The sequence below is a fragment of the Lactuca saligna genome, chromosome 8, assembly GCF_052625555.1.
Source record: "Lactuca saligna cultivar CGN05327 chromosome 8, ASM5262555v1, whole genome shotgun sequence".
Taxonomy (NCBI): domain Eukaryota; kingdom Viridiplantae; phylum Streptophyta; class Magnoliopsida; order Asterales; family Asteraceae; genus Lactuca; species Lactuca saligna.
In genome coordinates this window covers 228,258,978-228,331,066 of record NC_136424.1, presented here as the reverse complement: position 1 = coordinate 228,331,066, position 72,089 = coordinate 228,258,978, and positions in this window count along the sequence as shown.

The window sequence follows — 72,089 nt, the reverse complement described above, 5'->3', positions numbered from 1 at the left end:
TCATACCCAAAGCGAACCAATTTCAAAGAAGAACCCATTCACAGGTTCGCTTCCGAGTACAAGCAACCGAAACCAAGTTTGGTCCAGGTTCATTGAACCGAAACCATGTTCGGTCCGAGCACACGTTCGCTTTCGGTTCATCCCCCGTTCGCTCCAACCATTAACAAGCGAACCCAAGTTCGTTGTTCCAGGTTCGGGCCTAATTCATCAGCATTACCCCAAGGCAAATCCACTCACAGGTTCGATTATTGTTCTCACTCTTCTTTCGCTTCAAGCCCTTTCGTTCCAAGTGCAACACATGAACACAGATTCGTTCATAGTTAATCCCGATTCTCGCTCAATTTTGACTTTTCATTATTGACAATTGTTCATCCCAGTGAGATTCGATTTGTCCGCAGGTTGTCAAGCCCCAATCATTCGCATGTTAGACGTTCATAAGGAATCCGTTCAAGCCAATTTTGACTTTTCAATTTGACTCGCGAGAACTGAGTCCTGATTTTGGTCTCTTATCCCCTTAATGTCGATGCAATATTCACTTCCGCAAGTTCATTCCTTTCATCATCGTTCAGATCGATACTCTATTTGCACTCCGAAATACAAACTCAAAGATCTTTCAGATTTAAATTCTTCATACCAAGATCACCAAATTCAACAAATACGAACCACTTAGGAATGATAATTGATAATCGATAGAAATCAGTTTCTCATATCACCAATTCATAAGAAATTTGTGATATACAAATAACATCAACAAATTCATCGACTATTTGAAATTAATTCATACTTACGATGAAATCGATAATCTCAGTTGAATGATAAGTCTTGATAAATCCACGAATTGCTAAATGATTTTGAAGATGAAAGTGTTTCGATTGAAATACAAAAATCAATTAAATGAAGAATGAATCTGATGAAAGATTGGCATCATGAGAATCGCGATTCAGAAGGAGCTTGAATCAATTACACAAAAAGTGATTTAGGCTTTAAATTGAATCATATGAATAATAACGTTAATGTTTGAAGAACAGTAACTTATCAAGAGTACAAATATCTTCAGTCAAAGCAAGTGATCGAACATATGGATGAACCGAATGAATGATATACAAAGCAAGTGACGCACACGGTGTTTTAGAAAAAAAAAATTAGGGCTTAAGATAATAGATCGTGTACAGTAATGAACCGAAACTTTGGGCCAAATCAATAGAAATTGATCTACGAAGCAATAGACTGATTTTGAACAAAACAATCGACATATGAATAAAATGCGAATTGGATTGAAATTATACCCATATGAACAGTAGCAAACATCATGAATCCCATAACATTAGCTTGAACAGAATTTTGATTCCAAAATGCCAAAATACCAATAATCTTCAATAACTTGTGCAAAAAATCATCGAATCAAGAACCGATACTTCAAAAATCAATCGATCTTCAAAGACCCGCTCTGATACCGCTTGTTAGGATTAAAAACCTAATTGAGATTTGATGAACAAGATGCGGAAAATAAGAACAAACACAAATATGAAGATTATGTCGAATGATCACTTGATTTATTGAATTGTGAGGAACAAATTACACTTAAGAAATAAGAATCTAACTCTACAAGAAACCTCACAACGTGGCGGCTACATTTTGCCTCACTCTCTTAACCCTAATTGTGAATAATACATGACTATTTATAGGGAAAAGACAACTCTTAGGCTTTTAACCTAGAATTCATCAAAGGGGCTCATTGCCATCATCCATGGAGTGCTTTGAAACCCTACATCACCACTGGTGACTGATTCGGGGGTAGTAGCTTCCTCATCAGAGTTGTCTTCGTGATCGATCAAGATTTTCGCAAGACATTTAGCACTGTCGTAGGTGTCTGGCTTCGCAGCCAAGACATTACCTTTTGTTGGCTGGGTCAATCCCTAGATGAATCTCTCGATCTTTTTACTCTCCGGGGTAACCATTCCCAGACAGAGTAATGGCAGGTCATCGAATCTTGAGGTATAAGCAGCTATGTCGGAACCTTTCATCTTAAGGTTCTAGAGTTCGTGTTCTAGCTTCTGAATTTCGCCCCGAGGGCAATACTCTGCAAGCAGAAGCTCCTTCATAGCTTCCCAACCCATGGCATTTGCTACAGGTAAAGTTAAAGATTTGACTCGGCCGTTCCACCAAGTCAGGGCTTTATCAAGGAAGGTGCAGGCGACGAACTTTACTTTGTCAGACTCCGAACATACACATATTTTGAAGATTGATTCGATTTTCTCGAACCATCGGGTCAGGGAAATGACACCTCCAGTGCCATCGAAGGTTGTGGGCTTCGCGTTCATGAAGTCTTTATAGGAACCCCCTCTTCGGTGTTCCTGGCTATCTTCTGGGTTTTGGGGTTGGGGACCACCTTCGGAGCCACCGGGATTCATTTGTGACATGGCTGCCACTATTGCAGCAGTCAGAACTGTCTGAAGTGATGCGAGATCAAATTGAGGAGAAGCTGGTGGCGGAGGAGGATTGTCGTTGTTCTTCGAGCTGGGTCTCTTTCTTGGAGGCATCTTGATCTAAAAAGATCACGAAAGAGAGGATCATAAGTCCTCTGAATTGATTCAAAAGATATGGAACAGGGGATATCTCATCAAGACAGATATAGCATTATACTAAGCGATGAAGCAGGAAAGAGTTATCAAGACAGAACATTTTATCGCTATAGGAATGGTCAAGTAACAACGCGTATACGAGGATTTTCTACGAAGGATTGGCTCGAGAAACACTCCCATAGTATTTCATGGTTCGCTGCAGCGACGATTCGTTGTTTGGGATATTAGGTATGTTTTAGGCATGCTGCGTACCACAGTCACTCCCAAACACATGTTGGTCATGTCTCGAATGAATATAGTTGGCCAGGCTATATTGATCCTAGACACGACTACATAACTGCCCAGGTTTAACCGCAGTGTACAACACCCATTTACTTATGTTTTGTTCTACTTGTAGTTACTGATTTCGACGGTTCGGTATACTTGTATACTTTTGAAAATACTTATAGTTTTGAAGATACTTTTAATTCAGAGCACTGAGACCCTTTAGTGTTTATAGTTTTATACCATGTAAGGTTTGGTATACTCCGTTCACTATAAACAAGGGCTCTGATACCAATCTGTCACACCCCGAAAATCAAAGGCGGAAACATTTCCGGGGTGGACTCCACGTTGTGTATCAAATCCAATGTACATAGTAATCACAGTAAACAACCATTACATTACATATACATGAAAATTTACATTTGTTTCAACAATAAAGTTATACAAGATATACATATGTGTCACACCCCGCTAAAGCGGAAACGCAAGGTATGACAGCGATAACGGTTTCAATGCAAAAGATAAAGATACATCACCATAGCAGTATTTAAAAGTTTACAACCCATAGCTTCAAAAGAAACAAAATACAAGTTTTTCAAAATAACATTGTTCAAAATATAGCTTCATAATAGCTTCAACACGATGCAGCATGCTCTATGATGATGAATCTTTACATCCACTTACTAATTACTTCCTAAAAAAGCATGTAAAACGAGTGTCAACTATGAAAATAGTTGGTGAGTATCACAAGTTTATAAATCGAGGGTACAATAATGCTTTTCGTAAGTACAGGTACATTGCTTTAATGATAAAACAAAGTTGATTGCTATTAAGGTATACAAGTTTATTGTTAGAACGGGAAACGCGTTTGTATGTGTATGATCAAACAATGAGTCTCAACCAAACCTATGACTGAAGCCCTATCGAGATCTATGCTTATCGTTCCATAGATGAATATGGTATCATGCACTCCAGCGATTCGGGCGAGTGAGGAGTTGTCAATTCCTAATAGCGCTATCCATAACGACCATTGGCTCAAAGAGTTAATGGTTAGAGATAAGGGAAGGGCCTTAGTACGATAAGTGCTCATGTTCCGTGTTGCATAGACATACATAAAGAAACATAGCAATACAATAGCAATCATGTTTGATACAATTCAATTTAAATACAACATGCAAACAGTAGTTTTTCTGGACATGCTTTTCCACCCCAAAACATAAAAACCGAAAATAGGGGAGTGCGTGAATACTCACGATGTTTTGTGTAGACACAAGCGGTACTTCGGGATGCACCAACGTCTTACTACCGGGATCCTACGACATCAAACACACGCACTAGTGAGTTTCCATGTCGATATCTAATGCTAATATACTAAACTCTACATATAGGAAAATGCCAATTTATGTTTTAGTATTGGATTTTATATCAATTAGTTACACTTTTTCTGAAGTAATGAAATTCTATATATCGGGCGATTAATTACAACCTTGGAATATAAACTTTCCAAATTTTTAAGTCCTTATTACAACATAAATTCACGAAAATAGCATTCGAGGGATAAAAATTCTCAAACTTTTTATTTAACTGTTATTACACAATACTAAGCTGGGAAAATTATAAAAATGGATTTCCAAGCTATTTAATTATATTTTATGATTTTTGCGCATTTATTTCAATAAAAATTGAAATAAATAGAAAACAGTTTCCAAAATTACCCAAACTTTTTATTTAATTGTTATTATACATAAATAGGCTGGGAAAAATATAAAAGATATTTTTCAGTGGGTATTTCTATTTTTCCTTGCTTTATTCCTTTAAATAGTCATTAATTAAAGAAATAATATTAAACAGTTAAAATAAATCACCATAAATTTTTGTAACATCATTTACAGTATAAATATCCTGGGAAAAATATCAAAAGTGGTTTTCATAATGTATAAACTGGTTTTGGGTATTTATGTATATTTAAGTGTATTTTAGTGCAATTAACTTTAGAAAATAAGAGAAAAATAGTTTACAATAGAGAAAAATATTCAAAATTTTTATGTAATCTCTTACTCTATAATATTATATCCTGGTAAGTTTTCATGAATTTTGGATAATCAGAACTATTTCTCCCATTTTTAGTCCATTATAATTACCAAAAATTGGGAAAAATAGTAAAACATGATGGAAAATCTTGAAATTATTTTCTGGAGTCACCCATCACAGGTAAGGTATGCAAAAATTGTTAGATACAATTTTCACATCCTATAAAGTGGTTTTGTAATTTATCATGTCCTAAATAAAAGAAAATTAGAAATCATATGAAACAGCAACAAAAATTACTGAAATTTGGTGAGGGGTTATTATTCCCCATAAGGATCATCCATGAATTTATTTAGGATTTATTGACCTCCGGAAGTATTTTATATGATTTATGCCCTTGGTTTTAGCAATAATTCTAATAAATCAAAAAAATAACAAAAGCTCTTGAAATTTTCCAGATTATCTCATGCATGCAAGGGCTTTCAAAAGGAAAAATGTAAAAAAATGTATTCAAAAGAGAAATGAGGATAATGATTTCAAACAATTTAAGAAAAGTTGCATGCAATAATGCATGAAGTGTAAATGTGGCTGAAGTTCATGAATTTGTGTAGCCCATTCAGCGAGGTTTTAAGCCACGAAATTTCAACCATAATTCACTAGATATGTTAAGTTTCTAAGGTATTTTTCCTCAGATTTATGGTTGGGTTTAAGGCCATTGTTTAAGCAAGATAAAAATAGTGATCACATAAAAAGAGCTGTATGCCCAACCTTTTTGTAACATCTGCTAAAAATCGGATATTTAATATTTTACAGTGAGACCAGTTGGGTTTGAAAGTTAACTCGTGGAGCTAACCAATACAAAGAGAATATCATGATTTGGTTAAGAAATGACTGAGTTATGACTGTTCAAAGTCGAACAAAGTAATCTGGCAGATTGCATGTTTGCTTGTGTGCATTATTAGGGTATTTCAACAAGAACATCATGCTTGTCTTTGGTAAGGCCCGATTTCTAACACATGCATGGAATGAATGAGCATCCAAGATGTACTAGAAATGGTTTAAATGCTTTTGTTCATGCATGAACACAAAAGAAATGGAGAAGAACATGAAATATTAGGTTTTGATGTCACATGATCATATGTGCATCTTTTCCACTCCTTGCATGGGTTTGATCCCGGATTTTCACCATCTCTAACACATGCATTGTGTTATGGTGAGAATCTACAAACCACAAGGGGAGAATAAAGATTTCTAGCCATGGAAAGGCATAGAATCCGAAAAGTAGAGAAGACTAAGAAGAAAAAGAGGTTTAACCATGAAACTATGGAAGAAGATGTTGTTGTTTACCTTGGTTTTGACCTTGAGAGAAGTAAGAACACTTCAAGGGCTTCACAATCTCGAAATTTTGCAGAGAAATGAGAGGATTTTCGTGAGTTTAGAGAGAGGGAAGAAGAGAGTGAAGTGTGTGAAGAGAGTGAAGTGAGAGAGTGAAGAGGGAAGAGGTGGAGTAAGGGTTTAAGCTTAATGATTGTGTTTTGGGGAAGAGAGAGGGCATGGGGAGGGGTGATGGCCAGTTTTTGCATGCATTTTGGCCTCCTCTCTCCTAAATTTTAAACTTTATAAACTTCCCTCCTATATTTTATATAAAAATATTCATTTTTATAAAATGTTTATTAAGCAATTTGATTTATTTAAAAATCTTGTTTTCAACAAAAAATTTATGATTAATACTTGTAATTTATATTTCTAGTTCATTGGTATAATCCATAATTTGATTAATAAAATTTGATATTAGGAAGTTTATAGCCAAATTTTATAAAGTTTTTAAGCTTTATAATTTATAACTTTGGATTTTTGGCTCTTTAGGGTTTTTGGAATATTGTTTGATATTCAACAACATGTTGAAGTATAATTAGAATGTTTTAATTTATTTTTAGAGTTTTATACCCTATTTCAATTATAACAAAGCTTGAAGCTTTATTCTAATTATAGTATTGGCATTTCCTATTGTAGCTAAGCAACTTACTAGAATTGTAAGTATCAAGTATATTAGTCCTAGACCTTAGTTGGATCCTAGTTTATGCAAGATTTTTGACCTAATTTATACTACTAGGTCATGGCATGTTGTGCATGAATGGTTATTATAAAGATGCATGAGTCCAAGAATGACCTGAATTGGCAGTTGTCACAATATCCCCCACTTAAAAAGAATTTCGTCCCGAAATTCATTCTATGTCATCGCTTGTCATCGCAAGGGAAAAGTTGCGGATACTTTTCCTTTATGAAGTCCTCGCGCTCCCAGGTGTACTCCGGCCCGCGTTTTGAGTTCCATCGAACTTTCACAATCGGGATCTTACTCCGCTTAAGTTGTTTTACCTCCCTGTCAAGGATTTCTATCGGTTCCTCAACGAAGCTCAGCTTATCATTGATCTTAATTTCCTCCAGGGGTACTATCAGTGTTTCGTCGGCTAGACATTTCCTTAGGTTGGAGACGTGGAATGTGTCGTGAATGGCGCTTAACTCTTGGGGCAATTGGAGTTTATATGCTACTGGACCAATCCTTTCAAGGATTTCAAAGGGTCCAACATATCTCGAGCTTAGTTTTCCTTTCTTACCAAAACGCACAAGCCCTTTCCAAGGCGACACTTTTAAAAGTACCTTGTCTCCTACTTGGAATTCTAATGGTTTTCGACGATTATCCGCATAACTTTTCTGACGATCTCTAGCAGCTTTAAGCTTATCCTTGATGATAACAATCTTGTCGGATGTTTCCTGGATAAGTTCGACTCTAGTCAACTGTCTGTCTCCGATTTCTGTCCAGCATAAGGGCGAACGACACTTGCGTCCATATAATGCTTCATATGGAGCACATTGGATACTCGTGTGGTAACTGTTATTGTAGGAAAACTCAATTAGGGGTAAATGAGTATCCCAATTTCCTTTGAACTCAATGACACACGCTCGTAGCATGTCTTCCAATGTTTGTATTGTTCTCTCTGTTTGCCCATCTGTCTGAGGGTGGTAAGCTGTGCTCAAATCTATCTTGGTTCCTAGTGCCCTCTGTAATATCCACCAAAATCGAGATGTAAAACGACTATCTCTATCAGAAATGATAGATAAGGGTACACCATGCAGAGAAACAATTTTGTCGATGTAGATTTGGGCCAATTTTTCCATCTTGAAATCTTCTCGAATGGGGAGAAAGTGTGCAGATTTCGTCAGTCGATCCACTATGACCCAAATTGAGTCATGACCTTTAGCAGTTCTAGGAAGTTTGGTAACAAAGTCCATAGATATTTGCTCCCATTTCCATTGGGGAATTTCAGGTTGTTGCAACAACCCGGATGGTTTCTGATGTTCAGCTTTGACTATTGAGCATGTCAAACACTTCCCAACGTACAAGGCAATATCCTTTTTCATTCCAGGCCACCAATAGTACTCTTTAAGATCCTTGTACATCTTATCTGCTCCAGGGTAGATGGAGTATTTAGATCGATGGGACTCCTCTAGTACCATGTCTCTCAAGTTGTTAACCCTTGGAATCCAGACCCTGTCTTTAAAATAACGAACTCCATCAGGTTTGGTTTCAAATCTTTCTTCCAAACCATGTAAAGTTTCGCCTAGAAGATTTTCCTTGCATAACGCTTTCTCCTGGGCATTAATGATTTGAGATTTCAAGCTTGTCTGAATTACCATTCCCAAAGCTCTCACATGGGAAGGTTTCACTCTTTCTTTCCTACTAAGAGCGTCGGCTACTACGTTAGCCTTCCCTGGGTGATATCGTATCTCACAATCATAATCACTAAACAACTCTACCCATCTTCTCTGCCGCATGTTTAACATTTTCTGATCCAGGATATGCTGAAGGCTTTTGTGATCGGTATAAATGGTGCACTTGGTTCCGTACAAATAATGCCTCCATATCTTAAGGGCGAAAACTATTGCTCCTAGTTCTAGATCATGGGTGGTATAATTCTTCTTGTGCGGTTTGAGTTGTCTGGAAGCATATGCAATGACCTTATCTTTTTGCATTAGCACACATCCTAATCCTTGATGAGATGCATCACAATACACCACAAAGTTCTCTAATCCTTCTGGTAAAGCCAGAATTGGTGCATTGCACAGCTTGTTTTTCAGGATTTGAAACGCCTCTTCATGTTTCTCTTCCCAGAGAAATTTTCTATCCTTTTGGGTCAAAGATGTTAATGGTTGAGCAATTCTAGAGAAATTCTCAATGAAGCGTCTGTAGTACCCAGCTAATCCTAGGAATTGTCGTATTTCTGACGGGGTTTTGGGGGCCTCCCATTTCTTGATTGCCTCTATCTTAGCTGGATCTATATGGATTCCTCTTTCACCGATCACATGACCAAGAAAATGTACTTCCCGAATCCAAAATTCACACTTAGTGAACTTGGCATACAATTTCTGTTCCTTCAACAGCTCCAACACTAGCTTTAGATGTCTATTGTGATCTTCTTTGGTCCGCGAGTAAACAAGTATGTCATCGATAAATACAATTACAAACCTGTCTAGGTATGGTCTACAGACCCTATTCATCAAATGCATGAATACAGCGGGTGCGTTCGTTAGTCCAAAAGGCATGACTAAGAACTCATAATGTCCATAACGGGTTCTAAATGATGTTTTGTGAATGTCCTCTTCGTGAATTCTTAGCTGATGATACCTTGACCGAAGGTCGATTTTTGAGAAGTAGGAAGCGCCCTGCAACTGATCGAACAAGTCATCTATTCTAGGGAGGGGATATCGATTCTTGATTGTCAACTTGTTCAATTCTCTGTAATCAATGCACATTCGGAACGAACCATCTTTCTTTTTGACGAATAACACTGGGGCTCCCCAAGGTGAAGAACTTGGTCGAATAAACCCTTTGTCTAGAAGTTCTTGAAGTTGTCTGGATAGTTCTTGCATCTCGGATGGTGCAAGGCGATATGGTGCTTTTGCTACCGGTGCCGCTCCGGGAATTAAGTCTATCCGAAGTTCGACCTGTCTATAAGGGGGTAGACCGGGCAATTCCTCCGGAAATACTTCAGGATAGTTTTGAACCACTGGAATCTCCTTGAGTTGCTTAGCTTCAGGTTCTCTTTCTAGCACGTGGGCCATGAATGTAATACAATTCTTCTTCAGGTACTTGTGAACCTTCACGCTTGATACTATGTTTAAACTTCTTCCTGGCTTCTCACCGTGTATGATAAGGGTTTCTCCATTAGGGAGAGGAACTCTAATGACTTTCTCATAACAACCAATGTCCGCTCTATTTTTGGATAACCAATCCATCCCTACTATCACATCAAAACTACCTAGCTCTATAGGAATTAGGTCAATGCTAAAGAGTTTATCAGCTAAATTCAAAGTACAACCAGGAATTATATCACTAGCCCTAATTTCATACCCATCAGCAAGTTCAATAGCATAAGCATTCCTCATCTTTACCGATTTCAAGCCAATTAACGGTCTAAATGCTAAAGAAACAAAACTCCTATCTGCTCCCGCATCGAATATTACTGATGCAAAATGGTTGTTCAGGAGGAACGTACCTGTTATCACTTCAGGGTTCTGACGAGTTTCTTCTGCACCAACCACAAAGGCTACACCTCTTGGCTGTCCAACTTGATTTCCTTGAAAGTTTTGCCTGGCTTGGCCTTGTCCATTGTTACCAGGTCTATTGTTCAGTTTGGGACATGCTCTACGGAGATGATCCGTACTCCCGCACTCGTAACATGCCCTCCAAGCACATAATATGCTGTCATCGCATGACCTACCTCTCGTCTAGCAGCACTAGCAGTGTCAGCAGTCTCCATCGAATGCTGATACAGGATTTCCATTCCTGCCAAGACTTCATCCAAAACTTCTCGATGCCCAGCTATCACAGCGGGACTGTGACGTAGGCCCGCTGCTATTGACTGTAATCTCCGGGACTCCTCCGGGGTCATACCTGGCTGTCTGACAGGTATCCCTATGACTTGCTGAGGTGAGGGTGCTCTCGGTCCTGCATCGCTGGGTTCTGCTCCGCTAGGTCCTGCCGTGCCATGTCCTGCTGTGCTGGCGGGTATCCTTCCTGGAATGGGAACACTCTTCCTCGCTGTCCTCCGAATGCGAAGTCCATAGAGCGGTGGCTGTGGCAACACCGATGTAGGTGATGCCTCGCGTCGTTGACTCGGGGCGTTGTCATTTCTGATCTCCACCGAGTTCCCAGTATCTTCCGTATCATCTGATGGTTCTTCTTCTACCGAGGCGGGGGGATTACGTTGAGGGATAACAGTGACGTAGCCGGATTCATCGGCTGAGGCGGTAGCGCAGGAAGATGACGATGTTGACATAGTGGACTGTGACATAGTTTCAATGAGATATGAAATAAATGACAATGCATGCCTATAATATGCAATGCTTACACACACCAAAATTAACCTTTTGAAATTTTGAAATAAAGTTTTCTCAAATATTTTTGTTGAACATATTCCCATTATAATTAGCTCAAGCTTTATATAAATCTTTTCTTAATTAAACATAGGTGATCGGGCTATGTTTAATCAAGGTCCAATAATACAACTCTCGACCTAATTATACTAGTAATATGTTTGATGTAAAAAGAATTTCTTTGTAAGTTTTAGTTATAGGTTGTGTTTTCTTAAAGAAAAACCGATGTTCTCTATAACTTTAGCTCTGATACCACTTCTGTCACACCCCGCTAAAGCGGAAACGCAAGGTATGACAACGATAACGGTTTCAATGCAAAAGATAAAGATACATCACCATAGCAACATTTCAAAGTTTACAACCCATAGCTTCAAAAGAAACAAAATACAAGTTTTTCAAAATAACATTGTTCAAAATATAGCTTCATAATAGCTTCAACACGATGCAGCATGCTCTATGATGATGAATCTTTACATCCACTTACTAATTACTTCCTGAAAAAGCATGTAAAACGAGCGTCAACTATAAAAATAGTTGGTGAGTATCACAAGTTTATAAAAATCGAGCGTACAATAAGGCTTTTCGTAAATACAAGTACATTGCTTCAATGATAAACAAGTTGATTGCTATTAATGAATACAAGTTTATTGCTATAACGAGAAACGAGTTTGTATGTGTATGAGCAAACAATGAGTCTCAACCAAACCTATGACTGAAGCCCTATTGAGATCTATGCTTATCGTTCCATAGATGAATATGGTGTCATGCACTCCAGCGATTCGGGCGAGTGAGGAGTTGTCAATTCCTAATAGCGCTATCCATAACGACCATTGGCTCAAAGAGTTAATGGTTAGAGATAAGGGAAGGGCCTTAGTACGATAAGTTCTCATGTTCCGTGTTGCATAGACATACATAAAGAAACATAGCAATACATGGAGCTTTGGCCCACTATATAAGTTATGGATGATTTGCACAATCAACCCATATTTTTAATTAGTCTTCTTTTGATCACTTAATTAATCCTAGATTAATTCTTGATCAATACTAATTAAATAATCTTATTATTCTTATTATTAATATACTATAACTTATAATATATTAATAACCATAAGTGTTTTATTTCTCTCATTTTAGTCTATCCAAGTGCATGATGCCATGCAACCCAAATGGACCAGGCCGCGTCGGGTCAAGTCTTACCAATTATAGTTATGGAATTAGACATTAATCCAACAGTCTTCCACTTGGAAAAGTCTAAAACTGTTATTGTGTATGACTTCAAGAACCGACTTGGAATCGTAGCTCTCAAAAGCTTATGTCAAACTCTAACCTTGCCGATGATCTCTGAACTTTGTCAATGACGTGTCCATTAGATATGGGATCATATATTCCTCCATTCTAGATATCATATAGACTAAGACATGGATTATAATCATTCTCTTTGTCCATTTGTTTTTTCTCGATTTCCGATTTATGACGACTGACTAATTGAACAAATCAAATCAGTCCCGGCCCGGCTGAGCACTTGCATTTTTCATCACCAAATCATCGAGGGCCCACATATATCGCTTTTATCCCAAAGGTAAAATGAATGGATAAACTTCGACTCATATGACTTGTTCTACTACTTGTTGAATCATACACAAAGGCACGTTTTATAACATCGAGATACTGAATGCGTTTTCATGCAATCATTGTTCAACCAACTCATATCTCTAGGTTTGAAGAATATAAGATATTATCGTCTCATGATCACTCGTGATAAAATCCATGAAGTGATTCCAATGAGCGTGGGTTAAATCCAGTACTCAGAACTTATGAGCACTCATGAGTGTTGTAGCCCTTTGTCCAACACCTTAGACCTCTACAAGCCAACCCATGACAATCTTAATTCATATCACCTTCCAACATATGACCGAATGTGGATGGTTTGAATAACTTAGTTATTCCGGAAGAATAACCTAGTTATTATGGAAGTCAAAACATGAAAAATGAAACACAAGAATAATTGAATCGAATATGGTATCAAAACCTATGAACATAAATAAAACACCTTTTATTTATCACCATTTTATTATACATTATTCATTGTATATTGTTTCGGCTATCAACTTTATTCTTGAATTTAAAACAATAGTTGTCCCTTGCTCGAAGCATGTACACTATGTTTTTCTAAACACTAGTCATGCCATACACCAAGTATGCATACTATGTTTGTCTATGACCTTTACTTTGTGAACTAGATCAATTGAACATAACTTCAATGATTCTCTTTTCACACTCCAAAATCCCTACCGCAAATGCAAGAATTCCAAATTCATGCCATTTACCGAAATCTGCTAGATTCTAAATTTATATGCATCAATCCTCTTGTAATGCTTATGAACAAATTCTAAAAGACTTGGCAACAATCATTACAGAGTATTCCAAAGGATATCAACTCCTTGGAAACATTCTTTTTGCATTAAGTTTCCTTAATCTTACACATATTGAAATTTCTAACTTTGAAACATTTCCAAATTCCATTTTGACTATCACTTCTGAACAAGAGTTGCCTCATTACAGATTATGTCAATATGTTCCTTCCAGAATTATCAATATACTTCCAGCTTTCCTTGAGTAACTAATCTTTGGTAAAACTTAGATTGTCCTTGACAATTGCTTAATCATTTTAGTCATATCCAGTTCTAGAACTTTTCCCTTCTTAATGCCCCAAGCATTTGGAAAATTTTAGAAAGGATGAATATAGCACATGTAATCGATCCTATATTTGAAGCATATGGGAAACGATTCATGATGTCTCACATAAAGACTAAACCAATCTTTTGCTATACCATTTCCATTTTTTTTAGAACGCAAATAATGGACCCATATACAGAATTTCCTTATGTTGAGCCATTCCAACATGAAATTCATATAATATATATATATATATATATACATATATATATATATATACATATATATATATATATATATATATATATATATATATATATATCCTTGACTAAATGATTAAAACCTCACGATCTAAGCTTATATATTTGAGATGAAGTATAATTTCCTCTCCCTTAATTGTAGCAAAACAAGTTTTTCCCAGTTGAAACCTTTTGTTTTCTATAATTAACATTGCTAACTTGCAATACTTCATCATAATTATCATGCTCCCACTAACATGCTGATTATTAGCATAACACTTATTCTCCCACTAGCTTTGACATGTACTCAGAAATCGGTTGGACTTCTAGAAATCAATACTTTACTGACTTTCTTACCAATGTTCAGATTTCTGATACTAGATTGTTTTGATAGAACTTTATCAAAATCATACACCTTCCCTTAGATAGCACACTTTTGTGTCTAAACAATTATGAAGAGGGATGCCATAATCATAATGGTTAGACCTTTTTACCACTTCTCACAAGTCCAGGTTAGTGTGCCGGTAAACCACACATGCTCCACTAACGACTTGAGAATGCAAATATCCCAATTGCTATCTAACTAAAAGCTACTTAGTGAAAGTGTTTCCTCACCATCATTTTCATGAATCGGAGATAAACCTTATGACACTTAGATTTAATGGTGTATGTGTTCTTATCCAGGTGAATTGTCAAAACCATAGTCACAAGACAAGGATAATGACAAATCCAAACTAATATGGACTGAACTCAATCTTAATTTCTTGTCATATGGCAGCTCAAGGGCCTGCCATTGCTTCCAAGTTTTTGTGCAACCAATTAAGAACTCCAAGAACTCATATGCAAAGCCAAATTTAATTGGAATGGGCACAGAATATGTCAACATGATAGGTTATAAACCTCAAGTCGTGTGCTAGTGAAGAAATTCAGGTTTTATTCTTAATTAGTTCTTGAGACTTTCAAGACCTTTAAGACTCCCACTGTCCTCTTGACATATAAGACTATGTTGTCAAATATTCAAGAGATAATGTAGATTCTAATCAAGACAAACACTTCTCACTATTGGCCTTAGTTGGTCTTTATTTTATCCAAAGCATCACAACTTACCAATTTCAAATGTACAAGAGTAGGGTACTTTTACTCTTACATTTGACAAGTGTTTTAAACCTTCTTTAAGACATGTCACTCAAGTTACAATTTTATAGTATAACTCTAAGAAAATTTTTTGGAATGAAGTATGACTCATCTTCTTGATTTAACCATTTCAACAATTCAAGATTCCTTTTCTTAGTCATAAGAATGTACTAAGATTCCTTTAGAGAAATAATTGTGTTATGGTTTCTTCATCATTAAGATGATCACAAAACTGATACTAAAGTACTCTCCCATCTTTTTAGATTTGATAAACTTTTATCTTTCTGCCTAAGTTGATTCATCTTATTCGCTCTACCTTACAGTGGAACCTTTTCCAATGTCTCAGAGTTACACTTAAGCTTATAAGTTTAATCATATTTACTGAGCTTTAGTAAACTATGATGAATAGTCTCATCGATTATTTGTGGTGGACTTAAACAGTGCAAAAGAATGTGTACTCGATCCCTTAGTCCTTTAGTTGACTCGCACATCAATGTAAACAGGTAGTTAGTCCTAATTTTTCCAATTCTTGAAAGTTCTCATCCATCATGCTATACAACTTGCATGATTCCAAGTTTCAGTCCAATTGAAACTTGGGTGATGAGAATCTATCCCTATTTGGTAAATTTAGACATTACCACAAATGAAAGAATCAATTTCATATTTCCAGTCTTGCTATTAATGGAATCTTATAAGCAGCAAAATTTTCACAGATGCCATTGTAAGGATATTTTAAAACAAATAAAATCAGAATTTTTCCTTTTATTTTAAAAACTTTGCGGAAGAACTTATCCTTACAATCCAAATGAAAACTTGTTGTTATCTATTCCTAAGCAATATCTCATAACTCCTAAGAAGTAGCTCAAGAATCCAATCTTCAAACTATGCGATAGAAATACATCTACGCGATCTCATTCAACATATTCTTTCTTTAAGTTTCTTTACTTTCCTTTGATTCGTAAAACATCAACATGTAACCCAGTCACATCATGTATCAAGAATCTCAGAATAGAAACTCAACAGAGTTAGATAGCGGACTTTACCTTAAGTAGAGTCAAAATTATTGACTTTAACATCCTTAGGTAAATTTGGCAGCTTCGCAATTAGTGCCCCTTCCTTTGGCAATGGACCCTTGATAATGAGACTATCTTAGACTTAGCCTCCCTCTTTACCATTTGGTCAACCGAGTTCACTATGGCAGATCCTTTTCCATTGTGAAGAGAGAGATTTACTGGATATTCAATGTCATCATTGTCAATGTCCATAAAGTTTTAGGAAGTTGATCTAAGCAAATGGATAAGATCATTAAGGGTCTCGTCTTATTCTGTTTCATAAGAGTCCCAAAGGAACTCACTATGTGACTTAGAAAGTGATTGAGCCACTAACTTTCTCAAGACTTTGAAACCCAACTCTCCTGGCTTGTCAATACGTGACTACATCTCCAAGATATGACCACACATAGACCTTTACTTGCCAATAGGGCTTGAGTGACCTTAAACTTTTCAAGAACTTGTGGATTAGGGAGAATAATTAGAGGAGGTGAAAGAAGTATGATTTCTATGGGACATCATCTTCATTTAGGAAAGCTTGTCTCAAGAGATTCGGGAAGATCATAAATGTCTAAACCAGACATCTTTTGGGAGATATTCGAGATAGTTGATCTTAAGTCCTTAATATGACACCCAATATGAATTATTTAGGCTAGGACCCAACAAACTATTTTATAACTTAGAAGAGGGATGCCGTAATCCAAGCTATAAAATATTTGAAGGTAGGTGAATTACGATTCACCAATTTCCACCAAGATAAATGAAATGTATTATTAGGTTTTAATTGGATTTGAAACTCCTAGATCTTTGAGATTCATTGAATTGTTCAATGGCATGTTTCAATCTCGAGTGTGCCCTTCAGGTTTTGTGACTGGGATGGCGAGGATCACAAAACAAGGTGTGCAGTAACCATGCAAATTACTTGGTACCCTTAAGTGTTTACCCCTCAATCGATGTGCCGGTTAACCACACACGCTCCATCGATACTATGATAAACATTAAGTTACCCTTTGCATACCTTGTTAAATACAAGTTAGTATGCCGGCTAACCACACACGCTCCACTAACCGACTTAAACAAAGTGCAAAGTGTAATTTCATGGATTAGTACCTTATTCACATTTTCCTAAGTAATTAAGATTGGGTATTTATAAAAGTTTTATCTACTTAGTATTTATCATTAATACTTTTAATGAAGGGAGAATTCTTGTCCTTATCCTACCCGTTCAGCTAACGACCCTTCACCGGTCAAGGAAGCGGTGGGTGGGAGTGGGCACCCATTAAACTGCCATTTTATAGGTAGTTACCTTATACCCCCCCTTATAGACGAGCTTCATGAATGAGGCCTACTAACAGTGTGAATAAATGTTGTTATTCGCCAGAAATGGCAAGAAATATTATTTCCTTTCATGCATTGTATAAACAAGGTTTCACCTTTTCGTTTGATAATGAAGTTGGTTCGACTAATGCTTTCTTTAATAGTGTTCTTTATTTTAAAGCATTACCTTGTGATGGTGTGTATGAAGCTGTATCTATTGTAGATAACTTAGGAAATAATGTTTTGTGTATTGATTCTACTAATAATAATAACTTGGATAAAGCATCATTATGGCATTGTCGTCTTGGACATATAAGCAAGAAACGCATAGGCCAACCCCAAAAGGATGGAGTCTTGGAGTCATTTGACCTAAAATCAAATGATAGTTGCGAATCATGCTTACTTGGAAAAACGACAAAGTCACCCTTCACAGGCTCGTGTGAAAGGGGTGAAGGTTTGTTGGACCTTATACACACGGATGTGTGTGGGCCATTCAAACATGCCACAAGGGATGCTAATCGTTATTATTTGACTTTTACTGATGATTACAGTAGATATGGATATGTCTACTTAATCAAGCATAAGTCAGAGACTTTCGAGAAGTTTAAGGAATTTAAACAGGAAGTCGAGAATCAATTGGGCATGAACATTAAGATGCTTCGATCCGATCGGGGTGGTGAGTATCTTAGTTCAGAGTTCCTCGACTATCTAAAGGAATGTGGGATTGTCTCACAATTGACACCTCCCAGGACACCGCAGTTGAATGGAGTGGCTGAGAGGCGTAATCGAACCTTGTTGGACATGGTTCGTTCCATGATGAGTCGAGCTTCACTACCAATCTCATTCTGGGGGTATGCCTTAGAGACTGCCGCCCATATCCTTAATCTAGTCCCTACAAAGAAAGTTGCCAAAACTCCTCACGAGATGTGGACTGGTAAAGTACCTAAACTAGACCACATCAAGATTTGGGGATGCGAGGCTTTCGTGAGACGCGAGACTCATGATAAGCTCGAACCCCGAAGCGAGAGGTGTATTTTCATCGGCTACCCACAGCAATCCTTTGGTTACCTCTTCTACAGACCTAGTGACAATGTGGTCTTTGTAGCAAGAAGAGGAGTCTTTCGAGAAAGAGAGTTTATAAGCCAAGGAGACAGTGGGAGGCAAATTAATCTTGAATAAATTCAAGAGTCAAGTGGTGAAGGAACTTCAAACTCTAGCCCTCAACTTGAGGAGGAAACTCCTGTTGAGCCAATTGACAAATCTGTACCTCTGAGGCGTTCCACGAGAGTTAGGAGTGCACCTGAGCATTACTATGGATTCCATATTACTGCAGAAGGTGAGACACTTATTAGTGATGAGAAACTAGTAAGTCAAGATGACCCTAACAGCTACGAGGAAGCCATGGCAGGCCCCGAGTCTGCTAAATGGAAAGAGGCTATGGATAGCGAGATACAATCCATGTATGACAATCAAGTTTGGAACTTGGTTGAGAATGTACCAGGTCGAAAGACTGTAGGGTGCAAATGGGTCTTCAAGAAGAAGACCGACATGGATGGTAAAGTACACACTTATAAGGCTATACTGGTTGCAAAGGGCTTCTCTCAAATTCCTGGAGTGGATTATGATGAGACCTTTTCTCCGGTAGCCAAGATTAAGTCTATTCGGGTTCTGTTAGCCATAGCCGCATTTCATGACTATGAAATTTGGCAAATGGATGTCAAAACCGCTTTCCTTAATGGGAAGTTGGCTGAAGATGTTTACATGAGTCAGCCAGAGGGTTTTGTCAGCAACGAGTACCCTAATAGAGTGTGTAAGCTTGAGAAGTCCATTTATGGATTAAAGCAAGCACCTCGCAGATGGAATCTTTGCTTTGATGAAAAGGTCAAGGAATTTGGCTTTTCTAGGAGCGAAGATGAATCTTGTGTATATGTCAAGGCTAGTGGGAGTATAGTTAGCTTTTTGGTATTGTATGTGGATGACATACTACTCATAGGAAACAACATTCCAACCCTGCAGGAAGTAAAGTCCTGGCTTGGAAAGTGTTTCGCTATGAAGGACCTTGGTGAAGCTGCCTATATTTTGGGGATAAGGATCTTGAGAGATCGGAGTAAAAGACTAATTGGACTTAGTCAAAGTACCTACTTGGATAAGGTTCTGAAGAGATTCAGAATGCAAGACTCCAAGAAAGGAGAGTTGCCCATCCAGAGTAGTGCCAAGTTGAGTAAGACACAAAGCCCTAGCACTGAGGCTGAGATAACAGAAATGAGTCGAGTACCTTATGCTTCGGCTGTAGGTTCGATCATGTATGCTATGACGTGTACTCGACCTGATGTAGCCTTTGCTTTGAGCATGGTTAGCAGGTTTCAGGGGAACCCTGGCAAGGCACACTGGACTGCGGTAAAGAATATTCTCAAGTACCTACGAAGGACTAAGGACTGGGTCCTTACCCTTGGTGGGAGTGATGACTTGAGAGTTGTAGGGTATAGTGATGCTAGCTTCCAGACTGATAGGGATAACTTCCGCTCTCAGTCAGGATGGGTCTTTACCCTAAATGGAGGAGCAATTTCTTGGAAGAGTTCCAAGCAAGAGACAGTGGCAGATTCTACTTGTGAATCAGAGTATATTGCAGCTAGCGAGGCGGCAAAGGAGGCATTATGGCTGAGGAACTTCATTGGAGACCTTGGAGTTGTACCAGCTATTAAAGAGCCAATGGAAATTTTCTGTGATAGTGAAAGTGCTGTTGCCTTAGCCAAGGAACCAAGGGATCACGGGAGATCCAGACACATCGACAGAAAATACCATTTCATCAGACATCAAATCGAAGAAGGACTCCTCGTGGCAAAGAGGGTATCATCAGATGAGAATCCGGCAGATCCCCTCACGAAGGGACTGACTCGGGTTAAGCATCTCCAGCATGCCCGGAGCATAAGGCTGAAGGATGATATTAGATTTAGTAGTTAGATAACCTGAAAATTTGTAAAGTGTAATTGACATTTGATGATGAATAAAAGTGTTTTATTTATGAGTAAAGTGTTACTATCTCTTGTCGATCGTTTACTATATTTCTTTTGCATGTTTTGACTTCCAGAATAATTTTGTTTGGTATAACATATTATTCAAATCTCCACAGTCGGTCATATGTCGGAAGTAGGTATGAATCAAGTGATGGGTTTTGAGCATTCTAACACTTCCTAAGTGTACATGCAACCCTAATAACCTTGGATCTATGTTTGTCTAATTTGTCATGCAAAGTTGATTTCCAAGGTTATATTCCTATCTAGCATACATGGGGAACAATTTTAACATAAAGTATAGATAGAATAACTTACCTTGTTGTTGCTTGTGTTCCTTGAAACCTTGTAAGCCTAGCACCCCAATTGTGATGCCTCAAATGCTTCACACAACACCAAATGCTCTTGGAAGAACTTATGAGAGTATACTCACTTCACAAAATCGGCCAAGCCCTCTATATTCTTAGTGTAACCGATTTGGGAGGAGATCATATTACTTATATAGTGTTGACACATCTAGGGTTAAACCCTAATGTGTCATGACTCTTCATTTCCATGACCCATGGGTTTGTAACTCCCATGGAGCATCCATGGAGCATCCTATGGGTGGAACCCAACTTGATGATCCATGGAGCCTTTTAGCCCACTATACAAGATATGGATGATTTACTTAATCAACCCATATATTTAATTAGTTATCTTTTGATCACTTAATTAATTCTAAATTAATTCTTGATCAAACTAATCAAATAATATTATTATTAATATATTAGAACTTATAATATATTAATAATCTCCAAGCGTTATTTCTCTCATTTAGTCTATCCAATTGCATGGTGCCATGCAACCCAAATGGACCATGCCGGGTCGGGTCAAGTACATACCAGAAATAGTTATGGACTTAGACACCTTATCCAACAGTCTCCCACTTGGATAAGTCTAGTAACTATTACTGCAAGTATGACTTCAGGAACCGATCGGCAATCGTAGCTCTTTACAAGGTTTCTCGAAACTTGAGAAGACGATGGTACGCCATTTAAGATAAGTGATCATATAATCCTCTGTTCTAGATATCAGTCGGACAAATACATGGAACAATGTCTTACTTATTGTCCAACATTTGTTTCCCGATTTCCGATTTGTTTGACAAAGAACTTCATTGAACACATCAATTTAGTTCTGACCGGGCCCGGTACATAGGTCAAAACAAAATCATCGAGGGGCCCAGATATCAGCTTCTAATCCAAGAAGGAACAGATAAACTTCGACTCATATGTTTGTTCTACTACTCATTGAATTACACATAAGAGCACGATTTTATAACATCGAGTTACCAATGCGTTTTTCGTACAATCAATGCATAACCAACTCGTAAGTAACAAATCATATCTCTAGGTTTAAAGACTTATATGATATTACCGTCTCACGATCACTCGAGATAGAATTCCATGAAGTGATTCCAGTGAGCGTGGGTTGAGTCCAATGCTCAGAACTTATGAGCACTCATGATTGTTGTAGCCTTGTCCCAGACCTCTACAATCAAACATGACAGTCTTGATTCATACCTACTTCCAACATATGACCGACTGTGGAGGTTTGAATAATATGTTATACCAAACAAAATTATTCTGGAAGTCAAAACATGCAAAAGAAATATAGTAAACGATCGACAAGAGATAGCAACACTTTACTCATAAATAAAACACTTTTATTCATCATCAAATGTCAATTACACTTTACAAATTTCGAGATTATCTAACTACTAAATCTAATATCATCCTTCAGCCCTATGCTCCGAGCATGCTGGAGATGCTCAACACGAGTCAGTCCCTTCGTGAGGGGATCTGCCGGATTCTCATCTGATGATACCCTCTTTGCCACGAGGAGTCCTTCTTCGATCCGATGTCTGATGAAATGGTATTTTCTGTCGATGTGTCTGGATCTCCCGTGATCCCTTGGTTCCTTAGCTAAGGCAACAGCACTTTCACTATCACAGAAAATTTCCATCGGCTCTTTAATAGCTGGTACAACTCCAAGATCTCCAATGAAGTTCCTCAGCCATAACGCCTCCTTTGCCGCTTCGCTAGCTGCAATATACTCTGATTCACAAGTAGAATCTGCCACTGTCTCTTGCTTGGAACTCTTCCAAGAAATTGCTCCTCCATTTAGGGTAAAGACCCAGCCCGACTGAGAGCGGAAGTTATCCCTATCAGTCTGGAAGCTAGCATCACTATACCCTACAACTCTCAAGTCATCACTCCCACCGAGGGTAAGGACCCAGTCCTTAGTCCTTCGTAGGTACTTGAGAATAGTCTTTACCGCAGTCCAGTGTGCCTTGCCAGGGTTCCCCTGAAACCTGCTAACCATGCTCAAGGCAAAGGCTACATCAGGTCGAGTACACGTCATAGCATACATGATCGAACCTACAGCCGAAGCATAAGGTATTCGACTCATTTCTGCTATCTCAGCCTCAGTGCTAGGGCTTTGTGTCTTACTCAGTTTGGCGTTACTCTGGATGGGCAACTCTCCTTTCTTGGAGTCTTGCATTCTGAATCTCTTCAGAATCTTCTCCAAGTAGGTACTTTGACTAAGTCCAATTAGTCTTTTACTCCGATCTCTCAAGATTCTTATCCCCAAAATATAGGCAGCTTCACCAAGGTCCTTCATAGCGAAACACTTTCCAAGCCAGGACTTTACTTCCTGCAGGGTTGGAATGTCGTTTCCTATGAGTAGTATGTCATCCACATACAATACCAAAAATCTAACTATACTCCCACTAGCCTTGACATATACACAAGATTCATCTTCACTCCTAGAAAAGCCAAATTCCTTGACCTTTTCATCAAAGCAAAGATTCCATCTGCGAGGTGCTTGCTTTAATCCATAAATGGATTTCTCAAGCTTACACACTCTATTAGGGTACTCGTTACTAACAAAACCCTCTGGCTGACTCATGTAAACATCTTCAGCCAACTTCCCATTAAGGAAAGCGGTTTTGACATCCATTTGCCAAATTTCATAGTCATGAAATGCGGCTATGGCTAACAGAACCCGAATAGACTTAATCTTGGCTACCGGAGAAAAGGTCTCATCATAATCCACTCCAGGAATTTAAGAGAAGCCCTTTGCAACCAGTCTAGCCTTATAAGTGTGTACTTTACCATCCATGTCGGTCTTCTTCTTGAAAACCCATTTGCACCCTACAGTCTTTCGACCTGGTACATTCTCAACCAAGTTCCAAACTTGATTGTCATACATGGATTGTATCTCGCTATCCATAGCCTCTTTCCATTTGGCAGACTCGGGGCCTGCCATGGCTTCCTCGTAGCTGTTAGGGTCATCTTGAATTACTAGTGTCTCATCACTAATAAGTGTCTCACCTTCTGCAGTAATATGGAATCCATAGTAATGCTCAGGTGTACTCCTAACTCTCGTGGAACGCCTCAGAGGTACAGATTCGTCAATTGGCTCAACAGGAGTTTCCTCCTCAAGTTGAGGGCTAGAGTTTGAAGTTCCTTCACCACTTGACTCTTGAATTTCTTCAAGATCAACTTGCCTCCCACTGTCTCCTTGGCTTATAAACTCTCTTTCTCGAAAGACTCCTCTTCTTGCTACAAAGACCACATTGTCACTAGGTCTGTAGAAGAGGTAACCAAAGGATTGTTGTGGGTAGCCGATGAAAATACACCTCTCGCTTCGGGGTTCGAGCTTATCATGAGTCTCGCGTCTCATGAAAGCCTCGCAGCCCCAAATCTTGATGTGGTCTAGTTTAGGTACTTTACCAGTCCACATCTCGTGAGGATTTTGGCAACTTTCTTTGTAGGGACTAGATTGAGGATATGGACGGCAGTCTCTAAGGCATACCCCCAGAATGAGATTGGTAGCGAAGCTCGACTCATCATGGAACGAACCATGTCCAACAAGGTTCGATTACGCCTCTCAGCCACACCATTCAACTACGGTGTCCTGGGAGGTGTCAATTGTGAGACAATCCCACATTCCTTTAGATAGTTGAGGAACTCTGAAATAAGATACTCACCACCTCGATCGGATCGAAGCATCTTAATGTTCCTGCCCAATTGATTCTCGACTTCTGTTTAAATTCCTTAAACTTCTCGAAAGTCTCTGACTTATGCTTGATTAAGTAGACATATCCATATCTACTGTAATCATCGGTAAAAGTCAAATAATAACGATTAGCATCTCTTGTGGCATGTTTGAATGGTCCACACACATCGGTGTGTATAAGGTCCAACAAACCTTCACCCCTTTCACATGAGCCTGTGAAGGGTGACTTTGTCATTTTTCCAAGTAAGCATGATTCGCAACTATCATTTGACTTTAGGTCAAACGACTCCAAGACTCCATCCTTTTGGAGTTGGCCTATGCGTTTCTTGCTTATATGTCCAAGACGACAATGCCATAATGATGCTTTATCCAAGTTATTATTATTAGAATCAATACACAAAACATTATTTCCTAAGTTATCTACAATAGATACAGCTTCATACACACCATCACAAGGTAATGCTTTAAAATAAAGTACATTATTAAAGAAAGCATTAATCGAACCAACTTCATTATCAAACGAAAAGGTGAAACCTTGTTTGTACAATGCATGAAAGGAAATAATATTTCTTGCCATTTCTGGCGAATAACAACATTTATTCAAATCTAAATTTAACCCACTACTTAGCGATAAAGTATAAACTCCAATCTTGGTGACAGGTGTAACTTTCCTATTCCCCATGATTAAGTTTATTCTTCCTTGCTCCACATTCTCACTTCTTCCTAGTCCCTGCAAGTCACAACAAATATGAATACCGCAACCTGTATCAAGGATGCAAGATTTCGAATGGGGTGAGTTATTAGAAATGATAGTGTAAATACCTGCATGGTTGGGTTTGACTTTCCCATCCTTCACATCTTGCTGGTACTTTGGGCAGTTCCGCTTCCAATGAGCTTTTTCATGGCAATAGAAGCATTCAGCCTCTTTTGGGTCAGAAGAAGGAGTAATGAAACCTTTCTTGGTTCCACTTGAAGAAGAGCCATCAAGGGTCCGAGCCTTGGTACCTTTCGATGATCTCTTTCTCTTCCTCCCTCGACTTTGCACGATTGCCAAGACCGGAGTTGAGTCTGGAGTAGGAGTGATAGCAACCGACTTCCCCTTAAGACCTGTTTCTGCGGTCTTGAGAAGTCCCTGAAGTTTGCTGAGGGTGACCTCTTCCTTGTTCATGTGATATGTCATGCGGAATTGATCATAGCACGATGGTAAGGAGTGCAAAATGATATCTATTGCAAGCTCCTCAGGGAAGTTCACATTGAGCTTCAGCAACCGATCCACATACCTTTGCATTTTCTGCATGTGGCTCGTGACGGACTCTCCGTCCTTCATCATGGTTGTTATCATGGAGCAGATGACTTCGTACCTTTCTTGTCGTGCACTTTGATGGTATCTTTCCATCAAATCTTGGTGCATTTCATAAGGGTAGAAGTCTTCATAAGACTTTTGGAGTTCAGCTGTCATGGTGGCTAACATGATGCAAGCCACCTTGGTTGCATCTCTTTCATGAGTATGAAAGTCAGCGATCTCCTGGGGAGTTGCAGTGGACTCGTCAATTTCCTTAAGCTCCTTGTCAAGGACATATTCTTTGTCCTCGTAGCGGGTAATCATCCTGATGTTTCTGATCCACTTATTGAAGTTGGATCCATCAAAGGTGACTTTCCCACATAGACTCATAAGAGTAAAGGAGCCATTAGGATTCGAGCCAGAAGCATTAGTTGAAGACATCTGAAAAAAGAAGAACAAGTTTAGTTTAGATTTAAGAGAGTCCTTAATAAAACACCCAAATGTAATATTAAGGCTAGGATCCAATCACAATATAATATAACTTAGAAGAGGTATGCCGTAATCTAAGCTATACCATATTTGAAAGGTAGGTGAATGATGATTCACCAATTTCCACCACGAAAACCGAAACATTAAATATTTAGTTTTTATTGGTTTTAGAAATTCCTAGATTCTTTGAGATCCAATGAACTTTTCAAAGGCATGTTTCAATCTCGGGAGTGCCCTCCAGGTTTTGTGACTGGGATGCCGAGGATCACAAAACGAGGTGTGAAGTAACCATGCAAATCACTTGGTACCCTTAAAGTTTATCACTCAATCGATGTGCCGGTAAACCACACACGCTCCACCGATACTATAATAAACCTTAAGTCACCCTTTACCTGCCTTGTTAAGTCCAAGTTAGTGTGCCGGTTAACCACACACGCTCCACCAACGACTCAAACAAAGTGTAAAGTGTAATTTCATGGATTAGCACCTTATTCACATTTTTCCTAAAGTAACTAAGATTGGGAATTTAATAAACATTTAGTTACTTTATTATATTCATCATACTTTGAATGAGAATTTATAAGTCCTTGTCTTACCCGTTCGGCTAACGATCCTCCACCAGTCAAGCAAGCGGTGGGTGAGAATATTCACCCATTAAGTCACCATTTTATAGGCAACAACCTTATACCCACCTTATAGACCGGCTTCGTGAATGAGGCGTACTAGCGGTAAGACGGCTTTATTCTTATACATATATATATATAATTATTAAATTATCATAATATAAGTATAAGGGTTGAATTTTAACTTTTAAAATTCTAGGGGTTGGAACTAAAGTTTTAACTTAACTTTACTTGTTCCAAAACTTGAGGGCAAGTTTTGTAACTTTCAAAACTTTTCATTTCTTGTAACTTATGAGTTTAATAGAGTCATAAAATGAAGACTCTTCATTTTTATAACTCTTGTGTTTTCTTAATGGTTTTAACTCAAGTGTGACTCTTGGTTTTCCATAACTTAAGGATAAGTTATGGACTCCATTAAAACACATTATGATGAAGAATTAAACTACCAAATAGGTTACAAATAATTCCTATGATCATCTAAAACATCATAAGAACAAGAACATGAATATGAACACAATCAAAAAATTACATAAAACTTTGTAATTTTTGATAACTAGTTGTTGTAAATGAATTAGCAAGACATTACACCACCAAAAACAAGTTTACATTTACTAAAACAGTTTAGGGTAATGTTTCTAATTCATTTTCCAGCAACTGAATCGAAATTCTGCACTCATTCGACCCTACTCGCCGAGTGCATGAACATGACTCGCCGAGTTGGTTGAAGATACACATGGACTCGACGAGTCCCCCCAATAGACTCGACGAGTCCATTCGCAGACAGCAAATTTTCGATTCTGTTTTCAACTTTTAAGCACAAATAAGAACAAACAAGCCTAGGCTCTGATACCACTGATGGGTTTTGAGCATTCTAACACTTCCTAAGTGTACATGCAACCCTAATAACCTTGGATCTATGTTTGTCTAATTTGTCATGCAAAGTTGATTTCCAAGGTTATATTCCTATCTAGCATACATGGGGAACAATTTTAACATAAAGTATAGATAGAATAACTTACCTTGTTGTTGCTTGTGTTCCTTGAAACCTTGTGAGCCTAGCACCCCAAGTGTGATGCCTCAAATGCTTCACACAACACCAAATGCTCTTGGAAGAACTTATGAGAGTATACTCACTTCACAAAATCGGCCAAGCCCTCTATATTCTTAGTGTAACCGATTTGGGAGGAGATCATATTACTTATATAGTGTTGACACATCTAGGGTTAAACCCTAATGTGTCATGACTCTTCATTTCAATGACCCATGGGTTTGTAACTCCCATGGAGCATCCATGGAGCATCCTATGGGTGGAACCTAACTTGATGATCCATGGAGCCTTTTAGCCCACTATACAAGATATGGATGATTTACTTAATCAACCCATATATTTAATTAGTTATCTTTTGATCACTTAATTAATTCTAAATTAATTCTTGATCAAACTAATAAAATAATATTATTATTAATATATTAGAACTTATAATATATTAATAATCTCCAAGCGTTATTTCTATCATTTAGTCTATCCAATTGCATGGTGCCATGCAACCCAAATGGACCATGCCGGGTCGGGTCAAGTACATACCAGAAATAGTTATGGACTTAGACACCTTATCCAACATCAAGACTGTCATGTTTGGTTGTAGAGGTTTGGGACAAGGCTACAACAATCATGAGTGCTCATAAGTTCTGAGCATTGGACTCAACCCACGCTCACTGGAATCACTTCATGGAATTCTATCTCGAGTGATCGTGAGACGGTAATATCATATAAGTCTTTAAACCTAGAGATATGATTTGTTACTTACAAGTTGGTTATGCATTGATTGTACGAAAAACGCATTGGTAACTCGATGTTATAAATCGCGCTCTTGTGTGTAATTCAATGAGTAGTAGAACAAACATATGAGTCGAAGTTTATCTGTTCCTTCTTGGATTAGAAGCTGATATCTGGGCCCCTCGATGATTTTGTTTTGACTTAGGTACCGGGCCCGGTCAGAACTAAATTGATGTGTTCAATGAAGTTCTTTGTCAAACAAATCGGAAATCGGGAAACAAATTGTTGGACAATAAGTAAGACATTGTTCCATGTATTTGTCCGACTGATATCTAGAATAGAGGATTATATGATCACTTATCTTAAATGGCGTACCATCATCTTCTCAGTTTCGAGAAACCTTGAAAAGAGCTACGATTGCCGATCGGTTCCTGAAGTCATACTTGCAGTAATAGTTATTAGACTTATCCAAGTAGGATACTGTTGGATAAGGTGTCTAAGTCCATAACTATTTTTGGTATGTACTTGACCCGACCCGGCATGGTCCATTTGGGTTGCATGGCACCATGCAATTGGATAGACTAAATGAGAGAAATAACACTTGGAGATTATTAATATATTATAAGTTCTAATATATTAATAATATTATTTGATTAGTTTGATCAAGAATTAATTTAGAATTAATTAAGTGATCAAAAGATAACTAATTAAATATATGGGTTGATTATGTAAATCATCCATATCTTGTATAGTGGGCTAAAAGGCTCCATGGACTATCAAGTTGGGTTCCACCCATAGGATGCTCCATGGATGCTCCATGGGAGTTACAAACCCATGGGTCATGGAAATGAAGAGTCATGACACATTAGGGTTTAACCCTAGATGTATCAACACTATATAAGTAACATGTTCTCCACCTAAAATCGGCTACACTAAGAATCAAGAGGGCTTGGCCGATTTTGAGAAGTGAGTATTCTCTCATAAGTTCTTCCAAGAGCATTTGGTGTTGTGTGAAGCATTTGAGGCATCACACTTGGGGTGCTAGGCTCACAAGGTTTCAAGGAACACAAACAACAACAAGGTAAGTTATTCTATCTATACTTTTTGTTAAAATTGTTCTCCATGTATGCTAGATAGGAATATAACCTTGGAATTCAACTTTGCATGACAATTAGACAAACATAGATCCAAGGTTATTAGGGTTGCATGTACACTTAGGAAGTGTTAGAATGCTCAAAAACCATCAATGTAATCATTGTAGGACTCGATATGGATCACCCAGTGAAATTTTAATAATCTCTTAGGATTCTTTAGACATTTCCATTCTCGCACAAACCCTATAGAAAACCCTATCCACTTTTGTACTCGGTAGAAGAGTTGATTCAGACCCCAAAGAGGTTCATTGAGAAGATTTCCAGTTCGGAAATAAATGAACTAGGTTGAGACTATTGAAACCACCACATACCTATATCGTTTTAGGGACATGGTGGGAAATTCACCTAAACATCTGTGATTTCCAGTCATCCATCATGAAGTGATGACACCCAGAGTCAGAATCGGAAGTAAGGTAGAGTAGAAATTCAATATGTGTATATGAGAAGAGAACCCTAGGTAACTACCCGAAGGAAACCAACGCCGGTCTCAGTCAACGATACAAGGTAGACAGAGGGAACCAGTACATGGAACCCGAGAAGTGTCTTTTCCTTGTGTTCGTCACACTAATACACCCATAAAATAATAAAATTTAGTGAGTTAGTGATTACACTACTCATGCTATTTGTTAGGTAAATCGCCTTTTCCCGTTGCAAGTAATGCGATTAAAGAGGATCCCAACACCTCTATTTAGAGTGTTTAGCCATAAGTCTTCATGAGCCTTTCTTCCTGCGGTCTTCGTTCAGAACTGTTCTCAAATCTTTCCAAGTCAGAGAGTGAACCTTTCCTAGTATAAAGGTAAGTTAGTAGGAATGACTCCCATCTTATGGCTTTTTCCGATACTCATACTCCTACCTTGATACCCGGACTACGTAATAGGGATGTAGGTCGAGACTCAGACAACCAATATTCGAAGCACGGGAAAAATTTATGCCTAATATAGTAAGGATAGATACCTCCAAGGTTAACCATTGTCTCTCATCAGTTGTGTTCCTTTCCGTGTAGGAAAACCATGCCTCCGAAGAAGGGTAACCCATCCGATGGCAAGAAACTGACTCTCCTATTCGATGAAGCTACGTTCCAAGTTGCAATCTCAGCAGCCGTAGCAGCTGTCATGGCTCAACCAAATACTAACAACGCCAATGTTAGCAAGAGCCCTATCGGAAAATCCGATCCTGGTAATGGACAGAAGCAGCCAACCTTTGTATATCCAGGCACCCAAGAACCTTTTGAAAGGCAACGAGCTGAGACAGTCAATACCACTGCCAGCTCTTCCATCCCGACTTCAAGAAGACCATACCTAGGAAACCTTCCCCGCTGCAACAAATATAGCTACCATCATCATGGTATATGTCGGGATCTTTTCTGTGTTAGGTGCAACAGGAAGGGGCACACCTCTCGTACCTGTAGAGCTTCGGTTGAGTTTATTACATCAACCACCAATGTGGGGTCCAGTCCAGTTTGCCGTCTATGTGGTGAGATTGGACACTTCAAGAAGGACTGCCAACCAAAAGAAACAACAAAGACACAGGAGGAGTCTAACTCTAATGCTCAGGGAGAAGCATCAAGGAACCCGGTAGATTTTGTTATGTCTCTCAATCTCAGATAACTAATCGAAAATAGTAAAAGGCTAATTCAAAATGTAATTACTTCCCCATTAAGGCGAAAGTCGCAGCACTATTATAAAATTTAAAATTTCATCAGGTATAACTATAATGGCTAGATATATACAATACGACCATGTATAATTGAGATGGATAGACCTAGAGTGAGTGAATGCCGCCTCATTTCCTGTTCCTCGTTTGGTTGTGGATTTAGGGCGGAGTCGCTCAGTCAACAGTCCTCCCCAGCTTAATTATACATGACTAGTATATGTTAGGTGATTATAGAAATGCCTTGTGAGAATCCATTCATGAAAAGGTACTCTACTCAGGAACACTCAGGAGCCTCTACAGTTCCGCGTCGACTCTATCGGTCCAAGTATCCGCAACAGTGATGCATAGGACGAAACCCGAGATGCCTAGAACTTGTGTGCCCATTTGGCACATGACTCTATCGACCCTCATTCTATATCATGTCGAAGTATGCTAACTTCGACGCCTCTATCAATCGTTGTTCGACTTAGTGCAACCGTGTGTAACTCCTTAGTGCTGTTTTAAAAGAACTTTCACCGTAGCCATTTCGGCAGATAAAGCTTCTCCCGAACCTAAGCAAAATAAAAATAATAAAGACTAATGCGATCCATCAGTCATCACTCTTATTTCAAACCTTCTGAAGTACCCAGGAGAAGGGTACCGCGCGCTGTTAACCAAACCTTCTTAGACAGATAGAAATCGAAGCGAAAGACACTGCAGGCATCCCAGAAGACAATAACCACCCGAAGCAGACTCCATAGAAACTCAGAAAGACCCTTCGCACCTCACAATTAGGTTCGTGAATCAAGAGGATAGAACTCATGGGACTGACCACTATAACTGAGTATATGCATAAGAGTGATAACTGAACATCCTGCCGACCTCAACTATATACGGTTTGCATACACAAAGTATTTGTGGTTAAGCCAAGTATGTGCTCTACTACGAACCTCATAGTAAAACCCTTCATCCTATCCCACGGAATGGGAGCTAGAGTCAAGAGAACCCCGACGGGTTGAGCTACTATAATAACCGCAAATCCGAAATTTTTTGTCATCCCGATTGAGCCAACATAGTAGCTAACACCCTCGGTTGGTAAAGAAATCTGAGTTGTAAGGATCAAGGACATTAACTACGACCATCCACTCACACATAATCCCACAAGTTGAAAATCTCAGCGAATATCCGGAACCTTGGAAGCCACGATAAGTTAAAATCTGAGAAGACTGGATGAGGAAATTAAAGTTCCTAGTGATGGAACCCTATACTCACTAGATTTGACCTAGATCGAGAAAACTCAGAAACTTCAGAAGAGTAGTTGTTGAAGATGTTCGCACTAATCAGGCACTTCGTCCACCCCGTTACCGACAAGTAGTGCTTAGGACACTCCACCCCCTTACGTGGAAGAAGTCACCGTCGCCCTGTAGACGATAGACCACATTCTCCGCAGTGAACACTAGAATACCGGGAACCACAGGATAACCTCCGCAGCCAAGAATACTTGAATAAAGTGCGAGAGTAGGTTGCGTTAAGCCTTATAACCCAGATCCCGAAGAGATTATAGACTTGACACCAGTGTAGGTGTTAGTCGATGGGTTATACAAGAGCACGTGCTTCCTGCAACTAAAAACCAACGTATTGGAGAATAGGACACGTCTTAGAGATTCATTGGACTACTAGGTGTTCCACTAGTACTATCTCGCACAAAAATAGTAGAACCACCTCCAGAGATAGTCCAACACTCATCTGGTGAAACCCTATCTCCCCGACCCTGAGGGTTTCCGTTCGAAACATCTCAAGAATCAGAAGTGCAGGTTCATTTTGCACAAGATTGAGATAAACACTCTGCAGCAAATAGATACCCGTAGACATGCAATCCATCCGATAATCCAGAAAAACTCTGAAAGCCAATTGATAGGAAACATGAATCCAAGGACAACCCGAGCTTTCTAAGAAACAACCTGAAGGACTACGCTTCCAGTATGAGAGAGAACATTTGGAACTTCGGAATGGCGATCACGCCTGTGATGTTATCGCCATAGAAGTACACTATGTTCTAAGTGTTGGATAAGGTGTCTAAGTCCATAACTATTTATGGTATGTACTTGACCCGACCCGGCATGGTCCATTTGGGTTGCATGGCATCATACAATTGGATAGACTAAATGAGAGAAATAACACTTGGAGATTATTAATATATTATAAGTTCTAATATATTAATAATATTATTTGATTAGTTTGATCAAGAATTAATTTAGAATTAATTATGTGATCAAAAGATAACTAATTAAATATATGGGTTGATTATGTAAATCATCCATATCTTGTATAGTGGGCTAAAAGGCTCCATGGACTATCAAGTTGGGTTCCACCCATAGGATGCTCCATGGATACTCCATGGGAGTTACAAACCCATGGGTCATGGAAATGAAGAGTCATGACACATTAGGGTTTAAGCCTAGATGTGTCAACACTATATAAGTAACATGTTCTCCACCTAAAATCGGCTACACTAAGAAACAAGAGGGCTTGGCCGATTTTTGAGAAGTGTGTGTTCTCTCATAAGTTCTTCCAAGAGCATTTGGTGTTGTGTGAAGCATTTGAGGCATCACACTTGGGGTGCTAGGCTCACAAGGTTTCAAGGAACACAAACAACAACAAGGTAAGTTATTCTATCTATACTTTATGTTAAAATTGTTCCCCATGTACGCTAGATAGGAATATAACCTTGGAATTCAACTTTGCATGATAATTAGACAAACATAGATCCAAGGTTATTAGGGTTGCATGTACACTTAGGAAGTGTTAGAATGCTCAAAACCAATCACTAAGTACTGAAAAGCTCTACCCTTCCGAGAGCTTAGGACCATCCGAGATTCTTTACGGAGATTGGTCCAACCTTCGTCAGACCACTACTACTTTCGGAAATTCCACAAGTTTCACCTCAAATCAATCCACTTCCTAGACTTGATAAGTGTTTTCCCGACGTCACTCTTTGTATCCCACTCATCTTGATAGGAACCATTGGGAACCCTAACTTCGTAGACGAACCAGTAGGAATCGCTAACTGCACGAGATGAAATCTGCATCCCATAAGTGAAGGTTGTTAGAATGCCAAGCAAAGGCCAAAGTTCACTTGGGAGTGCAAAGACCAACCGAATAGGAAGTGCCCTCACCTCATTAATTGATCGTTCATACCTACTTCCTTGCCTAAACCTGAATTTCGGGACGAAATTCCCTTTAACGGGGGGGATGATGTTGTTGGGTTTTGAGCAATCTAGCACTTCCTAAGTGTGCATGCAACCCTAATAAACCTTGGATCTATGTTTTTCTAAATACATGCAAAATAATAATTTTCCAAGGTTTATAACCTATCTAACATGGAATGGGAAACATTTCAACATAGAAGAGTTAGAAGAGATTACATACCTTTTTGATGAGTTTGGTTCTAAGGAGTTTAAGGGCCAAGCACCAATAGTGTGAATGCCTCAAATGGAATCACAAAACACCACAAACTCTTGGAAAGCTTTGAGAGAGAATACACACTCGTATTTTCGGCCACACACAAGCACACACACACACACACTAGTTCACTAGTTACTCTTAGGCTCCATTTCGTGCTCCATAAGCATGCTTATATAGTGTGCATGGTTAGGGTGAAACCCTAATAACCCATGTCTTTTCCTTTCCAAGGATCCATGGGTTAAAAGCTCCATGGATCATCCATGGACTTCCATATTAGCTTAGCCCATTAACAAATGAGTATTAGCCCACACTATATAAAATATAATAGCCCATAATTAATTAGTCTTCCTTTTAATCTCTAAATTAATTCATAATTATTTTAAGACTAAAACTAATTAAATAACATAATCTCATATTAATATATTATAACTTATAATATATTAATAAACATATGTGTATAACTCTCATAAAATTATCCATAAATAGTTTGGATGAGATGCAACCCAAATGGACCATGTCGGGTCGGGTCAAGTATATACCAAATAAGTTATGGACTTAGACACCTTATCCAACAGACTCCCACTTGGATAAGTCTAATAACTGTATTTATGTATGTTACATAAGGAACCAACCAGCAATCGTAGCTCTCGAAAACTCCGTTGAACTATGAAGACTCTGTTGAACTATGAAGCACCATTTTAGATAATTGATCATATAATCCTCTGTCCTCATGATATCAGCCGAACAAATACATGGAACAACGTCGTACTTATTGTCCTGCAGTTTCTTTCCCGATTTCCGATTTGTTTGACAAAGAACTTAATGGAACACATCAATTTAGTTGTGACCGGCCGGTACATAGGTCACAACAAAATCATCTAGGGGCCCAGATATCGCTTCTATTTCTAGAAGGAACAGATAAACTTCGACTCATATGCTTGTTCTACTACTTGTTGAATTGTACACAAAGGCACGTTTTATAACATCAAGTTACTGATGTGTTTACGTGCAATCAATGCACAACCAACTCATAGGTAACAACTCATATCTCTAGGTTTGAAGATTTATATGATATTACCGTCTCACGATCACTCGAGATAAATTCCATGAAGTGATACAAGTGAGCGTGGGTTTATTCCAATACTCATAACTTATGAGCACTCATGAATGTTGTAGCAACCATTGCTATGACTAAACCCATTTAGCCATCTACAAACCCGATTCATGACAGTCTTGGTTCATACCTACTTCCAACATATGAATGACTGTGGAGTGTTTAAATAACTTAGTCATTCGGAAAGAATAACCTAGCTATTTTGGAAGTCAAAACATGCAAAGTGAAGCACAATAATAATCGAGTCCAATATGGTCTCAGAACCCTTTTGAATATAAATAGAACCACCTTTTATTTATCACCATATTGATTACACATTATTCATTGTATAATGTTTCAAACAATCAACTTAAGACTTGAATAAAAAACAACAGTCGTCCCATGCTCCTAGCATGTACACTTTGTTTTTCTAAACAATAGTTATGCCATACTCCAAGTATGCACACTATGTTTGTCGATGATCCTTACATTGTGATGTAGATCAATTGAACACGATTCCAATGATACTCATTTCACAATCCCAAATCCTTATTGTAAATGTAAGAATTCCTAATTTCTACCATTTACCAAATATCTGTTAGATTTTAAACTTTTATGCAATGTTCCTCTTGTAATGATTATTCACAAAGTCACCAAAACCTTGTCACCAGTCATTACAGAGTATTCCAAAGAAGGTCAACTTCTATGGAACGGAAGTCTCATATTCAAAGTACATTGCTTTGAACATCCTTCTTGCATTAAGGTTTTCTAATCTTACATAGATTGAATAACTTCCACTTATGGAGACATTTCCATAGTCCCATTTTGACTATCACTTCCGAACAAGAGTTACTTCTTTTCAGAATATGTCAATATGGTCCTTTCCGACAACTTACATCATACTTCCAACTTCCCTGAGCAACCAATCTTTGGCGAACCTCAGATTTGTCCTCGACAATTGCTTAATCACTTTAGTCATATCCTGTGACAATCGTCAATCTTGAGTCAAGTCAAGTCATCAAGTCAAGCCGGTCAACTCTATTAAACCTTGTGTATTAGGGTTAGTGTTATGTTCGTATTGTATAACCTGCTATGTTAATGGGAAAACATCACAGGAGAGAAGTTGAGTATTTATTTCCAAAAATGCGAAACTCTTCTGCAATTTCATCATTTTATGACCCCATTTGCGAAGTTGAGTATTTATTTCCAAAAATGCGAAACTCTTCTGAAATTTCATCATTTTATGACCCCATTTGCGAAGTTGAGTATTTATTTCCAAAAAAAAAAAAAAAAATGCGAAACTCCAGGGACAATATTTGAAATCTTCTGTTTTCTTCCCCAATTCGCATTCTACTGTGAAATACTTCGCATCCCTTCGCATTAATCACTTTCGCATCTTCATTCTTACACCCTTCGCATCCCTTCGCATTAATCACTTTCGCATCTTCATTCTTACACCCTTCGCATCCCTTCGCATTTTAACCTAATCAATCAAATGCGATTCACAAAATTTTCATTCCAGATGCGAATACAGTTTAGTTCTTGAACTCTAAACTTGCGAAATCAAAAATTCATATGTTGAACCCATATGCGAATATTAACCCAATTGACTTCAAGTTGATTCATAGATGCGAACACTCGATTGTTTTACTTTCGCAAAATGAGCATCAACAACTCCACAATCGAGTTTTTAAACTCTTGCAAACAACAATTTCATAGTCCTTGACTTCGCGTTTTTCTTCACGAATCATCCCTCAATCATCAATCCAATTGCGAATCAAAACTCATATGTTCTAGCTTTATCAATTCATCGACTACACTCATACAAATGCGAACAATACTCTCAAAATCGATTGAAACTTATAGCAAAGCTAAATCCAACTTCGCATTCAAAGCAGTGTTATTGATCCGCAGTCACAAGCAACCGCCCCACACCCACTCTCTGACCAGCCATGCCTCCCCACCTTACCTAGGTCACATCAACGTCTTTTCCCACTCAATTAACCCTCTTCCCGAGTTTTTGAGGACTGATTATTCATCCTCTCTCCTCATTTCCCTCATTTTGCTCTCATTTCACAAGAAGATCAAACTCTTTCCTCTCTCACTTTCTCTCTCTAGAAATTCGAGATTCAAGGGCTGATCTTGAGTTTTTCCTCCACATTTGGTAAGCATAATCCATTCTCTTTATGATTATCTCATTTATTTCCACTCAAATCATGGATATCTTAGACAAACTCTCTCATAATTGTGTTAGAGCTTCGAATCTTCAAGTGATTCTTCAAGTGTTCTTGGGTTGAACACTTTCCTTCTTCAACACGTATCTACTGAAATCACTCAAGGTGAGTTCATACCCCTACATTTTCATGTTTTCTCAAGTTTTCAGGGGGGGAATACAAGTTAAAACACTAAGAATATAACTAGATTTTTTTTCTAACAGCCTTCATCAGAAAAGTTCAACTCCATTCACGGACTGTTTTGGGCATCTTAAACATTTTTGTTTTCAAAACTGTACAAGGTGCAAATAGTTCGAGTTTTTAGCTTTAAAATGGCTACTTGCACATCTCCATACGATTTTTCTACAATTTATGGTGATTTTTACAAAACTGCCTATCATTTCAAATAACAATCCGGACCAGTCTGTGATTTTGGACTTTTTCACCCAAGTTAGAGGTCATTATAAATTGAGATAAAATTTATGAGCAAACTAGACACATTTTGTGAACTCTCAAAATTTACGGATCTAGTTTTCGACTTCGTATGATTTTTCTATGATTTTTCCAAATACAGGGCAGAATGGCTAAAGTTAGCCAACAGCATGTAAATATCATAACACTTTGTATTATGTTGAGCAAAGTGTATAATCATAAGTTCTAATATTTGAATGTGTTTCCATGTTAGTTTATCATTATGAACTGAAAATTAAGACATTCATATTAAATATTAAATATTACTCATTCATTTTGGAACACGTATTATTAGACTATAAGAGGTATAGTTTGATAAATTCACAACACTAGTTACATTTCCATAAAAAGGGTTCATACATAGTACATACATTTTTGATAAACTATAATAGGTATAGTTTATGATACGTCACTCTACGCACTCGTACAAGAAGGGTACATTCATACAAGAAATATTTATATTCACACACAATTAACGTAAACTTGTTATCCTATATCGTGAGTTTCTCTATTTTTCGATCTCTATCTCTCTATCTCCCTGTACGTCCGAGTGCGGGATATAATTCCTGGAAGTTATAATCAGAATCTCCTTGAGGGAGAACGTGATACTTGTATATAGATCTATATTGGGTTTGACACCCCACACCTTGCTGCTAGCTACAGTGGGACCTGCAGGTCTACGGGTGACAAATGTCATTTCATTTTCGCGACGCCTGAGAAACGTTGTGGCAGGTTCACATAGTCACAGTATGATTATAGCGACTCACTTAGGGAGACAACAATCCATAAGTTTACGGGATTTTATTTTTAAAACCTAAATGAGTTTTATGTCGATTTAAAATCACTTTTTATCTCTATTAGTACAGATATTACTGTACACTTTTGGTTTTGGTAGTTACGACTACACATCATTTGAAACCACATTTATACTTTTAAGTATGGTCAATACTTGTTATTTCTCGGTCCTCTAATTTAGGACTACATATATATAAAGTATTAACGAACATGAGAACATTCAGAAATTTCATTTAATTCAAACGCGTCCATGTCCATTTAAGTACATAACATTTTCTATTAATAAGAAAGGTTACTTATACATTTTGGTCTTCAGTCATAAGACTACATTACGCAGATTTTAAAGAAAATATCGGATTTTTTTTTTCTGAAACAACGCGGCATTTACATGAGAAAGACTTCTAATAAGATTATCAATAAAAGCTTATGAACTCACCAACCCTTGTGTTGACACTTTTCAAACAACTTGTATTCACAGGAAAACATTAATCGGGTTACTAAGTGCTTTTGAGGATGGGACGATGAGGCGTCAAACTTTTCATATTTTGACAACATATTGTAATTGATTTTGAAACATGTAATTCATACAAGTGATGTAACTTCTCAATTATATATATGTTGGTTGTGTTTGCTTGAATTACTATTGAAATTGTGGTTATGATGCTATACATGAAGTCCTCCACCCCCGAACGTTTCCGCCATCCTTGGTTCGGGGGTGTGACAGATTGGTATCAGAGCACGGTTTATAGTGAATTCAGTATATCAACCACATAAGATATACAAACTATAAACACATTTGGGACTAAAAGTCTCTGATTCTTAAAGTGATTTAAAGAGTTGTACTTTTAGAAAACAAATAATTTCTTGTTTTAAAGTATACTTGCATGCATTCTATACTAGCATGGTGTCATAACTTAGGAGAACATAAATTGAAAGAGGAGGAGTCGAACATTATTAATACGCCTTAGCATGTGTAATCAGTTCTGGGAAGAATATAGCCTGATCAACTATATCCGTCCAAGAAGTGACTTACGCACATTAAGGAATAGTCGTAATGAGCGACAAATCTGAAAACCTAATAACACTCCATAAAGAACACGCTAAGAACCAAATATAAACATTTAAAAATACTATAGGAGTATTTGTACGTTTCTATAGCGCCAAATTATTATTTTTCGATACATACTTCTTAACCCCGTTTCTCGTGCAGACGACATGGTAGGATTTCACATACCCGGGGACCCCTACTTTCCCAATCGGGGAAAACGCGGGATGGATTGAAGATGAGCCCGAGGAAGATCCCGAAGAGGATCCCGAGGAAGGGCCCGAGGAGGAAGACGAACAAGAAGAAGAAGAGGAAGACAACCAAGAAGAAGAGGAAGAAGAGGAAGAAGAGGAAGAAGAGGAAGGTGATGAGGTAGTCATGGTTGGGAACGAAGCGGAGGAACAACCAGAAGTATTCAACCCTCCCTACATCGCGAGGGTACCCGCGCACCGTTTTGGTTACAATGGACCTGAACCCCCTTGGGTAACAATGATCGAAAGATGGAGCCGACAACAACGCCAACGGTCACCATATGGCTACCAACGAGGTTACTATGATCTCACTCATGGTGGACCGGCTGATAGGGCTCTCCCCGTCACGATACAACGAATGTCAAGAATGGATGATCGTGGTAGGACAACGACAAATCAGGTCCGGGAGTTAAGTGCCATTGTACAGTCTATTACGGGTCGCACCAGAAACCTGGAACGAGACTCCCACCACCGAGACCAACTCATTAGAGACCTTCTCGCGGCTCAAGCAGAAACAAGAGAGTATCGGGAAGGATACATGGCACTCGAAGAGAGAATGGTTGCAGCCGAACGCAAATTGGCGGAACTACAGGGCGCATCGACATCATCGCAGCCTCCGTCAAAGAAGGGTCGCAGTGATTAGAGCTCGTTGCTATTCTCCCGTCTAGGTAGTAGAATTTTATGGGTACGCGTTGGTGCTACTCCTTGTATGTAGGTCGACCCTGCGACTATGTGATCACACTATTCAAAGGGGTTTTGTAATGCCAAAAACTACCTTTTGTAACGATGTAATGTAGACCCTTATGAGGTCAAACTTTTCTCTCTAAGCGTTATGTACTAAAAGTTATCAATGAAATTTGGCATGTATTCTATTTATTGAATGTTGGACACTACACATCATAACCTGATCACACAAACAATTACGAATAATAAAGTTATGATAAAATACAAGAGGGATGAAGCCAGTAACACTCGACTCGTTATCACTATTGAAGTCTTACCGACTAGTCATTTTTTTTTTATGACAGAACCATGCCACCAAGGAAAAGACCAAGGCCTTCCAACAACCCAGTGCCGCCTCCACCACCACCTCCGCAGTTTGATCCTGCAATGTTCCAGGCTGCAGTGACGGCAGCCGTGGCGGCAGCAATGTCGCAAATGGGAACCCATGGTTCCGGCGGTTCTGGATCCGGAGCTACCAATTCCATTCATGGGGACAGCGCGGGGCGTACGAGGGAGTGCACTTACAAAGACTTCACGAATGGCAAACCCGATCCTTTCAATGGAAGCGGGGGCGTCATCACACTGGTGCAATGGTTCGAAAGGACCGAGGCAGTTTTTGAAATCTGCGCTTGTCCCGAACCGAGCAAGGTCAAGTATGCGGCATTCACTTTCACTGGAAAAGCACTTACTTGGTGGAATGGCCGAGTTAAGTCACTTACTCCTGCAGTAGCTAACGCAATCAGCTGGGAGGATTTGAAAGCCCTAATGTTAAAGGAATACTGCCCGAGGGGCGAAATACAAAAACTTGAAGAAGAACTTTGGAACCTCAGGATGACAGGCACTGATCTTGAAACATATACTGCCCGCTTCAATGACCTAGCACTCCTCTGTCCAACAATGGTCACTCCAGAAGAGAAGAAGGTGGAACGATATCTCTGGGGCCTATCGTCCCAGATTCAAGATAGTGTCTTGGCCTCGAAACCCACTACCTTTGAGAGTGCCAAGGAATTGGCACAACAACTCATAGATCACAGGGCTAGCCGTGGTACCGTGATAACCACCACCGACCGAACAAAAGGAGGGAACAACAAGAGGAAGTTCTGGGGAAATAAAAGGAAACAACCAGTTCAGGACCCCGCCAAAAAGCAACCAATTGTTGCTGTTCGCGCCGCCACTACTGCTGCCGCTCCAGCGCCACCGAAACAGTATACAGGAACTCTTCCCAAGTGCAACAAGTGTAACTACCACCATAACGGTGCTTGTCGTGAGTTACACTGCAATAACTGTAACAAAAAGGGGCACACTGCACGATTCTGTAGAGCGACTACCCAACCCGCCACACAAGTCGCTACGACCGCCAACACTGGAGCAAGCCAAGCCTGCTATGGGTGTGGTGAAACGGGACACTTCAGGAGGAACTGCCCCAAGGCACGAGCCCCTAATGCTGGGGGTGTAGGGAGAGTCCTAACTTTAGGGCAGGGAGAAGCAGTCAAGGATCCCTCTGTGGTTACTGGTACGTTCCTCCTCAATGACTCTTATGCATGCGTACTTTTCGATAGTGGGGCAGAAAGAAGTTTCATAAGTCACCAATTCAAACATATACTTAAACAAAATTCTCAACCACTAGAAGATTCTTACATCGTAGAAATGGCAAATGGAAAGGTTGAGCGCGCTAATGATATTTTCATAGGGTGTACTCTCACTCTAGACAACCATTTGTTCAAAATCGACCTTATGCCGGTCACCATAAAAAGCTTCGATATAATCATTGGTATGGATTGGCTAAGCCTTCATCGTGCCGACATTCTATGTTACGAAAGGGCCGTCCGCCTCAATCTGCCGAATGGCAACGTTCTCACCGTTTATGGCAATAAACCTAGTGCGAACCTACAAATCATCTCTTGTGTTAAAACCCAAAAGTACCTCCGAAAGCAATACCATGTTTTCTTAGCCCACATCGTAGATAAGAAACAGGAGGTGAAGGACATCAAAGAAATTCCAGAAGTATGCAACTTCCCTGATGTTTTCCCAGACGATCTGCCTGGTGTACCACTCGCAAGACAAGTCGAATTTCGGATCGACTTAATCCCAGGAGCTACCCCCGTCGCCAGGGCTCCATATCGCTTAGCACCGGCAGAAATGCAAGAACTATCCAGCCAGTTGAATGAACTATTGAGTAAAGGATTCATCAGGCCAAGCTTCTCGCCCTGGGGAGCACCAGTCTTATTTGTAAAGAAGAAGGATGGGTCTTTTCGCATGTGCATAGACTATCGAGAACTAAACAAACTCACTATCAAGAACCGTTATCCCCTACCCCGAATCGACGACCTCTTCGACCAGCTCCAAGGAGCCAGCTACTTTTCAAAAATCGACCTGAGGTCGGGCTATCATCAACTGCGAGTTCAAGAAGAGGATATCCCCAAGACGGCATTCAGAACTCGCTATGGGCACTATGAGTTTGTAGTGATGCCATTCGGGTTAACTAACGCGCCCGCGGTGTTCATGGATTTGATGAATCGAGTGTGTCGACCCTTCTTGGATAAATTCGTCATCGTATTCATCGACGATATCCTGGTCTATTCGAGGAGCGAAGAAGAGCACAGACATCACCTACGACTAGTTCTGGAGGTTTTAAGGACCGAAAAGCTTTACGCTAAATTCTCAAAGTGTGAATTTTGGCTCCGAGAAGTAGGATTCCTTGGCCACGTGGTAAGCAAAGAAGGAATACATATGGACCCCTCGAAGATCAAAGCAATCGAAGATTGGTCAACACCTACAACGCCGACAGAAATCCGACAGTTTTTAGGACTCGCAGGCTACTATCGAAGATTCATACAAAACTTCTCCAAAATCGCTAAGCCTCTCACCACCTTGACTCAGAAAGGGGTGGTGTTCGAATGGGAAGATAAACAAGAAGCCGCCTTCCAGACACTAAAGCAAGCCCTATGCAGCGCACCAGTCTTGTCTCTTCCAGAAGGAACTGATGATTTTGTGGTGTATTGCGATGCTTCAAATCAAGGCCTCGGCTGTGTGCTCATGCAAAGGGGAAAAGTCATCGCTTATGCATCAAGACAACTGAAGACACATGAAGTTAATTACACAACCCACGACCTTGAATTGGGAGCTGTGGTGTTCGCCCTGAAGATTTGGAGGCACTACCTCTACGGCACCAAGTGCACCATCTTCACTGATCACAAAAGTCTTCAACACATTCTCAATCAGAAAGAACTAAACATGCGCCAAAGAAGATGGGTGGAATTACTGAATGACTACGAATGTGAAATTCGCTACCACCCAGGCAAGGCTAATGTAGTAGCCGATGCCTTAAGCAGGAAAGAATACTCGGGTCGCCGAGTCAAATCCCTAGCCATGACCATCCACTCCCAACTGGCCACTCAGATCAAGGACGCCCAATTTGAAGCCCTGAAACCAGAAAACGTGGCAAGCGAAGCACTAAGGGGGATGGATAAGAACTTGGAAGTCAGAGGGGATGGAGCTCGTTATCTCATGAATCGAATCTGGACACCGAAGTTCGGTGGATACCGAGACGTTGTAATGGATGAGGCCCACAAGACTCGATACTCCATTCATCCGGGGTCAGATAAGATGTATCTAGACCTCAAAAGATTATACTGGTGGCCAAACATGAAGGCTGAAGTTGCTACTTATGTGAGCAAGTGCCTCACTTGCGCCAAGGTCAAGGTGGAATATCAGAAGCCATCAGGACTACTTCAGCAACCAGATATACCCGAGTGGAAGTGGGAGCGAATAACCATGGACTTCGTAACCAAACTGCCTAAGACATCAGGTGGGATGGATACCATATGGGTGGTTGTGGACAGATTGACCAAGTCCGCGCACTTCCTGCCAATAAAGGAAACAGACAAGATGGAAAAGTTGACCAGGACGTACATTAAGGAGATTGTACGACTACATGGTGTACCAACATCCATTATCTCGGATCGAGATAGTAGATTCACCTCGCGTTTCTGGCAGTCCCTACAAAAGTCTCTGGGAACCAGGTTAGACATGAGTACGGCCTACCATCCACAAACGGACGGACAAAGCGAGAGAACCATCCAGACGTTGGAAGACATGCTGAGAGCCTGTGCGATAGATTTTGGTAAGGCATGAGATACCCATCTACCGCTTATCGAATTCTCTTATAATAACAGTTATCACACTAGCATTGGAGTCGCTCCATTCGAAGCTCTCTACGGCCGCAAGTGTAGGTCGCCACTGTGTTGGGCCGAAGTTGGAGATACTCAGCTAGCCAGAGGGCAAGTCTCTGATAGCACCCTTACGGGACCGGAAATCATAAGGGAAACCACAGAAAAGATCATTCAAATTCGGGAAAGACTAAAAGCGTCTCGTGATCGACAAAAGAGTTACGCGGATAAGCGACGCAAACCTTTAGAATTCCAGGTCGGAGACCGGGTACTACTAAAAGTTTCCCCCTGGAAAGGGGTGATACGTTTCGGTAAACGGGGGAAACTAAACCCAAGGTACGTTGGTCCGTTCGAAATCCTTGCTAGGATTGGTCCTGTGGCGTACAAACTCCGACTACCGCAAGAACTTAGTAATGTGCACCCTATCTTCCACGTGTCCAACTTAAAGAAGTGTCTGTCTGACGAGACACTCGTAACACCACTCGAAGAAATCGAAGTTAATGAGAATCTCCACTTTGTGGAGGAACCCGTCGAGATCATGGATCGAGAGATCAAGAGAACAAAACAAAGTCGCATCCCCATAGTGAAGGTTCGTTGGAACGCGAAACGAGGGCCTGAGTTTACCTGGGAACGTGAAGATCAAATGAAGCAAAAGTATCCACATCTTTTCCCAAACCCTTGAAGTCCCAGCCGAATTTAAATTTCGGGACGAAATTCCCTCTAACGGGGGGAAGATGTGACAATCGTCAATCTTGAGTCAAGTCAAGTCATCAAGTCAAGCCGGTCAACTCTATTAAACCTTGTGTATTAGGGTTAGTGTTATGTTCGTATTGTATAACCTGCTATGTTAATGGGAAAACATCACAGGAGAGAAGTTGAGTATTTATTTCCAAAAATGCGAAACTCTTCTGCAATTTCATCATTTTATGACCCCATTTGCGAAGTTGAGTATTTATTTCCAAAAATGCGAAACTCTTCTGAAATTTCATCATTTTATGACCCCATTTGCGAAGTTGAGTATTTATTTCCAAAAAAAAAAAAAAAATGCGAAACTCCAGGGACAATATTTGAAATCTTCTGTTTTCTTCCCCAATTCGCATTCTACTGTGAAATACTTCGCATCCCTTCGCATTAATCACTTTCGCATCTTCATTCTTACACCCTTCGCATCCCTTCGCATTAATCACTTTCGCATCTTCATTCTTACACCCTTCGCATCCCTTCGCATTTTAACCTAATCAATCAAATGCGATTCACAAAATTTTCATTCCAGATGCGAATACAGTTTAGTTCTTGAACTCTAAACTTGCGAAATCAAAAATTCATATGTTGAACCCATATGCGAATATTAACCCAATTGACTTCAAGTTGATTCATAGATGCGAACACTCGATTGTTTTACTTTCGCAAAATGAGCATCAACAACTCCACAATCGAGTTTTTAAACTCTTGCAAACAACAATTTCATAGTCCTTGACTTCGCGTTTTTCTTCACGAATCATCCCTCAATCATCAATCCAATTGCGAATCAAAACTCATATGTTCTAGCTTTATCAATTCATCGACTACACTCATACAAATGCGAACAATACTCTCAAAATCGATTGAAACTTATAGCAAAGCTAAATCCAACTTCGCATTCAAAGCAGTGTTATTGATCCGCAGTCACAAGCAACCGCCCCACACCCACTCTCTGACCAGCCATGCCTCCCCACCTTACCTAGGTCACATCAACGTCTTTTCCCACTCAATTAACCCTCTTCCCGAGTTTTTGAGGACTGATTATTCATCCTCTCTCCTCATTTCCCTCATTTTGCTCTCATTTCACAAGAAGATCAAACTCTTTCCTCTCTCACTTTCTCTCTCTAGAAATTCGAGATTCAAGGGCTGATCTTGAGTTTTTCCTCCACATTTGGTAAGCATAATCCATTCTCTTTATGATTATCTCATTTATTTCCACTCAAATCATGGATATCTTAGACAAACTCTCTCATAATTGTGTTAGAGCTTCGAATCTTCAAGTGATTCTTCAAGTGTTCTTGGGTTGAACACTTTCCTTCTTCAACACGTATCTACTGAAATCACTCAAGGTGAGTTCATACCCCTACATTTTCATGTTTTCTCAAGTTTTCAGGGGGGGAATACAAGTTAAAACACTAAGAATATAACTAGATTTTTTTTCTAACAGCCTTCATCAGAAAAGTTCAACTCCATTCACGGACTGTTTTGGGCATCTTAAACATTTTTGTTTTCAAAACTGTACAAGGTGCAAATAGTTCGAGTTTTTAGCTTTAAAATGGCTACTTGCACATCTCCATACGATTTTTCTACAATTTATGGTGATTTTTACAAAACTGCCTATCATTTCAAATAACAATCCGGACCAGTCTGTGATTTTGGACTTTTTCACCCAAGTTAGAGGTCATTATAAATTGAGATAAAATTTATGAGCAAACTAGACACATTTTGTGAACTCTCAAAATTTACGGATCTAGTTTTCGACTTCGTATGATTTTTCTATGATTTTTCCAAATACAGGGCAGAATGGCTAAAGTTAGCCAACAGCATGTAAATATCATAACACTTTGTATTATGTTGAGCAAAGTGTATAATCATAAGTTCTAATATTTGAATGTGTTTCCATGTTAGTTTATCATTATGAACTGAAAATTAAGACATTCATATTAAATATTAAATATTACTCATTCATTTTGGAACACGTATTATTAGACTATAAGAGGTATAGTTTGATAAATTCACAACACTAGTTACATTTCCATAAAAAGGGTTCATACATAGTACATACATTTTTGATAAACTATAATAGGTATAGTTTATGATACGTCACTCTACGCACTCGTACAAGAAGGGTACATTCATACAAGAAATATTTATATTCACACACAATTAACGTAAACTTGTTATCCTATATCGTGAGTTTCTCTATTTTTCGATCTCTATCTCTCTATCTCCCTGTACGTCCGAGTGCGGGATATAATTCCTGGAAGTTATAATCAGAATCTCCTTGAGGGAGAACGTGATACTTGTATATAGATCTATATTGGGTTTGACACCCCACACCTTGCTGCTAGCTACAGTGGGACCTGCAGGTCTACGGGTGACAAATGTCATTTCATTTTCGCGACGCCTGAGAAACGTTGTGGCAGGTTCACATAGTCACAGTATGATTATAGCGACTCACTTAGGGAGACAACAATCCATAAGTTTACGGGATTTTATTTTTAAAACCTAAATGAGTTTTATGTCGATTTAAAATCACTTTTTATCTCTATTAGTACAGATATTACTGTACACTTTTGGTTTTGGTAGTTACGACTACACATCATTTGAAACCACATTTATACTTTTAAGTATGGTCAATACTTGTTATTTCTCGGTCCTCTAATTTAGGACTACATATATATAAAGTATTAACGAACATGAGAACATTCAGAAATTTCATTTAATTCAAACGCGTCCATGTCCATTTAAGTACATAACATTTTCTATTAATAAGAAAGGTTACTTATACATTTTGGTCTTCAGTCATAAGACTACATTACGCAGATTTTAAAGAAAATATCGGATTTTTTTTTTCTGAAACAACGCGGCATTTACATGAGAAAGACTTCTAATAAGATTATCAATAAAAGCTTATGAACTCACCAACCCTTGTGTTGACACTTTTCAAACAACTTGTATTCACAGGAAAACATTAATCGGGTTACTAAGTGCTTTTGAGGATGGGACGATGAGGCGTCAAACTTTTCATATTTTGACAACATATTGTAATTGATTTTGAAACATGTAATTCATACAAGTGATGTAACTTCTCAATTATATATATGTTGGTTGTGTTTGCTTGAATTACTATTGAAATTGTGGTTATGATGCTATACATGAAGTCCTCCACCCCCGAACGTTTCCGCCATCCTTGGTTCGGGGGTGTGACATATCCAGTTCTAGACTTTTCCCTTCTTAATGCCTTAAGTATTTGGAAAATTTATAAAAGGATGAATATTATAGCACATGAAATCGATCCTATATCCGAAGCATATGGGACACGATTCATGATGTCTCACATAAAGACATGATACTAGACCAGTCTTTTGCTACAATATTTTTTATTTGCCATGTTTTCAAGATTTAACTATGAAGAGGGATGCCGTAGTCATAATTGAATTTTGAGAACGCAATATATATAGAATTTCTTCAAGTTGAACCATTCCAACACAAAATTCATACATATTCTTGACTAAAGATGATTAAAATCTCAATCTAAGCTTTAGAATTGAAATGAAGTATAATTTTCTCTCCCTTAATTATAGTAAAACAACTTTTAAACCCCTGCAACTTCACGAATTGAAACTTTGTTTTCTATAATTAACATTGCTAACTTGCAACACTAAACGTAATAATCATGCTCCCACTAACATGATGATTATCAACATAACACTTATGCTCCCACTCGCTCTGACATATTTCCAGAAATCTGCTGGACTTCTGAAATTTAGATTCATACACCCTTTCTTAGATAGCTCACATGTGTGTCTAAACAATTTTCAGAACTATGAAAAGGGATGTCGTGATCATAATCTCAATTGCTTAGGAATTTTCCATTTCTCACAAGTCCATGTTAGTGTGCCGGTTAACCACACGCGCTCCACTAACGACTTTTGAAAATGCAAATAACACAATTGATATCTACGTAAAATCTACTTAGTGAAAGCGTTTCCTCACCATCATTTTCATGAATCGGAGAGAAACCTTATGACACTTAGATTTTATAGTGTATGTGTTCCTATCCATGTGAATATTTCAAAACCATAATCACAAGATAAGGTTAGTGATAAATTCAGCCTTACATGGATTAAACTTGTTCAATCTTAGTTTCTTGTCACCTTGGTAGCACAAGGCCCACCAATGCTTCCAAGTTGAACTCTGATAACTCACATGCAAATTCAACTTATTTGAAGTAGGTACAGAAATAAGAATTATATCAACACGATAGGTTGCAAACCTTAAGTCGTGTGCTAGTGATAAATTACAGGTTTTACTCTTGATTAAATCTTGAAACTCTTTCAGGATCTTTAAGGCTCCCACTGTCCTCTTGACATATAAGTTTCCCCAGTCAAGAACCATTCCTTGACAAAACAAATATTCAAGGGATAGTGCGGATTCTTATCAAGACTAACACCTCACACAAGTGGTCTTAGTTGGTCTTTGTCTCATCCAAGACATCAGAACTTACCAATCTCAAATGTACAAGAGTAGAAAACATTTTACTCTTATATTTGACTGGTGTTAATAAATCTTCCTTTATGTCACTGAAGGTTACAATCTTGGAGTATGACTCTAAGAATAGTTTTGGAACGAAGTATGACTCATCTTCTTGATTTTAACCAATCCAACAATTCATGAACTCTCTTCTTAGCCATAACAATGCACTAAGACGTCCTTAGAGTATGAATTTGTGATATGGTTTCATAACCATTAAGATGATCATGAAATATGATACTAAAGTACTCTCCCATCTTTTCAGATTTGAGAAACTTTTATCTTTCTGCCTAATTTGATTCTTCTCATTTGTTTTGTCATACATTGTAACCTTTCCAATGTTACAAAATTATACTCAACCTTATAAGTATAATCATACTTACTAATCTTTAGTAAATCATGACAAATCAATCTTTGTGGTGGACGTTGACAAGTGCACACCCGGTGTGCCTAATTCCGTAGTCCTTCAATTGACTCACATATACATGTGATCAAAGAATTAGTCTTAATTTTCAAAGATGAAAATTCTCATTCATCATACAATACAACTTGTATGATTCCAAGTTTCTGTCCAATTGAAACTTGGGTGATGAAAAGATTTCTTTATTTGGTAAATTCAGACACTACCACAAATGAAAGAATCAAATCCACTTTCCAATATTGCTATTACTTGAAACATATAAGCAACAATTTTCCACAGATGCCATTATAAGGATATTTTTAAAATAAATAAAATTAAAACCCTTTTTTTCTTTTATTTTAAAACTTTGCGGAAAAACTTATCCTTACAATCCACATGAAAACCTTGTTGTTATCTATTCTAAGCAATATATTATAACTCTTAAGCAATAGCTCAAAATTCTGATCACCGAACCATGTGATTGAAACCCATCTTCGTAATCAGAATCAGCATATACTTCTTTAAGCTTCCTATCTTTTCTTTGACTCTTAAAACATCAACATGTGACCCATTCACATTATGTAATAAGAATCTCCAAATAGGAACTTAATAGAGTTAGACAGTGGACTTTACCCAAAGTAGAGTCAAACCTCTTGGCTTGATCAACCTTATGACCTTTCAGGTGAATAGGGCAGCTTCGCAACCAATGCCCCTTTCCTTGGCAACAAAACACATGGACCCTTTGGTAATGGCACATGAGACTATCTCAGACTTAGCCTTTCTCTTTACCATTTGGTCAACCGAGTTGACTATGGCCAATCCCTTTCCATTAGGAAGAGAAATCCTTTTCTAGATATCCAATGCTACCATTCTCAATGTCCATTTAAGACTTGGGAAGTTGTTCTTTTAATCAAATTTGCTTTACTAGTGTTCCAAATCATTGCTGATTCCACAACACCAAGCAAATAGATAAAATCATTAAGGGTCATGTCATAGTCTGTCTTATAGTAGTCCGAAAGAGACTCACTATGTTACTAAGAAAGTGATTTAACATCCAACTTTCACGAGACTTTGACACCCAACTCTCCCGGCTTGTCAATATGTGACTTTATCTCCAAGATGTGAGCACACATAGACTATGCTTGCCAATAGGGATTGAGTGACTTTAAACTTTTCAAGAACTTGTGGGTAAGGGAGAACAATTGGAGGAGGTGGAGGAAATGAAGCATGATGTTGAGGAACACCATCTTCAAGAGATTTGGGAAGATCATAGCTGTCTGAACCACACATCTATAATGGGAGAAAATCAAGTTAGTTGATTCAAAATCCTTAATATAACACCCAATATGAAATATTAAGGCTAGGACACAACACAATATTTTATAACTTGGAAGAGGGATGCCGTAATCCAAACTATAAAATATTTGAAGGTATGCGAATGACGACTCACCAATTTCTACCATGAAAAACAAAATAATTTATTAGGTTTTAATTGGATTTGAAATTCCTAGATCTTTTGAGATTCATTGAACTTTTCAATGGCATGTTTCAATCTCGAGTGTGCCCTCTCAAATTTTGTGACTGGGATGCCGAGGATCACAAAACAAGGTGTGAATAACCATACCAATTCACTTGGTACCCTTAATATTATCACCTAATCAATGTGCCGGTTACCCACACACGCTCCATTGATCTATGACAAACATTAAGTCACCCTTCGTGATCCTTACTAGTCCAAGTTAGTGTGTCGGTTACCCACACACGCTCCACCAACGACTTGGTAAGGTACAAAGTGTGAATTCCATGGGCTAGCACCAAATTCACATTTTTCCTAAAGTAACTAAGATTGGGAATTAAATAAAAAATATTTAGTTACTTTATAATATTCATTATACTTTCAATGAGAATTTGAAGTCATTGTCCTACCCGTTCGGCTAACGACCCTCCACCGATCAAGCAAGCGGTGGGTGAGAGTATACACCCATTAAGTCGCCAATTTATAGGCAACAACCTTATACCCACCTTATAGACCGGCTTCGTGAATGAGGCCTACTAACGGTAAAACGACTTATTCTTATACATATATATAATAATTAACCATTAATGTTATAAATAGTATAAGGGTTGAATTTTAACTATTAAAACTCTAAGGGTTGGAATTAAAGTTTATTAAAGCGTGTGAAACTTTACAAATTCCAAAACTTGAGGGCAAGTTTTGTAACTATGCAAAACTCTTCATTTCATAACTTATGAATTAAAGGTTCATAAAAATGAAGACTCTTCATTTTCATGTAACTTATGTGTTTTAAGTGTGTGTTAAATAAAGGTGACCTTTGGAAATCCATAACTTGAGGACAAATTATGGACTCCATTAAAACACATAAATGATGAAGAATTAATTCTAAACAATTCAGCAAATAATTCCTAAATTCATAAGAACATGAACATGATCATCAAAATTTCAAGAATTATTGATATGTGAATGGAAAGAAATGGATAGATTAGTAACAACTCAAGACCTATTAAGTTGTATACCAGTGAAAACAATCCAAGACCTATTGGATTGAGTTCGTATCAAGTCAAGAACACGTCCTAACAAGATAATTTGTGAATTATAACAATAATTCCAATTGAACAAAGGTTTTTTTCTTAAAAATTCGTCTATTCCTTTTTCCATGCATAAACTTGGCTTTATATGAAGCCTTTATTACAAAGTTGGTGGTTACAAGCCAACCAACCAACTACTCATTAAAACTAGTAAATGAAAATTAAGGAAACTCTTGAAATAACACAAAAAAACATCTACCACACTTAAGAATAACAAAAAAAACGTCCATGTCTTCAATTGTTCTTCAATTGCTAGTAATTGGTTATGAGAAGATGTAAAGAGTGTAACTCCCAATGATTAAAGAGAGCCATCAATGATAAGAGTGTAACTCCTAAAGTTTAAAGAGGGCCATCAATGATAACCTTCCAAATGCTTCCATAACCACCCAAGCTTTGAATCAAACAATCAATGAAGTCTTGGATTTATTAAACTTTTATTAATTTACTTAAGAAACCCCTAATCCATCAACTACATCACCATGCACACCCTATAGGCCATTAAGCCCAAACAACTTTCTAGCCCAACATTAAGCTACCCATAGCCTTTTGGGCCTTCATTATCCATATACGGATCATTCCCTCCTTCTTCGAAAGGAATTGTCCTCAATTCAGTAAGAACCAAATTGTGTTGTTCCCCCATACGAACCTTCCCTGACAATAGGTCTTGAAAACATATTTTTATTGCAGAATGTGACATTTTCTTTACTCCAAGTTGGTCTCTTCTCCACATACACATGTTCTTCAAATAGCTAAAAGAACTCGCCAAATGAAATCCTAACCGTGTCTTCCATTTGTGGATCAAAAACCACTTTCGTACACTCCCATGAACAAGATTAGGACCTAGTAAATTATTCTTGAAATAATTTAAAGGATTAACAATGGCCATATGAAATATTAGATCATGGTTTGTACTTGTGGGTTGATGAACAACATGTTCCAATAACATGGCTTCCCAACTAAAGGTACACCACAAGAATAGGAATCCAAGCATTATAAACTCCCTCCCTCGTAATTGCTTGGAACTTGGAACTTGATGGGTCACTCCTTCTTCTAGGTTCTTAGAAAGACGGTTTGTTATAAGACGAGTATCATCATCCTTCTTAACCACAACCACATCTTCGTGGTCAAGAACTTGCTCCACCTCTTTGAATTCTTCAACCTTTTCTTCAACAATTTTGTTTGTAACAACAAAATCTTTTTCTTTCAAAAACTTTTCATCAATTTCGTTTCCAAGCACAAAATTTATTTCTTCTTCAATTTCTTCATGATCCTCTTCCCCATAAATATCGTAGATAGGGCTAGAGTCTTCAATAATTTCATCTCCAACCATGAAAGTGAATTTTTCAATAAATTCCTCTTCAAACAAGAAATTTATTCTTTCACAAAATTCCCCTTCACCATCGGTGTCGTAGATGGGACCGAAATCTTCTTCCTCCTTTTCTTCAACATATAGCTTGCGCAACATTTTTGGATAACAACTCAGTTCAAACAAACTTAGCAGAATTTCTTTTGAACAAACCCAATCGGAACTAGGCTCTGATACCACTTATGATGCGTGTATGGGCTTGATTTGGTGAGTAGGGTAGTGTTTAGGTAAATTAAAAGAGAATAGTAACCACAAATGATATGTGAATGGAAAGAAATGGATAGATTAGTAACAACTCAAGACCTATTAAGTTGTATACCAGTGAAAACAATCCAAGACCTATTGGATTGAGTTCGTATCAAGTCAAGAACACGTCCTAACAAGATAATTTGTGAATTATAACAATAATTCCAATTGAACAAAGGTTTTTTTCTTAAAAATTCGTCTATTCCTTTTTCCATGCATAAACTTGGCTTTATATGAAGCCTTTATTACAAAGTTGGTGGTTACAAGCCAACCAACCAACTACTCATTAAAACTAGTAAATGAAAATTAAGGAAACTCTTGAAATAACACAAAAAAACATCTACCACACTTAAGAATAACAAAAAAAACGTCCATGTCTTCAATTGTTCTTCAATTGCTAGTAATTGGTTATGAGAAGATGTAAAGAGTGTAACTCCCAATGATTAAAGAGAGCCATCAATGATAAGAGTGTAACTCCTAAAGTTTAAAGAGGGCCATCAATGATAACCTTCCAAATGCTTCCATAACCACCCAAGCTTTGAATCAAACAATCAATGAAGTCTTGGATTTATTAAACTTTTATTAATTTACTTAAGAAACCCCTAATCCATCAACTACATCACCATGCACACCCTATAGGCCATTAAGCCCAAACAACTTTCTAGCCCAACATTAAGCTACCCATAGCCTTTTGGGCCTTCATTATCCATATACGGATCAATTATATGAACACATAAAATCATGGAATTTTCATATATGCTATTGTAAATGGATTAGAACAACCATCACACCAACTAAAATAAGTTTTAAAATACCAAAACAGTTTAGGGTAATGTTTCTAGTCCATTTCCAACAGCAAAAGTCGAAAATATGCACTCTCTCGATCCTACTCGTCGAGTGCATGAACCTACTCGACGAGTAAGTTGAAGTTTGCCTTGGACTCGTCGAGTCCCCCCCATGGACTCGGGGAGTCCATCATGCAGACAGCAACGATTTCGACTTTTTTCACTATTTTGCATCAAGTATCAAACAAGCAAGCCTAGGCTCTGATACCACTGTTGGGCTTTGAGCAATCTAACACTTCCTAAGTGTGCATGCAACCCTAATAAAACTTGGATCTATGTTTGTCTAAATACATGCAAAATAATAATTTTCCAAGGTTTATAACCTATCTAACATGGAATGGGGAACATTTCAACATAGAAGAGTTAGAAGAGATTACATACCTTTTTGATGAGTTTGGTTCTAAGGAGTTTAAGGGCCAAGCACCAATAGTGTGAATGCCTCAAATGGAATCACAAAACACCACAAACTCTTGGAAAACATTGAGAGAGAATACACACTTGTATTTTCCGCCACACACAAGCACACACACACTAGTTCACTAGTTACTCTTAGGCTCCATTTCATGCTCCATAAGCATGCTTATATAGTGTGCATGGTTAGGGTGAAACCCTAATAACCCATGTCTTTTCCTTTCCAAGGATACATGGGTTAAAAGCTCCATGGATCATCCATGGACTTCCATATTAGCTTAGCCCATTAACAAATGAGTATTAGCCCACACTATATAAAATATAATAGCCCACAATTAATTAGTCTTCCTTTTAATCTCTAAATTAATTCATAATTAATTTAAGACTAAACTAATCAAATAACATAATCTTATATTTATATAATATAACTTATACTATATTAATAAACATATGTGTATAACTCTCATAAAATTATCCATAAATAGTTTGGATGAGATGCAACCCAAATGGACCATGCCGGGTCGGGTCAAGTATATACCAAATAAGTTATGGACTTAGACACCTTATCCAACAGATGTGACAACCCAAAAATCCGTTAGTTTTAACGTCGAAATTAATGTCAAAATTAATTACATTAAAAATTTGCCAAATTTATCCCGAAAATATTTTTGACCGGATTTAAACCCATTAGAACATTTTAAATAATATTCTTCAAGTGAAACCAAAATTTAAGGCGGTAAAATTTTAAATTTGTCGTGATTAATAATAGTTGTGAAAAACCATGTTCGCAGTTGGTGTCGAGACAACCCCAACTAGGCCATAAACTCCACCCTATATAAGGGTTGACTGGATTTCATTCCCACCTTTTTCCCACCTTAGACTGTGACAACCGTCAATTTTTGGTCAAGGTAAAGTCAACTAAAGTCAACAAGTCAAACCGTTTGACTCAATTTACCCGTGGGTACTAGAATTTACATTATGAAATTTCTACACAACTCTCTATTCTAATAAGAGATCATAAATCAAAAAGTGCGAACATCTAGATTTCCTTAACCTAAAACTGTGGTATGTGGCGAGACAAACCGGTAAAACAATGTTCCATACTCATCGGGAGTGTGTAAGATCCTTAAACAAGGCTTAACAGGGTTTACGAACCTTGCATTGCGAAGCCGAACACTCACAAATGCCACACATGAAACCTCTCTCAATCGTTTTCACTCTATCTCTTCTTATCAAGAATCTCTCCCAAATCTCTCTAAGAATGTCAAATCTCTCCCAAATCTCTCTAAGAATGTCAAATTTCTCCCAAATATCTCTTTGTATGAGAAATCTCTCCAAGTATGTGAAATCTCTCCCAAATCTTTCTCAAAAGTTTCTGTAACTTTTTGAAGTCAATTGGGTCATTTTGACCCTTAACCGGGTCAAAAATGGCTTAAAACGGGGTAAAAACGAGTAAAATAGGCTTAAGGCCCCGAAACCCTCTTATAAGAGGCGAAACCTTTTAGAACCGAAGGTCCCTATAGGGACCGAACCTGCTAAGAACCTAAACCAAGAGGACCGAATCTAGGAGACCCGAACCCGAAGGTCCTCTCAGGGCCGAACCTCGCCCAGGAGGAACCGAACCCGAGCCCAGGAGGAACCGAACCGAACCCAGGAGGAACCGAAGCCGAGCCCAGGAAGAACCGAACCCGAAGGCTACTATTCATTCGGCTCATTTCGGGTCTGACCACCTTCGCCTCTTATCGTCGGACCGAGCCTCCCTTCGCTTCCTCGCCTCCTCTTGCTTCCTCTCTCCCCCTTCGTTTCCCTCTGTTTCGCTTCATTCCGGATTCGGCCATAGCAAGGACCGAACCTCGGCCTAGGACCGAGAGGTCTCGCTGGAAACCCATTTTCTCCCGGTTTTCGCGTAGTTTTGCATTTAAGGTCCGTTTTTAATTATTTTAACGCGGGATTTTCACCCAAAATCATATTTTAACATAATAAACCCAAAATATTCACAATTTAATCATATTTTCATAGAAATCTTTATTTAAATAACAAAAGCAAGTGGGTAAAGTACAAAGAGGTGGAGTGTTGACTTTGCTTTACCTTATGACACAAGCAACCACTCCCACACCTACTCTATGACCAGCCACACCTCCCCACCTTACCTAGGTCACATCAATGTTCCTTACACTCAATTTCGACTCATTCCAACGTTTTTAGAGCTGGAACAAAACACCCTCTCTCCTCATGTCTCTCATTTGCTCTCATTTCACTAAGTATCAAACACCACTTTTCTCTCAAACTTTTTCTCTACCATATTCGAGATTCAAGGCTGATTTTCAAGTGTTCTTCCACATTTGGTAAGCATAATTCATTCTCCTTATGAATATCTCACTTATTTCCACTCAGATCATGGATATCTTACACAAACTCCATCATAATTGTGTTAGAGCTTCAAATCTTCAAGTAATTCTTCAAGTGTTCTTGGGTTGAATACTTCTCTTCTTCAACACTTATCTACTGAAATCACTCAAGGTGAGTTCATACCCCTACATTTTCATGTTTTCTCAAGTTTTTAGGAGGGGAATATGTTGGATTAATGTCTAAGTCCATAACTATATTTGGTATGTACTTGACCCGACCCGGCATGGTCCATTTGGGTTGCACTTCACCGACACAATTTATATGTATAATCTTTTGAGAATAGTATGTTTATGATTAATATTAATATATTATAAGTTCTAATATATTATTATGGAATCATATTATTTAATTAGTATTGATCAAGAATTAATTTATAATTAATTAAGTGATCAAAAGGAACTAATTAAATATGGACTCTTATATATATGGAATGGGCCAAGTTCATTTAGGTTGGGCTAAGATTTCATGGATAGTCCATGGAGTGTTAAATCCATGGATCCTAGGAAATGAAAGGTCATGGGTATTAGGGTTTAACACCTAATCCTCCACAATATATAAAGATGTCCTTGGTTGGTGAAATTGGCACTAGTGTGGTACACTATGAAGGGCTAGCCGATTTCACTAGAGAGAACCAAGTATCCATATTCTCTAAAGTCTTCCAAGGTGTTTTTGGTGATTTGTGATTCCACTTGAGGCTTCCACACTATTGGGGCTAAGCTCTTAAAGCTTGAAGACATCAAGCTACATCAAAAGGTATGTCATCTAACTAGTACTTTGTAGTACAAGTGCTTCATAATATGCTAGTTAGGATTAAAGCCTTGGAAAGTTCTTATTTGCATGTATTATAGAGAAAACATAGATCCAAGGTTTATAGGGTTGCATGTACACCATAGGAGTGTATGAATGCTCAAAACCCAACAGTGGTATCAGAGCCTAGGCTTGTTTTTGATGGGTTTTGAGCATTCTAACACTTCCTAAGTGTACATGCAACCCTAATAACCTTGGATCTATGTTTGTCTAATTTGTCATGCAAAGTTGATTTCCAAGGTTATATTCCTATCTAGCATACATGGGGAACAATTTTAACATAAAGTATAGATAGAATAACTTACCTTGTTGTTGCTTGTGTTCCTTGAAACCTTGTGAGCCTAGCACCCCAAGTGTGATGCCTCAAATGCTTCACACAACACCAAATGCTCTTGGAAGAACTTATGAGAGAATACTCACTTCTTCAAAATCGGCCAAGCCCTCTATATTCTTAGTATGTGTGTGTGTAACCGATTTGGGAGGAGATCATATTACTTATATAGTGTTGACACATCTAGGGTTAAACCCTAATGTGTCATGACTCTTCATTTCCATGACCCATGGGTTTGTAACTCCCATGGAGCATCCATGGAGCATCCTATGGGTGGAACCCAACTTGATGATCCATGGAGCCTTTTAGCCCACTATACAAGATATCGATGATTTACTTAATCAACCCATATATTTAATTAGTTATCTTTTGATCACTTAATTAATTCTAAATTAATTCTTGATCAAACTAATCAAATAATATTATTATTAATATATTAGAACTTATAATATATTAATAATCTCCAAGCGTTATTTCTCTCATTTAGTCTATCCAATTGCATGGTGCCATGCAACCCAAATGGACCATGCCGGGTCGGGTCAAGTACATACCAGAAATAGTTATGGACTTAGACACCTTATCCAACAGTCTCCCACTTGGATAAGTCTAGTAACTATTACTGCAAGTATGACTTCAGGAACCGATCGGCAATCGTAGCTCTTTACAAGGTTTCTCGAAACTTGAGAAGACGATGGTACGCCATTTAAGATAAGTGATCATATAATCCTCTGTTCTAGATATCAGTCGGACAAATACATGGAACAATATCTTACTTATTGTCCAACATTTGTTTCCCGATTTCCGATTTGTTTGACAAAGAACTTCATTGAACACATCAATTCAGTTCTGACCGGGCCCGGTACATAGGTCAAAACAAAATCATCGAGGGGCCCAGATATCAGCTTCTAATCCAAGAAGTAACAGATAAACTTCGACTCATATGTTTGTTCTACTACTCATTGAATTATACACAAGAGCACGATTTTATAACATCGAGTTACGAATGCGTTTTTCGTACAATCAATGCATAACCAACTCGTAAGTAACAAATCATATCTCTAGGTTTAAAGACTTATATGATATTACCGTCTCACGATCACTCGAGATAGAATTCCATGAAGTGATTCCAGTGAGCGTTGGTTGAGTCCAATGCTCAGAACTTATGAGCACTCATGATTGTTGTAGCCTTGTCCCAGACCTCTACAATCAAACATGACAGTCTTGATTCATACCTACTTCCGACATATGACCGACTGTGGAGGTTTGAATAATATGTTATACCAAACAAAATTATTCTGGAAGTCAAAACATGCAAAAGAAATATAGTAAACGATCGACAAGAGATAGTAACACTTTACTCATAAATAAAACACTTTTATTCATCATCAAATGTCAATTACACTTTACAAATTTCAAGGTTATCTAACTACTAAATCTAATATCATCCTTCAGCCCTATGCTCCGAGCATGCTGGAGATGCTTAATCCGAGTCAGTCCCTTCGTTAGGGGATCTGCCCAGTTCTCATCTGATGATACCCTCTTTTCCACGAGGAGTCCTTCTTCGATCCGACGTCTGATGAAATGGTATTTTCTGTCGATGTGTCTGGATCTCCCGTGATCCCTTGGTTCCTTGGCTAAGGCAACAGCACTTTCACTATCACAGAAAATTTCCATTGGCTCTTTAATAGCTGGTACAACTCCAAGGTCTCCAATGAAGTTCCTCAGCCATAACGCCTCCTTTGCTGCTTCGCTAGCTGCAATATACTCTGATTCACAAGTAGAATCTGCCACTGTCTCTTGCTTGGAACTCTTCCAAGAAATTGCTCCTCCATTTAGGGTAAAGACCCAGCCCGAATGAGAGCGGAAGTTATCCCTATCAGTCTGGAAGCTAGCATCACTATACCCTACAACTCTCAAGTCATCACTCCCACCGAGGGTAAGGACCCAGTCCTTAGTCCTTCGTAGGTACTTGAGAATATTCTTTACCGTAGTCCAGTGTGCCTTGCCAGGGTTCCCTTGAAACCTGCTAACTATGCTTAAGGCAAAGGCTACATCAGGTCGAGTACACGTCATAGCATACATGATCGAACCTACAGCCGAAGCATAAGGTACTCGACTCATTTCTGCTATCTCAGCCTCAGTGCTAGGGCTTTGTGTCTTACTCAACTTGGCGCTACTCTGGATGGGCAACTCTCCTTTCTTGGAGTCTTGCATTCTGAATCTCTTCAGAACCTTCTCCAAGTAGGTACTTTGACTAAGTCCAATTAGTCTTTTACTCCGATCTCTCAAGATCCTTATCCCTAAAATATAGGCAGCTTCACCAAGGTCCTTCATAGCGAAACACTTTCCAAGCCAGGACTTTACTTCCTGCAGGGTTGGAATGTCGTTTCCTATGAGTAGTATGACATCCACATACAATACCAAAAAGCTAACTATACTCCCACTAGCCTTGACATATACACAAGATTCATCTTCACTCCTAGAAAAGCCAAATTCCTTGACCTTTTCATCAAAGAAAAGATTCCATCTGCGAGGTGCTTGCTTTAACCCATAAATGGATTTCTCAAGCTTACACACTCTATTAGGGTACTTGTTGCTGACAAAACCCTCTGGCTGACTCATGTAAACATCTTCAGCCAACTTCCCATTAAGGAAAGCGGTTTTGACATCCATTTGCCAAATTTCATAGTCATGAAATGCGGCTATGGCTAACAGAACCCGAATAGACTTAATCTTGGCTACCGGAGAAAAGGTCTCATCATAATCCACTCCAGGAATTTGAGAGAAGCCCTTTGCAACCAGTCTAGCCTTATAAGTGTGTACTTTACCATCCATGTCGGTCTTCTTCTTGAAGACCCATTTGCACCCTACAGTCTTTCGACCTGGTACATTCTCAACCAAGTTCCAAACTTGATTGTCGTACATGGATTGTATCTCGCTATCCATAGCCTCTTTCCATTTAGCAGACTCGGGGCCTGCCATGGCTTCCTCGTAGCTGTTAGGGTCATCTTGACTTACTAGTGTCCCATCACTAATATGTGTCTCACCTTCTGCAGTAATATGGAATCCATAGTAATGCTCAGGTGCACTCCTAACTCTCGTGGAACGCCTCAGAGGTACAGATTCGTCAATTGGCTCAACAGGAGTTTCCTCCTTAAGTTGAGGGCTAGAGTTTGAAGTTCCTTCACCACTTGACTCTTGAATTTCTTCAAGATCAATTTTCCTCCCACTGTCTCCTTGGCTTATAAACTCTCTTTCTCGAAAGACTCCTCTTCTTGCTACAAAGACCACATTGTCACTAGGTCTGTAGAAGAGGTAACCAAAGGATTGCTGTGGGTAGCCGATGAAAATACACCTCTCGCTTCGGGGTTCGAGCTTATCATGAGTCTCGCGTCTCATGAAAGCCTCGCAACCCCAAATCTTGATGTGGTCTAGTTTAGGTACTTTACCAGTCCACATCTCGTGAGGAGTTTTGGCAACTTTCTTTGTAGGGACTAGATTAAGGATATGTGCGGCAGTCTCTAAGGCATACCCCCAGAATGAGATTGGTAGCGAAGCTCGACTCATCATGGAACGAACCATGTCCAACAAGGTTCAATTATGCCTCTCAGCCACACCATTCGACTGCGGTGTCCTGGGAGGTCTCAATTGTGAGACAATCCCACATTCCCTTAGATAGTCGAGGAACTCTGAACTAAGATACTCACCACCCCGATCGGATCGAAGCATCTTAATGTTCCTGCCCAATTGATTCTCGACTTCCTGTTTAAATTCCTTAAACTTCTCGAAAGTCTCTGACTTATGCTTGATTAAGTAGACATATCCATATCTACTGTAATCATCAGTAAAAGTCAAATAATAACGATTAGCATCCCTTGTGGCATGTTTGAATGGTCCACACACATCTGTGTGTATAAGGTCCAACAAACCTTCACCCCTTTCACACGAGCCTGTGAAGGGTGACTTTGTCATTTTTCCAAGTAAGCATGATTCGCAACTATCATTTGACTTTAGGTCAAACGACTCCAAGACTCCATCTTTTTGGAGTTGGCCTATGCGTTTCTTGCTTATATGTCCAAGACGACAATGCCATAATGATGCTTTATCCAAGTTATTATTATTAGTAGAATCAATACACAAAACATTATTTCCTAAGTTATCTACAATAGATACAGCTTCATACACACCATCACAAGGTAATGCTTTAAAATAAAGTACATTATTAAAGAAAGCATTAGTCGAACCAACTTCATTATCAAACGAAAAGGTGAAACCTTGTTTGTACAATGCATGAAAGGAAATAATATTTCTTGCCATTTCTGGCGAATAACAACATTTATTCAAATCTAAATTTAACCCACTACTTAGCGATAAAGTATAAACTCCAATCTTGGTGACAGGTGTAACTTTCCTATTCCCCATGATTAAGTTTATTCTTCCTTGCTCCACATTCTCACTTCTTCCTAGTCCCTGCAAGTCACAACAAATATGAATACCGCAACCGGTATCAAGGACCCAAGATTTCGAATGGGGTGAGTTATTAGAAATGATAGTGTAAATACCTGCATGGTTGGGTTTGACTTTCCCATCCTTCACATCCTGCTGGTATTTTGGGCAGTTCCGCTTCCAATGAGCTTTTTCATGGCAATAGAAGCATTCAGCCTCTTTTGGGTCAGAAGAAGGAGTAATGAAACCTTTCTTGGTTCCACTTGAAGAAGAGCCATCAAGGGTCCGAGCCTTGGTACCCTTCGATGATCTCTTTCTCTTCCTCCCTCGACTTTGCCCGATTGCCAAGACCGGAGTTGAGTCTGGAGTAGGAGTGATAGCAACCGACTTCCCCTTAAGACCTGTTTCTGCGGTCTTGAGAAGTCCCTAAAGTTTGCTGAGGGTGACCTCTTCCTTATTCATGTGATATGTCATGCGGAATTGATCATAGCACGATGGTAAGGAATGCAAAATGATATCTATTGCAAGCTCCTCAGGGAAGTTCACATTGAGCTTCAGCAAACGATCCACATACCATTGCATTTTCTGCATCTGGCTCGTGATGGACTCCCCGTCCTTCATCATGGTTGTTATCATGGAGCAGATGACTTCGTACCTCTCTTGTCGTGCACTTTGATGGTATCTTTCCATCAAATCTTGGTGCATTTCATAAGGGTAGAAGTCTTCATAAGACTTTTGGAGTTCAGCTGTCATGGTGGCCAACATGATGCAAGCCACCTTGGTTGCATCTCTTTCATGGGTATGAAAGTCAGCGATCTCCTGGGGAGTTGCGGTGGACTCATCAATTTCCTTAAGCTCCTTGTCAAGGACATATTCTTTATCCTCGTAGCGGGTAATCATCCTGATGTTTCTGATCCATTTGTTGAAGTTGGATCCATCAAAGGTGACTTTCCCACATAGACTCATAAGAGTAAAGGAGCCATTAGGATTCGAGCCAGAAGCTTTAGTTGAAGACATCTGAAAAAGAAGAACAAGTTTAGTTTAGATTTAAGAGAGTCCTTAATAAAACACCCAAATGTAATATTAAGGCTAGGATCCAATCACAATATAATATAACTTAGAAGAGGTATGCCGTAATCTAAGCTATACCATATTTGAAAGGTAGGTGAATGACGATTCACCAATTTCCACCACGAAAACCGAAACATTAAATATTTAGTTTTTATTGGTTTTAGAAATTCCTAGATTCTTTGAGATCCAATGAACTTTTCAAAGGCATGTTTCAATCTCGAGAGTGCCCTCCAGGTTTTGTGACTGGGATGCCGAGGATCACAAAACGAGGTGTGAAGTAACCATGCAAATCACTTGGTACCCTTAAAGTTTATCACTCAATCGATGTGCCGGTAAACCACACACGCTCCACCGATACTATAATAAACCTTAAGTCACCCTTTACCTACCTTGTTAAGTCCAAGTTAGTGTGCCGGTTAACCACACACGCTCCACCAACGACTTAGATAAAGTGTAAAGTGTAATTTCATGGATTAGCACCTTATTCACATTTTTCCTAAAGTAACTAAGATTGGGAATTTAATAAACATTTAGTTACTTTATTATATTCATCATACTTTGAATGAGAATTTATAAGTCCTTGTCTTACCCGTTCGGCTAACGACCCTCCACCAGTCAAGCAAGCGGTGGGTGAGAATATTCACCCATTAAGTCACCATTTTATAGGCAACAACCTTATACCCACCTTATAGACCGGCTTCGTGAATGAGGCGTACTAGCGGTAAGACGGCTTTATTCTTATACATATATATATATATATATATATATATATATATATATATATATATATATATATATAATTATTAAATTATCATAATATAAGTATAAGGGTTGAATTTTAACTTTTAAAATTCTAGGGGTTGGAACTAAAGTTTTAACTTAACTTTACTTGTTCCAAAACTTGAGGGCAAGTTTTGTAACTTTCAAAACTTTTCATTTCTTGTAACTTATGAGATTAATAGAGTAATAAAATGAAGACTCTTCATTTTTATAACTCTTGTGTTTTCTTAATGGTTTTAACTCAAGTGTGACTCTTGGTTTTCCATAACTTAAGGATAAGTTATGGACTCCATTAAAACACATTATGATCAAGAATTAAACTACCAAATAGGTTACAAATAATTCCTATGATCATCTAAAACATCATAAGAACAAGAACATGAATATGAACACAATCAAAAAATTACATAAAACTTTGTAATTTTTGATAACTAGTTGTTGTAAATGAATTAGCAAGACATTACACCACCAAAAACAAGTTTTCAATTACCAAAACAGTTTAGGGTAATGTTTCTAATGCATTTCCAGCAACTGAATCGAAATTCTGCACTCATTCGACCCTACTCGCCGAGTGCATGAACATGACTCGCCGAGTTGGTTGAAGATACACATGGACTCGACGAGTCCCCCCTATAGACTCGACGAGTCCATTCGCAGACAGCAAAATTTCCGATTCTGTTTTCAACTTTTAAGCACAAATAAGAGCAAACAAGCCTAGGCTCTGATACCACTGATGGGTTTTGAGCATTCTAACACTTCCTAAGTGTACATGCAACCCTAATAACCTTGGATCTATGTTTGTCTAATTGTCATGCAAAGTTGAATTCCAAGGTTATATTCCTATCTAGCATACATGGGGAACAATTTTAACATTAAGTATAGATAGAATAACTTACCTTGTTGTTGCTTGTGTTCCTTGAAACCATGTGAGCCTAGCACCCCAAGTGTGATGCCTCAAATGCTTCACACAACACCAAATGCTCTTGGAAGAACTTATGAGAGAATACTCACTTCTTCAAAATCGGCCAAGCCCTCTTGATTCTTATTGTAGCCAATTTTGGGTGGAGAATATGTTACTTATATAGTGTTGACACATCTAGGGTTAAACCCTGATGTGTCATGACTCTTCATTTCCATGACCCATGGGTTTGTAACTCCCATGGAGCATCCATGGAGAATCCTATGGGTGGAACCCAACTTGATGGTCCATGGAGCCTTTTAGCCCACTATACAAGATATGGATGATTTACATAATCAACCCATATATTTAATTAGTTATCTTTTGATCACTTAATTAATTCTAAATTAATTCTTGATCAAACTAATCAAATAATATTATTAATATATTAGAACTTATAATATATTAATAATCTCCAAGTGTTATTTCTCTCATTTAGTCTATCCAATTGCATGGTGCCATGCAACCCAAATGGACCATGCCGGGTCGGGTCAAGTACATACCAGAAATAGTTATGGACTTAGACACCTTTTCCAACAGGTTATGTTATCATTGGTTACCAATTCGGTTATGTATTGTATTCTACTCTAGGAAAATCCCATATTTTCCTAATTATAAGATCGGTTGTATAACACAAAGTATAGTTTAACATCCAAAACTATATAGTGAAAATCTTGGGATCACTATCCCGAAAGACATATATAAGATAGTTTGACACATCCGAAAGTACAGGTTTAAGATCATGGGACTATCATCCCGGACTAGACACTAGATAAGTTGATGTATATATGTAAATATAGATTGAAACCATGGGATCACTATCCCGAATAAGATACAGACTTAGAAAACCATGGGATCACTATCCCGTATAAGGTATAGTTAAAGACACAAAACCATGGGATCATTATCCCGTATAAGATATAAATTTAGAAAGCCATGGGATCACTATCCCGTATAAGTTATAGATAAAAACCATGGGGAAAGACATCCCATACAAATTGTAAATACAAAACTATGGGATCACTATCCCGAACTAGACATAAAATAGTTAGGTTAATACCATAGGATCACTATCCCGAAAGAGATATAGGAATGAACCATGGGATCACTATCCCGTATAGGACATCGATATAAAATAGTTTGATAATACCATGGGATTACTATCCCGAAAGAGATCTAGAAACAATATAGATGCAAAACCATGGGATTACTATCTCGAACGAGATATAGATTCTGAACCCAAACTGTGAATAAGCTGGTATTAATACATATTGTGAGTCGGGTAACCATACTAATACGACAACGTGACCTCCTTGACGTTTGTCAGACGTCGAACGATATCCAGAAATTTCTGACCCCAGGCGTGCCCGCCTAACTGTAGCTAGCAGTTAAGGTGTGGGATTGTCAGTCCCGAATAGATCTATTCACAAATTCCGCGCTCTCCCTCCAGGAGACTCTGGTTACACTTCCGGGGAGGATTTACTGATCATCCATAAAGGGTAGTGACTATCTCACAAACCAGTACTAAACTATTCACAGGGTTCTCATAAGATATCGACATACAGTAAGTTATGAAACATAGTACAGTAACTATAGATACATACATGAAATTATCTGACAATACATTCAAATGATACGGAGATAAACTGAAACAGACATAGTTTATCTAATAACTTGATATAGATATCAGTATACGATAGAAAGAACAGAAAAGACCCCCAAATTATTCCCATAATAATTTAATTAGTTTGATTGTTTCCTTAACTAAAATCCATTTAGTTGAAATCGAATAGTCATTCTTTATGCTCAGCATAATACATAAGGAGTAAAAGAGTTTATAGGTTTGTCAGATATTGTTTGAAACACATTAATGTTGTGACTGGAAAACAGTTATAGTTTGCTTGTATTCCCCCCCCCCCCCCCTTGAAAACATTGAAAATAGTGAAAAAGCCGTAGGGGTATGAACTCACCGGACGAGATACGAGACGGTTTGGATGCTAAGAGTTGATCCGGAACTTGTAAACACACGAGGTTCCTAATTATGATGTAAAGATACACATTTGTATCTAATTAGGACTTAGTTTATTCATATGATAGGGACACTTGCTTCAAGTCGCGATAACACTCCGATACAAGTGTTTGGAGTGACCCGGGTGGCGTTTAGGGACATGAGTGACACAAGGGACTTGGGAAATGAGTTGGGAAATCAAAGGAACACTCCCCTTATGGGAGTTTACGGCCTAAACACCCATCCCCATGAGTTTACGGCCGTAAACTCATGATGGGTGGTTTATGGTGCAAATTTGACTTCCAACACTTAGGGGATAATTTCTAGACTTGGTTTAAGGACTTGGAATGATTACTAAACATCAAATAGATCCCTTTTATGGGAGTTTACGGCCTAGCTTAGCTCCATGGCCGTAAACCCCTATTTTTCCAAGAAAATGATGTTAAATGGTGCTAGAACAAATCACATGTGATTGGTAGAATTAATCTAAGGCCTAACATGAGTTTGCATGTGACATTTGAGGGGTTTATGGAGTTTACGGCCCATGAAACCCCCTTCATGGCCGTAAACTCTAATATAGGGTGCTACAAAGTGTTTCAAGGTCTAAAACTTGCATGAAAGGACTTCTAAAATTCATCTAAGGGCCTTAGGGGTGTTTAGTTTGCATTCTAACACCAAAAATATTGGAGTTTACGGCCCAAGAACAAGCCTTGGCCGTAAACTCTTAGAAATCCCACAAATGATGTGTTTTAGGCCCCTAAAGTATTTTTGGTTGGTCCCTTGATTTATTCCAAGGCTTTTGGTGGTGTTGGATGGCTTTCTAACACCTTAGAATTGGATTTATGCCAAGTTTTGGGGAGTTTACGGCCCAAGACCTCTCCTTGGCCATAAACTCATCTAAATCCCCCAAAATTTATGTTTCAAGTGTCCAAATGCTAGAATCAAGGTCCTATAATTCATATCTAAGCCGTAGAAGTGATTTGGAAGGGTTTAAGGGCATGAAAACCCTAATTTTATGAGTTTACGGGCCAAGAATGATCCTTGGCTGTAAACTCCTTCAAACATCACAAAAATTATGTTTTACATGTTTAGAGTCCATATCTTGAAGTCCCATAGCCATATCTAAAGTCCAAACTAGTCAAGGAGGGGTTTAAGGGCTCAAAACCCATCATTTTTGGTGTTTACGGCCTAAGCACCTTCTTAGGCCATAAACTCATATATATTGTCTAATTTCATGATTAAGTGTCTAGTTTGGAAGCTAAACATGTTATAGATTAAGGCTAGGAAGGTACCTTAAGGATTTGAAACCTTAATTTTGAGTTTTGGACACTTAATCTTTGGATTTTGGAGAGAGGTTAGAGAGAGAGTAGTGAGAGAAGAAAAAGCTTCAAATGAAAGCTGATACATGTTTATATAGTTCTTAAAATTTGCACGCGGTGGAATTCTACCCGATACCGACGCTAAACGCGGCTTTTGGTCGCACCCGATTTAGTTTTCGTCACCCGACTGGAACATTTTTAAAACTTATGAAATAATGATTTTTGGGCTAATAACATATGTTCCTGAGTGATTTAGACACCCATTAGAAATAAATAAACATATAATTTTATACAATTAATTCCAAAGAGAAGACGGAACGAATCCGATAACGGCGACCTTTCGGGTAAAACGGGTTTTGGCGACGAACAAATTTCGGGTTCTTACATTATCCCCCCGTTAGAGGGAATTTCGTCCTGAAATTCAAAGAATAAGATATGGATCATAAGTTTGGAATGAGACTTGAATGGATTTGCTACCTCGGATCATCACTCTCTCAAGTGGAATCGGGTCTCTACTGGGTGTTTTAGTGAATTCTCGCTATCGGGACGTGTCCTTGTTTTGTACCTTGACTCTCTCTCAATCTATGTTATCAATTGGTTTTCTCATGGAAGTTCCAACCCTGGACGACTTCAGTTTCCTCAAGGAATTACTAGGGTTTCGTTGTGTAGGAGTTTCTAAGGATTCGAGACATGATGTACTGGATAGATGTTAACAAGCTCTACGAGCATCTGAACCCTGAAGATTGTAGAATCAATCTCTACAAGATTTTGAAAAATATGGCGTGGAACTAAACTTTAGACGTTCGAATGAAATTCCCGAAAA